The sequence below is a fragment of the Dromiciops gliroides genome, chromosome 2, assembly GCF_019393635.1.
Source record: "Dromiciops gliroides isolate mDroGli1 chromosome 2, mDroGli1.pri, whole genome shotgun sequence".
Classification (NCBI taxonomy): domain Eukaryota; kingdom Metazoa; phylum Chordata; class Mammalia; order Microbiotheria; family Microbiotheriidae; genus Dromiciops; species Dromiciops gliroides.
In genome coordinates, this window is record NC_057862.1 from 458,774,728 (window position 1) to 458,846,816 (window position 72,089).

At 40.3% G+C, this 72,089-nt stretch overlaps 1 protein-coding gene across 1 annotated transcript; it reads right to left on the reverse strand.

Moving 5' to 3' along the window:
* Positions 1–546: 546 nt before the first annotated feature.
* LOC122739122 (helicase with zinc finger domain 2-like) lies at positions 547–23,642 on the reverse strand. Its single transcript, XM_043980966.1, has 9 exons — positions 23,494–23,642; positions 17,314–18,474; positions 15,640–15,823; positions 15,369–15,476; positions 14,471–15,006; positions 12,766–13,404; positions 6,908–7,685; positions 5,773–5,848; positions 547–1,764 (listed from the first exon to the last, which is right to left on the reverse strand). The coding sequence occupies exons 1-9, from the start codon at positions 23,640–23,642 to the stop codon at positions 1,304–1,306; spliced, it is 4,092 nt and encodes a 1,363-aa protein (XP_043836901.1). The 3' UTR covers positions 547–1,303.
* Positions 23,643–72,089: the final 48,447 nt, after the last annotated feature.

Sequence of the window (72,089 nt, forward strand, 5' to 3'; positions counted from 1 at the left end):
TCACTACTATAAACGGTTTTTGTATTTCCTTACTCTACATGTATATAGGCTGCTCTCCCTCAGCCTCCCAGTAGGATATAACCTCCTTGTGGGCAGAGATTTGTTTATTTTTTTGTCCCCAGCACAGTCAGTGCCTGGCACACAGAAAAGCTTAATCATGTTTGTAGCAAGAAATTGAATTGAAAGAATGAGTCCCCTGAATGAATTGCTCTAGAGTTTAGTACATATCAAAGGTTCTGCAATGCACAATAGAATAGCTGACAATATAAAGTATTTTATTTTTAATCAAACCTGACGAATTTAGAAATCCTCAATAGCCAAGAGACATTGGTTATGAAAACTTTTAAAATCTTAAATCAACCCCCCCCCCCAGCAGATATTGGTAAAAATAACATGACACAATATACAAAAATGTACAAAGTGCCATCCCTTTCCCCCACAAGATCTCTGAGCAAGCACTGATGGGAAACAAAACAAACTCCCTGAGGAAAAGCAACTGAATTCCAGCTCTTCTGGAAAATGGAAGCCAAATAAAACTAGCCGGTCTATATTTACAGTTTACATTTTATTGCAAACCTATCTCTTGTACACAGTTCCAGCATATTCATGATTTTAGATATCATCAGTACAATCCGAATAGGTGTTCTGAGGCCAGGGAAAACCATTGATTATGCACATCCAACTCTTTTTTTTTTTTTTTTGAGGGGCAATGAGGGTTAAGCGACTTGCCCAGGGTCAAATAGCTAGTAAGTGTCAAGTGTCTGAGGCTGGATTTGAACTCAGGTCTTCCTGAATCCAGGGCCAGTGCTTTATCCACTGTGCCACCTAGATGCCCCTATCCAACTCTTAATTAAGCAGGATTTGTACACATGGACACTTCCAGTTGTTGAAGGTTCATGTGGCAGAGATGATCAGTTAAAGTTTATCCCAAGTGGCTATCGTGGCAGTTGCATTGGACAAATCAAGGCCAGCAAAGTTGCCTATGCCAGGGTATGAGAGTAATATTTAGTGACCATTGAACATAAGTCTGAGTATGTTGTAACCTAGCAACAACATTTAACATACTATATGTGTTTTGTCCCAAGATTTACAAAGAGGTAAATTCCCTGCCATTATCTAAACCTTTAAGCTATATTTCTGGCAACATGTAAGGCCTACTTAATCAGTGCACAGCTATTCTAGGTTCTATCTTGGGCTCGGTGTAGGTATGTCTACAACACTGGGACAAGAAAGCTTAAATACTATTATAATGGAGGGAAGATAGGTCATGGAATATCAAATCAGTAGCCAATCCCACTATTTCTCAGATACTCTTTCTGCCACATTTTTTTCCTTCATCCAGCAACTCCTGCAACAGAGGGTCATCACCACTGAGTTCAGTGTCAGACATCTGGGAAGTAATGACATTGTGATTATCCTCCTTCTCTAAGAAGTCCTCCCTGACTGCAGCCCCAGGGTTCAGTCTGTTTATCCAGGTCAATCGCAGCAAGGAACTTTGTTCCATGTCTTTCATTTTGAGGAATGAAGGAAGCACATTGCCTTGCTCAAATGTCTTTTGAATAAAGTTCTTCCATATCTCTCTGCAGTGTCCAAAGGCACATAGAGCTCTGAGATCACCTACGACAACCAGCTGTGATTGGGCCCTGGTCATCACTGTGTTAAGTAGTTGGGGCTCATTGAAAAATTCCAAGTGGGTGGCTGAGTTGCTGAGCAGGCTGTCCTGGGTATGTACAGTGCTGATGATGACTACTCGGAACTCACGACCTAGGTAAAGAGCCAAGACCCCCCAAATTAGAACATAGCCAGATTAAGTAGGAACCTTTAGGGGTGGAGCAACAAGATGATACTAGGAAGGAAACTAGGGCAGGGATGGAAGAGGTAGGGAAAACTACCCTGGGAACCATTTCCCATTGTAGGGAAAGAAGCAACCAAACCCAGAGCTCTTAAGGCATTTTTCCCTGAGTCCGCCTAGTTCTTTAAATTATAGTTAAATATTTCTCGATTACACATATAAAAATTTAACATTCATTTTCTAAAATTTTGAGTTCCAAATTCTTTCCCTTCCCCTCCCCCACCCCTTGAGAAGTCAAGAAATATAATATCAATTATACATGTGAAACATGCAAACATATTTTCATATTAGCTATGTTGCAAAAGAAAACACACACAAAACCCAAGAAAAACAAATAGTTTTTAAAAGTATGCTTCAATCTACACTCAGAGTTCATCTCTGGCAATTGAGAGCATTTTTCATCATGGGTCCTTTGGAATTGTCTTGTATTGTTGTATTGATCAAAGTAGCTAAGTTTTTCACAGTTGATCATCTTTAATATATTACTGTTACTATGTACAATGTTGCCCTGGTTTTGCTCACTTCACTTTGCATCAGTTCATATAAGTCATCCTAGGTTTTTCTGAGAGCATCCTGCTCATCATTTCTAAAATAGCACAATAACATTTCATCATAATTAAGTATTACAACTTTGTTTAGTCATTCCCCAAACAATAGGCAACCCCTCAATTTCCAATTATTTGCCACCACAAAAAGAGCTGCTATAAATATTTTTGAACAAATAGGTCTCTTTGGGATACAGACCTAGTACAGATATTTCTGGGTCAAAGGGTATATACAGATTTATAGCTTTTTGGACATAGTTCCAAATTATTCTCCAGAATAGTTGGATCAGTTCACAACCAACAGTGCATTAGTGTACAATTTTTCCACATCCCCTCCAGCATTTGTCATTTTTCTTTTATGTCATGCTAGCTAATCTGATAGGTGTGAGGTTATATCTCAGAGTTGTTTTAATATGTCTTAAATCAGTAGTGATTTAAATATTTTTATGTGACTATTGATAGCTTTAATTTCTTCTTCTAAAAACTGCCTGATAATATCCTTTGACTGTTTATCAGTTGAAGAATGGTTCTAATTTTTACAAATTTGGTTCAGAGAAATTTGCTGTAAAATTCACCCCCCTAGTTGTCTACTTCCCTTAAAATTTTCTCTGTATTCATTGTTTGTGCAAAACCTTCTTAATTTCATGTAATCAAAATTATCTGTTTTATTTCCCATGATCCTCTATATTTTTGGTGATAAACTCTTCCATTTTCCACAGATCTGACAGGTTCATTTTTCCATGCTCCCCAAATTTATTTATGATATCACCCTTTATGTCTAAATCATTTATCCATTTTGACCTTATCTTGGTATATGATGTGAGATGTTGGTCTGTACTTAGTTTCTTCAAAAATGCTTTCTAGTTTCCCCAGCAATTTTTGTCAAATAGTGAGAGTTTTTATCCCCAAAGCTTAGATCTTTGGATTTATCAAACACTAGATTGCCATGATCATTTACGACTGTGTTTTGTATACCTAATCTGATCCATCACTCCATTTCTTAGCCAGTAGCAAATTGTTTTGATGATTGCTGCTTTGTAATATAGTTTGAAATCAAGTATTGCTAGTCTTCCTTTTAATTTTTTCATTGATTCCCTTGATATTCTTGACCTTTTTTCTTCTAAATGAACTTTGTTATTAATTTTTTTTTGTAGGCAATGAGGGTTAAGTGACTTGCCCCAGCTCACACAGCTAGTTAGTATCAAGTGTCTGTGACTGGATTTGAACTCAGATCCTCCTGAATCCAGGCCTGGTGTTTTATCCACTGCGCCACCTAGCTGCCCCTATTATTACCATTTCTAGCTCTATAAAATACTTTTTGGTAGTTCTGTATGGCACTGAATAAGTAAATAAATTTAAGTAGAATTGTCATTTTTAGTATATAGGTTTGGCCAACCCATGAGCAATTAATATTTCTCCAGGTGTTTAGATCTGTCTTTATTTGCATAAAGTGTTTTGTAATTGTGTTCATATAGGTTCGTCTTGGCAAGTAGACTCCCAAATATTTTATGTCTTCAGTTATTTTAAATGGAATTTCTCTTTCTAGCTCTTGCTGCTGTTGTCTTTTTATAATTTTTCCCCTCACTATCATTTCTTTACCTAACTTTCCTGTACCACTCTTATTTCATTTAGAATATAATGTTTTAGTGATTATAGAAATTCTTGTTCACCTTGTGTCCTTTCAGGCTTTGCTTATAGCTGTTTTGATTTCATTATCTTCTTCTAAGTTTTGTATCTTGCTATCCCCTGTCACCATAGTATTTTTTTGTGGTCAGATTATTTTTTTGTTGTTTGTTCATTTTTCTAGCCTATTTATTGACTTTGAATTTATGTTAAAGTTAGGCTCTGTTCCTGGTATGGGGAAAGGAGAAAGTCACATCCACAAGCTTTAGGATTTTCTACACTGCTGTTTTCAGAGTTAGTTCTGGGAGTATGGGAGTTTTAAGCATTTCCAGAGTGGTATGATCTGTGGAGATATGTGGTCACTGCTCTCCTAGTCTATACTTTGGTCCTTACCTAGGAAGGGCCCCTGATCTCTTGGTATTTAAATAAATACTATTCCTCAGGGATCCTGCTCTTTTGGGATAACAAGCAATACAGTTCTTCAGGTTTCCTGATCCCTTGTGACCAAAAGCAATATGGCTACTCAGGATCCCTGCTCCCTCTTGACCAAAAGTGTTCTTCTCTGTCCTTGATCTGTGACCTAGAAATGGGTATAGGTAATGGAGTTGCCAAACAACTTCATATCCTGTGTCCAGTGCTAACACAGAGATCCCCTGTAATCTTTTTCTAATTAGTTGCCAGGTCATCTTACCATTTCTGGCTTGAGAACTTCCACAGCTCCTTTTGCTTCTGTTGCCACACCTAGTCCCATTTCCTCCCCACCCCCACCCCCCCCACCCCGCCCCATTATATACATATAATCACTGGGCCAGTCTCCACTTCTATGTCACAGATCTCTTCTTCCAACCTCCTAAGTTGTCTTGGGCTGGAAGAATGTCTCACCCTGACCTTTTATTGGCTCTGCCACTCCAGATTTTGATTTGAGGTGTTATTTTAAAGTTGTTTGGAGGAGAAGGTTGGGAGAAGTTAGCTGAGTGTTCCCTCTACTCTACCATCTTGGATCAATCCCTGGAAGTTCTTCAAATAGGCCTAGTTCTAAAGAATTTATATACTTTATTGCTATAGAATGAGGGTTATCAAGATGCCTGGCATCTGGCATCAAGAACTATCCAGGTAGTGTGATCCAACAGAGAGCTTCGCTACCCCCTACTTCCTACCCCTACCCCACAATGATAAGTCCCTGATTCACCTCTAACCCCATTGTCAGTCAATTTCTGACTAATGTGGAACACACACAAGGCTCTTTCTCTAATCAAGCTGAGCAAAAGAGTCCCTGCTGTGGTTATAAAGGGAACACAACCCCCAACTCCCTTAAGTGTGCCTCTCTTCTCTTACCCGAGGTGAAGCAACTAATGCCTGATCATAGTCTTAGAGGGCCTGAGAAGGCATACTAAAGATTTCTACACTATCCCACACATACACATACAGTGACCCTTGAGAGATCATTCATTATCAAATGAGATAACATTTGTAAAAACCCTTAGCAAAGTGCTTGATACATATACAAATGCTTATTCCCCTCCCTTCCCATGTCCTTAATATGTCTCCTGATTTAAGACACCAGGCATTAAAAAACTGGGCCCCCACTATCCATTGCTTAGGGGCCATACTCTAGGAATAATGGCCAACCACTGAATGAGGGTCTAAACAGATAGCTAAATGACACCTCAAATAGAGTCCTCCACTTTCTCTTCTCTACTGGACTTGGACATGTCACCTTCCAATTTTATGTCTCTGATATAAGATACTCACCTGACACATTTTCAAAATTCTCTACTACCACTTCTCCCAGTTGCTTCTTCCTCAGTTCCTCCTTCAGTTTTTTTACCTGGGGAATAGACCAACAAGGAGATGGGGATCAAGCAGTGACCTCAGCCCAGAATAAGCTCCTTCTGAAAGACTCTCACCCTTCATAACAAAACCCAGTGCCCAAACCTCAGCTTCCAACCCAACCACATCAGAACCATATGGCTTCTCCTGGGGGAAGAATCCATCACTATATCCTCTACCTCCCTGTCCAGTACCACCCAGTACAATAAAAACACTAAGCTACCTTCCTCAGATCATTTCATAGCTTACAAAATCCCACCTCCTCTATGAAACCTTCATATATTACTCAGAGAAGAGGTAAGTCTCCACCAGCTTCACTCTACTACTGGGTCATGGGATTTCCCCCCAACCCTCCACTATTTCTACCCTCTCCTATGAAACACTGGTACCTTGTACCTGCATAATATAATCATAAAGAAGATGAGCTATTGAGGTGTTTGATAAAGGCAATCATTCTACTATTATGTGTCTGTGTTTATCTATAAAAGATAAAGATAGGGATGAGAACTAGACCTGAGATTCCTTTAGTATTGGAAACTCCCAGTTGAGGAAACCCTCTACCAATACAGGTTGGCATCTCCTCTTAGATGTTTGCCTAGATAGCTTTGAGAGGTTAAGTTACTTTTCCAAGGTAACACAGACAGTATGGATGAGGATGGGCCTTAAACCCAAGTTATACTGCTTTCATTAGAATATGCTGCCTTTTGAGTATGTTTATCTATAAACATATACTTGATCAAGATGTATCATTGACAGTGATGAAGAACAATCTCAAAGGTCCCTTCTTTTCTTCAGAGGAGAAAAATTTAGATTGCAAAAGGATTCAAAGGTGATTACTTCTCTCCCCCTTTGTCCTTCCACCTCTGCTCTCATCCTTATGCATGCATATTGCCCAAGGATCCTATGAAGGACTATGGAGTTCCCAGAATGCCCACTGGACATTTTGAACAACTATGGTTTGGAAGTGAGAGCTTACACACATACGACCATTTGCAAACCAAGATTCTATTATCCCTGTGAGAAAGAGAAGACAGAGAGGAAGGGAGGGGCCAAGTACCTGAGAACCATGAGACACAACACAAATTTGCTTCTGATCAGGGCTGCCCCATTGGTAGACCCATCCTTGATAGAATTCCTGCACCCTCTTAATGACCTCCACTATTTCAGCATTGTTTAACCATGATGTCATTGAGCTATCTTTCTCAGGAGTACCAGACACATAGCACAACAAAAGTGGGTACTGCCAGGGATGTTCAGGGATTCCACTATCCTCAACAGGGATTTTGTTGGTCCCATAAAAATTGTGAAACACAAAGGAAATGATGGCTTTGGTGGTACGGTAGTTTTCATGGAAGATGATCCTGCACTGGGAAGCCAATTGGTGAGTCTCCCGCTGGTAGTACTGGAACAGCCGATTAAATAGTGAATGGTCAGCAGACTTCCTGTTCCCCACACTGAAGAGTTTGGAGGTGCTTTGCATGTGGTCCCCAGCCAAGGCAATGCGTGTGTCTTGGGTCGCATAAGCCAGTGGCATTATGGCTTCACACTCTAACATCTGAGCAGCCTCATCAATGAGGATGTGGGAAAAAAAGCCAGGTGGCACACCAAGGTTTCGGGATGAGGTGGCGGTAGTGATAATAATGGGGTGCTGCTCAAGCTCATCCTGTGTTGGGAAGCGGAAGGAACACCTGTCTTCTGAGAGGCAGCAGTACTGCAGTGCGGCTGGGTCTGTCTCATGGAAGTCCTCAGTGAGCTTGACCCTCAGGGGCATGACCTCAGGGTGTCCAGCTGTGACATAGGCATGAAAGTACTCCCGGATGTAAACATCAGCAGCACTGCAGAGGAGAAATAAAGGAGGTTCAGGATTCCTTCAATCATTTCAGTTCAATTCAACAGGTATTTATTTCCTGCCTCCTGTGTTCAAGGTACTGTACTAATTAATGCTGAGAAGTCTCTCTCCCTCAAGGAGGTTAGATTCTTCCTAGAGGTCTAAACTATACCATGTAAACTAGAGTATCAGAGAGGCAAAGGAGAGATCCAAAGTGATTGAGGGAAATTTGATCATTTGTCAAGAAGCATTTGTTTATTGCATACTGTATGAAGCACTTTGTTCAGGGAAAGGAGACAGGGAGAGATGGAAGGGGTGGGACTTCTTGGAAGGCAGAGTCATATCCAGAGACAGAAAGAGAATTCTAAGGAATTCCACTCTCAAAATTGCTTAGGAACTTTATTTCTTCTAATTAGTGGTGGCTGGTATTCAGTCTGTTGGTTATTGATCATGAAAGTTTAATCCCAGAGTGTCTCTAATGTCCCTAACCTACTGTCAAGGTGAACTCAGGGATATCAGACTCAGACTCAGACTCTAGGGGAAAACACCTAGTGAGGAAGATGGAGCTCCTTCCCACCAGTTTGACAGTGTGTTCCAAAGAAGTCTGTGCATTAGCCACAGCTTGCATTATCCATGTCACTGGCTCAGTCCACTGGTGAAGAAAATTAAGAACTGACTACACAGAACCACCTGGGAAAACTGGGCTAACAGGAGGTGCCCTGCAATGAAATGTAATGGCTGAAACAGCTGGGCTCCAAAGAGCTCCTCTTTTTCTGAGTCTTACTTTTATTTTCCTCCTATAAATCTACCTAGGGAGGGAGGAGAAGGGGTGTGTGTGGAAAATGGCTGCCATTAACCCTTCCTAGGCCCCAGAGGGCAAGGTATTCAGAGTTTTCTGGTTTTCTTGGTTTTGCCAGTAGGCAAAGCCTTCCCTTTTCCTTTAAATCAGGGAAATCAGGGTCCCGTGCCCCCCCCATGAGGGTTAAGTGACTTGTCCAAGGTCACACAGCTAGTAAGTGTCAAGTGTCTGAGGTCAGATTTGAACTCAGGTCCTCCTGAATCCAGGGCCAGTGCTTTATCCACTGTGCCACCTAGCTGCCCCAGAAATTGGGGGCTTTTAAAAAACTGTTTTTGCCTAGATAAAAGTGCTAACAGAACCAAAGAAGATAGGATTTTACAAAGGGTTCAATTTATCTTTGTTCCTTAACCCAGGTTCAATTGGGATCTAATCTTAATTTAATGCTGGTCCAGTCCTGGTAGTATGATGGTCTAATGCTATTCCAGGACCAGTCGAATCTTGGTCCAATCCTGGTTTGATCCTGCTCTGTACCTAGTTTCATTTGTTCCAACCTCAGTCCAATGATGATCCAATCCTGGTCCAACCTCACTCCGACCAACCTTGGTCTAACCCTGACCTAATACTAATCTAAACTCAGTCAAAATGAGCAAGGTCTAATCCTTTTCCAACCCAAATCCAGCCCTGTTCCAATCTTGTTTAGGAACAGCAAAGACCTCTAACTTATTTCCATCTTATTCCCCCATTTTTATCCAACATAGGATGAAGGTTTGAAACCAATAGTGATATGTGCCTAGTGTGGATGATTCTTAACTTATATCACCCTAAATTCAGAGCCTTTTAAAGCACATCAAATGGACTTTGGCAGGACACATAGGCCAGAATGGACAGGGGCAGTAAACAAGTACAAAAATTATTTATTTACAGGAAGTCCCTGTTCTCGTCAGAGAATTAGCCAATCAGCACAGAAGGACATAGAAAAGCTGGCATACTGTTCCAAGGCCATGAAGATTAAGAAACCTCAGTGACTAGATTAGGTGATATTTCGAGAAAACAAAGCCAGACCAGAGCAAAAGGGAAGTAGTAAGCAACTGAAAACAAAATCAGAAAAAAAGTAACCTTCTGTGTAGATAGAAAGAAAATTACTCTGTTCTGTGCAAAATAGTATTAATGATCATGAACCAATCACCAGATGCCAACAGCAACATCCACACTCCAATGCCAGCCCCAGATCCTTTTCCTAGAATAGGACTAGGAGTTCAGAACCCAACATCCTAAAGAACATTTGGAATTAATTTTTTACAAAAATGTATCCTCTTGACTTGTTCCACACTGACCATCACCCCAAGCTCAGTCCCAACTGAAGCATGTAACACCAATGTAACACCAATTCTTATGTTAAACCTAACCGCCGAGTCTTTTTTCTCTCTCTAACCATTTCCCAGTGCCAGTGTCCAGTGGACAGGTTCCTGAATTTCCCACCTGTACCTCAAACTGAGCATTTCTAACAATGAACCCATTGTTTCCAGCTTCTGTCCCTTCTTCCTAAATTATCTCTATCAATGGCAGCACCAACATCACCCTCTCTCAACCTGAAGTCATGTTCGACTCTTCCTTGTCCAACATCCCACATATGCAACCAACTGGCAAATCCTATAGTTTCTATCTCTCCTGTGTTTCTAATTCAACTCTTCTCCACTACCACTTCCCCTTCATTTAGGCCTTTGTTGTCCTCATCCTCTAGTTGACTTCTCTCTTTGGGTTCTCCATTCTGTCAGACAGGGTAGATGTCCCTACAGAGATGGATGCACCAAAGCATCCATCCAGATTCTGTTTTCATCCAGATTATTGCAGTAGGTTCCAAACTAGAATTTCTGCCCATATGAGGCGAGTTTACAGGTGGTCAAGTCTGGCCCCTTTCTCATCCGTTCTCCATTCCACATGCTGGATAATCTTCCCAATGCACTGCTAGAATCACATCACTCCTCTCCTTAAAAATCTCCAGTGGTTGCCCATTCCATATGGAATCAGGCCTCAATTCCTGATATTGGTTTTCAAGGCCCTTCACAATCTGTCATGACCCTACCAAATGAACTCTTCCTTCTCCTCGTCCTCCTCCCTCCTTTATGTATTCGAAGTTCTTTCAAAATTAAGACTACTTTGTTCCCTGTTTTCATCGTAACCTCCCATTTCTGTGCCTGTGCTCATATTTTCCATACATAGAATAGAGCCACTGGTAGGTTGGTAAATGTTTAACAGCTGGCCCTGGTGAATAGGAAGGATGTAAAAAGAAGACAGCAGGCAAGGGCAGCTAGATGGTGCAGTGGATAAAGCACTGGCCATCAGTTCAGGAGTACCTGAGTTCAAATCCAGCCTCAGGCACTTGACACTTACTAGCTATGTGACCCTGGGCAAGTCACTTAACCTTTACCGCTCTGCATAAAAAAAAAGAAAGAAAAAAAAAAGAAAAGCACATTTCTAGGTGTTATGTTGTGAAAGAAAACACAACACCCCCCCCATGCCTCCCCAAAAAAAAGTAAAGAAAAAAGAAGAGAGAAGGCAACAAGATAAATTTCTCTTTCTAGGGTCCTTCAAGTAGTCATCCTATCTACTCAAACATCTCCAGGGACCAGAAACTTATTTATCTACATCCAGGGGTGTACTGTTACACTGTCTCGGGGAGGAGGAGACAGGAATTATACAAGACACACTTTTTTTTTTTTGTGTGGGGCAATGGGGGTTAAGTGACTTGCCCAGGGTCACACAGCTAGTAAGTGTTAAGTGTCTGAGGCTGGATTTGAACTCAGGTACTCCTGAATCCAGGGCCAGTGCTCTATCCACTGTGCCACCTAGCTGCCCCAAGACACACTTTTAAAGTTAAATTTGCATTATTAAAATTGAAATCTTTATTTTCTTTTCTTTTTTCCCCCCTGGCCAATGAGGGTTCAGTGACTTGCCTAGGGTCACACAGCTAGTGTCAAGTGTCTGAGGTGATATTTGAAGTCAGATCCTCCTGAATCCAGGGCCTGTGCTTTATCCACTGGGCCACCTAGCTGCCCCCTAAATCTTTCTTAAATCTAGGTAAACGAAACAAAAAAAAAATCAAGGCCTAATTTTGTAGGTTTTGCTTATTTCTGAGTGTGTGTGTGTTTGCACACGTGTGTGCGCTCACACTGAAATTTTAAAAAATCAGAAAGTCGGTCCAGTATTAAGCTGGCTCCAATATACTCCTGAAGAGGCCACCACCGTCGTCTATCCATTTCATGACTGGTAATGTCTCTCCCTTCAAGGTCCACCTCAGATTCTACCTCCCCCACGAACATTCTACCGTTCGCACCCATATGCAAGTGAAAATCATCTTTCCTCATTTTGCCTGGCCCTCCTTTGCCCCAATCACATTCTACTTTTTGTCAGCCTTATTTGTGTAACCTGGAGAAGTAAAAGCTGGTGGATAGTTGTCTTGGAATATTTGAAAAGCTGCCACAAGGAGGAGGGATTGCTTGGCCCCAAAGGCTGGGGGCGGGGGAGAGTTACAAAGAGAATTTTCTTTTTTAAGCTGCTCACTGCAAAGCTCATCACTAGACTGCCAGCTCAGGCTGGCATCCTACATGTTCCCACCTCTCTCAGCCTCTTCTCACCTTTGATGGGAGGGCTGGAGGTAGAGCACTAAACTCCACCCAAAGCTTTCCTTCAGAGAGGGCAGGATGTGTACTTTCAGTTCACTCCACTTTCCATCAGTGGCTCTGCACAGTGGGGTACCCCTGGTGTCCTTCCCCGCCCCACTTTCCAGCTTCTTTTTGTGTGTTGTCTTTCCTGAGACTGGAATCCCCCTGAGAGCAGGTGCTGTCTCTCCTCCCCCCCCCCCCCCCCCCCCCCCGCCCCAGTACAGTAATAGCTGTGTATTGGATTGAGTGGAATTGAAAAAATGGAAAAAAAATTCCCAACAATTAGTTGTTCTGCCTGGAACAGGTGGCAGGTACCCCCTCTGTAGAGGTCTTCAGAGGCTGTAAGCGGGGATGTTCCCATGGGGATTTCTTAGCATTTATGGGCTGGAGAAAAGATGGTCACTGAGGTCCCTTCCACCGCTAGAATTCTGTGATTTGGAATCTGTGTATATGTTGCCTGTAAAAGAGTGACATCTGCTTTAATCTTTGTATCTCTAGTGCATCCTAGCCCACAGGATAGTGTCCTTGACTGCATTAGACTACACTAGACTGTACTATTGAGGGTAGGCCTACCTAGCCACCCAAAGAAGGCAGCTCCTGCTTCAGTCGGTCCCAGTCCAGCTTACCTCTCGGTGTGGGTACAGATCAACACCTTGGTATTTGGCTGTTTGATCACCTCCAGCGAGGCCCAGGCTAGTGTATATGTCTTGCCTGTCCCAAATGGGCCGTAAATGAGCAGTGGAGGCACTTGTCTCTTCCCACTGGCTGTGCCTGTGATGTAGGAGATGGCCTGCTTCTGTTTTACATTACAGATGATATCCTGGGTAGGCAGAGTCAAAGAAGGCAGAGAGCAGGCAGCTATGTCAGGTAACACCACTCTCACATCATGGAGTGTGTCGATGGCTTGATGCCACCTCCCAAAGACTATTCTGTCAATTTGAAACTGGATTTCCATAAGCTGAGAATCTCCATCCTTAAGTCCCAAAGCAGAACAGCAGTGGCTTGGCAGTAGGAGCCACACATTTTGCTCCAAAGTGGTCTTGACCTTCACCTGAACTTCATATACACAGTTGTCAGGGGCAGGGATAGGTGCCACATAAGCAGTGCTAATGGCCCTGCTTAGCAAGGAGCCCTGGTCTGTGTCCAGTGTCAGGGAGCAAGGAATTCGTCCTGTGACAAGTGATTTCTCTTGTGCTTCAAACTTCATGCCCATTGCTGAGGTCTGCACCTTGGAGGACAATCTGCCTTCCACCTGAAGGTTCAGTCTATGGAAAAGGGAACAATGAGCTGGTAGACTGCACCTCCCTGGCTCTCCTCTAACCCACCTATCTCCCTCAAACATTCCTAAATTTCTGTTCTCGTATCATCTCTTTATCTCCTGTGGCTCTAATTATCCTAGACAGCTGAGAGCATCATAGGGTGGCAGTAGAACAGCTGATTCAAGATAGCTAATCATCACAATAGAGAAGTCGGCAACCTCACCCTTTTAACACAATGCCAGACCCTGACAGTAAAACCTTCATTCCTGACATTTATGTTAGGGGTTTTCCAATGTGTATTCCTTCATTGCATGCATTAATTTATCAGAATCTCACAAACCCTCTTAGCTACATGGTGTGAGAAAATTATGGGATTTGACAGATACTCAAAGGCCCACCTGGAGATTAATCTAAACTGATTGAATTAAGTAGGCGTGATTGACTTTGCTGATTAGCCTACTTAAAGTTAATTAGATTGTAACCACACCTGGCTGGCCCTTAAGGAGGTATTGTTCTCAAAAGCTAAGGACTTTAAACTCAACTCAAGACCACCTTCAAGTCCAGTGAACCAATGGATTTGGATGATGCCTATCAATCAGCTTGAATCAGTGTGTAAGGACCTCCTATGTTCTGGACCTATAAAAAACTTCCACACTCAGTTTGAGAAGAGTTTATGGTTGAAGCAGGCTCATGGCGGAGGACTTGAGGAAGAACCTGACCAGGCTGGAACTCTAGGCTAGATAGGCCTTTTCTTAACTTTCTGAATTCCATGTGAATACCTGGTATGCTTTAATAAATGCTTAATGCCCAAAGACTGGTGCTAAAGCTTCTAATTTAAGGTGACCACACATTTAGATTTTAAACATCACAATGGGTTGGATATTATGATCCCTACTTGACAAATAAGCAAAAGGAGGCTGAGAAGTAACATGGCTTGCTTAAGGTCATATAGCCAGGTCTCCTGGCTAACATATCTCTCGTTGCCCCCTTCTTGGGCTCCCTGCTTCATACCACCCTCGCCCCAACTCCCTCACCTCCCTATTCCTAGCCAATGCCTCAATCCCATTTTTACCTGTCCATCAGCTGTTGCTGAGCCTCCTCCTCCACATACAAGAATTGGTGCATCCTGTCCCGATAGTTGGCCAGAGTTATAGGGATCTGGGTCGAAGCCATCGACTTGTAGTTGTTCATTTCTTGGGAGCTCACATTGTATTTGGCTAGTAGGTTCACCTCCTCAGCTGTCCTGGCTACACTGGGCACCACACAACGAGTCCCACTATGCCAGTGGATCATCTTCAGTAGACAACCGTGGTCTTGGATACAGGTGGGCAGCATTTCAGGGACCTCCTTCTGGCCTACCTGCACGTGTAGCTTCTGTATTAGGACAGGCCGTCGTCCAAAGTCAAAGGCCACCCACTGATCGTAACTGCCAGTGGCGATACACTCCACATGTACCTCCACATGGAAGGTCATCACTGCAGCATCATGCACCCGGAACCTTGAGCCTTGGGCACAAAACTGTCCTGGTGGAAGCCCAGGACCCACCAAGGAGAACATTGCTCCCATATGCTGTTTGAGGAGGGCTACAGATTTCAGTGGTCGTTGGCCCTACAGAGGTGGTGGGGAAAGAAATGGTACAACCTCAGCAGTGTAGCCCATCTACTCCTGACCTTCTCTCCTTCTCTCTTCCTTTCCCCAACCCCCTTCTTTCCCCTCCAAAGCCAGGCCATGGTCTCAGGCCATAGCTTCTCCTCTATTAGCTGCCCCAAGACATCAGGATTCATTCTGGCACAAGTCTTTTAGACCTCTAACTCCCCCCCTCAGTCATCCCTCCATGGGCTACCCTGCCACCTCACATCTTGAGTAATTGCCTCTAGTACTAAGAGGATGAAGCTGGATTAGCCCCTGAATGCTAGGACTAGGGTGAAAGCTTCACATATATACTCACTTCCCCAAACTGTGTCACAAACCTTGGAATGGATGATAAATTTCCAACGGCGGTGTGATTTCTTGTCCTCTTCCTGGCACTGTAAGGGCTGGCCATAGTGAATGGTTATGTCACGTACAGACCTAGATCTCTGATGAAGGACAGACAAGCACAGGGGGCTGTTAGTAGAAAGGATACTGCCCCAACATCTGACCCCTGCCCCAACTGTCCATGGGATTAGATTCAGTTCCTTCTCATTTTTCACCCCTCTTCTGAAGTCCCTCATCATAATCCGTTCCCTGAGCCCTACTCACCACCAGCACTTCATTGCCACTGTCTGGGTGTTCACGGAAAAACTGGTCCTGGAAGAAGAGGAGTCCATGCTTCCAGGCTGAGTCTTCTGTCATCTGCATGGTCAGTGCCCGAAGAATCCATTCCTGCAGCTCTCCTAGAGAGTGTGCTTTGGTGCATCCATCTCTGTAGGGACATCTACCCTGTCTGACAGAATGGAGAACCCAAAGAGAGAAGTCAACTAGAGGATGAGGACAACAAAGGCCTTGCTTTACCCTTTCCCCATGTTGCCCCATGGAACAGTATCAAAATCAGGTGGAAAGCATAGTGGATTTGGACTCAGAAGAACTGGGGCTTCAAATCCTAACTTTGATACTTAGTATTTATGTGACCTTGAGCAATTCCCATCCCTCTACCCCAGTTGCCTCATCTGTAAAATGAGAGGACTTAACTAGATGACCCATGAAATCCCTTACAACTCTAACTCATATCCTATTGGGCCATCTCAATGTTCTGGTTTGGAGAGGGACTGGAACATGTAAAAGGAGTGATTAGTATAGACTTTCCCCGAAGGTTCGATCCCTAAGCTTGGGGGCTGGGGGTTGGTCCACTCAATTATATACAAAATATAGGGCTTGATAAGGAAGTAAGGGTAAGGAGTGGGTAAGGTCTTCAGTCTTTCCTCGGATAGCTGAGCCTTGGGAGGTTGGCATTTTCGGTATGTGTGTGGCACTAAAGGGTGGTCTGGTTCTGTATGTGATACAATGGAAAGAACTTAGGTAGTAGAATGCCACAACTGTGTCTGACTCCTTAAGATCACTTTCACCTGAGACCGGTCACTTAAGCCTTTCTGTGTCTATTTCCTCATCTGAAAATTGGGGAAAATACCTGCCCTGCTTACTTCCTAGAATTGCTTTGATGACCCAGTGAGACACACTGTAAAAACTCAAATCCCATACAACAGGCATTTTCTGATCTCACCACCACCACCCCACATTATCCTCCTCCTACCAGGCTCCCTCCCAACTTCTTTCTATGATCAGCTTCCATTTACACTGTGTATTTATACCTTTGCATGTCCTTTTTTTTTTTTTTTTTTTTTTTTTTTGGTAAGGCAATTGGGGTTAAGTGACTTGCCCAGGGTCACACAGCTAGTAAGTATCAAGTGTCTGAGGCTGGATTTGAACTCAGGTCCTCCTGAATCCAGGGTCAGTGCTCTATCCACTGTGCCACCTAGCTGCCCCTGCATGTCCTTTTACATTTTATTTGTATATACTTGTTTACCTGTTGTTTCCACATTAAAAAAAAGTAGAATTTGAGGTCTTTGAAGGCAGGGACTGTGATTTTGTCTTTTTTTTTTTTTTTTTTTGCAGGGGATTGAGGGTTAAGTGACTTGCCCAGGGTCACACAGCTAGTGAGTGTCTGAGGTCAGATTTGAACTCAAGTCCTCCTGAATCCAGGGCCAGTGATTTATCCACTGTGCCACCTAGCTGCACTGATTTTGTCTTTCTTTGTATCTTCTACACTGATCAGTGCCTAGCACATGCAGAAGAGGAAAGGTGGGAAGAAAGCTCTTTGAAAGCAGCTTCTAACTCCTCTTTCTTCCTTACACAATGCCTAGTCTAAGGTAAGCCACATAATTCATGCTCAAGTATCTGCTGAACAAAGTGCTGCCTTTTCCACCTCTAGGACCTTACCTGGGGCACAGTTTGAATTCACTGACTGTGATGCTGGGGGGTCGATGCTCCCATAGGGCCCCCTGGGCATAGGATACTCTCAGTTTGTGCTCTTGGGAGGAGCAGTGATTCTTGAAATTCTCTTGAGAGCCCAAGGTCACATGGCAGGCCTGGCAGGACAGTTGGATCTGGGCTGAAGAATCTGGACTCCCATCACCACTGCCATCCACTCCACTGGCCCTGGTCCTTCCTCCAGACTCCAATGTGGCTCGAATCAAGTCAGGTCGAGACAAGTAGTCACTAGCCTCAGCTTCCCACACTGCCATCTCTACATGGCTATGAGCATAGCTACAGTTGGCAGCCCCCTGCTGACACGGCTGTCCTCGAGACACAACCATACAATATTCTAGTAAGAGACCTCTTCTCAGGGGCTTAGGCCTGATCTCCACTAGCTGGTCCTCACTCGTTACATGTACCAGAATGCAGCCAGAAGAGCAATGCTCTGGGCACACCCGGTTTGGACCCCAGTGGGTCACTCGTGGAGGGCAGTTCTCAAAGCAGGCCTTACAGATTTCCTGAAAATAGCCTCCAAATTCTGCCCAAATTTTCTCAACTGTTCTCTGGCTCCTGGGGGTCCAGTGGTACAAGCTGTTCTTTACTTCAGCTTTTAGCCATAATCTGGGAATGTAGTTCTGCCTCTCAAAAGTCCAGACCACTGCTTCCTCTGGACTGCTGGCAAATGTGCACTGGTTATGTCTCCTGCAGCCTGTCTCACGTCTGTAGTAGTGGCACTCTTCATAGTGTCTGGGCTTGGGGAAGATGGGCCTACGTCGAACCTTCCTCCACCCTTGGTATGGAGGAGTTCCCTTGGCTCTTGCAAGGAGGATCTCACCAGGACAATGGTGATCTATGATATGCCATACATAGGTGGTGTTATCCAATGGCTTGGTACAGACTGAGCAGCCAACGAGAAGCTCCAACTGGCTCTGCAGCTCATCCAGAAGCACCTTTTGCCTGGACAGCACCGCTTGCCCCAGGATGGTGGAGCTGGCAATGAAATAGCCAGAGATTCCAGGTAAAACTCCTTTATACTCCAGAAACATTAGGTCAGTTGGCAGCAATGGAGCAAGGTCATTAAGGTAACTGGTCTTCAAGATCAGTTTCTTTCCCAAATTCAAAACCCTAGGGAAATAGGAATAGTTAGGAGTTTGAAGAGGAAATTGGAAGGGGAGGTGGGGTAGAGGAGATGGTTCCTTCGAGGTAGGGACTGTTTCCTGCTCTCTAAGCCTGTGTTGGGCCCCATCAAGAAAAGGAAAGTAGAAGCCCTATCTTGGTGAAGTCCCTGGTATGGAAGGGAATAAAAACTAAAGACACACAAGTTTCCACTTACAGTGGAAAACATGGAAATCAATACCTAACTAATTATACCTCTGGGGACAGGACATAAGGTAACAGGAGTGACCATAAGAATAAGGTGATCAGAGGTAGACCAGGTTAGTTTTGAAACACTAAACTTCATGAAGAAATTCATTTTGGAGCAGAATTTGGAAAGATGGAGAGACACGGTTTTGTGAAAAGAAGAGAAGCTTTAGGTTTGGGTACTTTTTCAAGTTGAAAATAATTTTCTCTTTTAACCATCTATAAAAACCAAAGGACAACCCCCCCGGCAACCTGTCCTGTGAACATTCCTCCTTATCCCCAACACTTCAAATGTTACCCAGGACTCCCCCAGGAGCTCATGGGACAGTCTGCTTGAGATGTGGGAAGGGAGGCTCCTATGGTGACCACTCTACCCTAGAGAAGCAGGAAGGCAAGCAGACTGGAAGACACAACTCTGCTCACAGTTGGGAAGAAAGCCCAAACTTCCCTCCCACGAGTCTCGTCTTCTATCCCCCTCCTAGAGTTCCATTCCCATTTCCTAGAGTTTACTAGAAGAAGAAATGCTCTAACATGCAGAGTGCCCAACTGGCCACCACCATCACTATCATCACCTTTACCATCACCATAACCATGACCTAAAATCTCCACTAAGTTTTTGTAGGGACACAACAACCTTATGCAAAGATTTCCCTAGGGACTAATTTTCAATGACATCTCCTTCATTCTGGTCCCCCAAGGCTTAGGAGACTTATCGATTCATTCTACAAACTAGGAAACGGAGGCACTCCTCAAAGCCTCCTGAATCTTTTGAACTCCAGAACCAATACACTGAGTTCCCATACAAGATTTCTATCAGAGGGGTGGAGGGAAATATTAAGGGAGCAAAAAGTCCCATGTCCTTCAGGAGCCTTTCTGCTAAGGACAGAATCCATCTGGCCCAAGGACACAGGGCCTCATTACGATCAGTCCTCCCTCTTTTCCCTCTTCCTCATGTCAATGGCTGTTAGGCAGAGAGATTCTCAGGGAATAGGCTAGTGAATGAACAAGGGAACCACATCCTTGTCTCTTTAAATCCTGGGTTTTGCTTTTCCCATCCAATTAAAAATAAGCCCTTGACTCACTTGATGTACTTCAATTTTCCTTTCAGATTCTCCTATAATGGGAAATCATATTACTTTAGCGTTGGAATGACTAGAACCAACGTCTCAGAGAAATGAATCATATCTCAGGCAAACCAGAACCTTCCTCTCTTCTCTATTAAGCAAACACACAAGACCATATATACATTATGTTGAATTAGCATAGCTGAAATGGCTATTAATACTGCCAGGTGAACTGAGTCCCTCCCTGCTCCAACCCTGAGCCCTGACCCCGCCCCCACTAGACCCCCCCACCAGATGGCTGCAGCATACTTCACCAAAACACTTGAACCCATTCAGAAAAGCTCCCTCCCTTCCTTATCTCACGTGACTCAAATCTCCCACTATCTTGTCTTTCTTTTTTCTTTTCTTTTTTTTTTCTGGGCAATGAAGGTTAAGTGACTTGCCCAAGGTCGCACAGCTAGTAAGTGTCAAGTATCTGAGGCCAGATTTGAACTCAGGTCCTCCTGAATCCAGGGCCAGTGCATTATCCACCACGCCACCCAGCTGGCCTTTACTATCTTGTCTCTCATCCCTGCCTCTCATGAAGATATATACCCCATCTCTTTGCTATGGAAAACCACACAATATGCACCCTTGAGTCCATCCCTTCCATTCTCCCCCAGCACATTCCATCACTAACCTCTCTCCAGACCTCCAGTATTATATCATCAGCTACCTATTGGATATCTCAGAACCAGATGTCCCATAGACATCTTTTTTTTGGGGGGGGGGAAGAATGAGGGTTAAGTGACTTGCCCAGGGTCACACAGCTAGTTAGTGTCATGTGTCTGAAGCTAGATTTGAACTCAAGTCCTCTACTGCACCACTTAGCTGCCCCCACCATAGACATCTTAAACTCAAAAACCAGAACTCAGTGTCCTTCTCTCTATTTCCTAGTTATATCCAATCTGTTTCCAAGATCCATAGATGCTACCTTTGTAATAGCTCTCATATATGTCTCTGGCTAGTATACTAGTATACTACCTGGGACAATCAAGCAAATAGCTTGCTGCTTGTGCTCTCTGCTTCAAATCTCTCCCCACTCTTCCTCCACTTAGCTGTCAAATTCATCTTCCTCAAGGTCTGGTCTATGTCATTCCCCCCTTCATTCAATAAACTCCAGTGGGTCACTATTCCTTCCAAGATCAAATATAAAACTCTCTGTTTGGCTCTTAAACCCTTTCACAACTTGACTCTTTATTCCCAGGTACTCTATGATCCAGAAACGATGTCCTTGCTGTTCCTAGAACAAGACACTCCATCACCCAACTCGGGTTAATTTTCACTTTGCTGCCTCCCCCCTTCCCCACCCCCATGTCTGGAATCCTCTCCTTCCTAGTGGCTTCTTTCAAATCTACACTGAAATCCTATCTTCTGCAAGCTTTTCATGATCTCCCTTAATGCTAATGCTTTCCCTTTGAGATTACATTCAATTTACCCTGCAAAAAAGTTAAAAGTTAAAAGTTGTTGGCACGTGCTCCCTCCTCTATTAGAATGTGAGCGTTTTAAAAGTAGGAACTGTTTTTGCCTGTTAGTATCATCAGTTCTTGGCACCTAGTAAGTGCTTAATAAATGCTTGTTGATTGATTTGCTGGTTGTCAAATGGAAGCATACATGAGGTTTGCAAGGTAAAATAGAGACAATGTAATCAGTCAAACAAAGATGATACATCCAGTTAACTAACACCCAAACACAAAAGCTTTTTGTCCACCTCTCCAGCTTTTGGAAGCCACTCAGATCTCCCCATTGCCCACTAGCATAAATCAGTGGAGGGACAAACAGGACTTCATTTCTCAGATAACTCTTACTGTAAAGCCGCTCTATCTTATTAGCAGCACTCACGTTTTTCTAGGAAGGAGTATTTGCCCCAGAAATGTTGCATCTTTTTTTTTTCCTAAAAGGAAATTTAAAAAAAAAAGACTCTTGGAGGAGTGGATAAAGGACCAATGAAAGAAAGTGTTTGTAACACAGTTTATTCCTTAAGCAGGAGACTGACATAAAGTTCCCTTAGAGAAACAGAACAACTTTAACCAGACTTGGAAGTGCTCTGGGATCACATAACCTAAGAATAGAGGCTCCGGACTCTGGGAATAATGGCAAGAAGTGTGCCCTTACTCCATCCCATCGCCATCCCCATCGCCATTCCCATTCCCTTCCCCAAACCATTCCTCAAAAGAATCTGGGTTAAGTAAGAACGGGAATCCCGCCCCACCACTTGAAAGAGCTCAGTCCGGAACCCCGGCTTGTTCCTTTGGGACTCAAGGGAAGTCGGACAGGAATCCTGGAGCAAAATCTGTCTAGGAAAAGGAACCGGACTAATCTTTGATGTCTTCACTCTGCCTCCTCCCGCTAGTAGTCGGATACCCTGCTTACCTGCTGCCCCGGACCTAGATCTGATTCTGGCGGTCCTAGGAGCTCTCTCTAACCAATCAGTTAAGGCCCTGGACGCCAGTCCCAGGTAACGGGACTCTTTCAACTCCGCTCACTTTGGCTCCTGAGGCTATTCAAACTTCTGATAACTTGCAAATTTATTCACAGCCTAATCAAGTACACCTACAACTGCCCCTCCCTCTTACTGCAGTCCAAGCCCACCCTCTTAGTTCAGGCTCCTCCTCCTCCTCCTCCTCCTCCTCCTCCTCCTCCTCCTCCTCCTTAACCCTCCCCTCTCCTCCCACCTTTTTCCTCTCTTCTTCCTGCCTCTCCAATTGCAGCTTCTAGTTTCCACCTTCTTCACCTCTGGCTCCAACGTGCTCACAACCCAACCCCCCAGCACCTTCACAACACCTTCAGTTTAGGTGAGTTTTTAATGTTGACAGTTCACACACATTCATTCACAAACACATAGTATCCACCTCCTCTCAATAAGTTCCGTGTGTGTTTCCCTCAGAGGCCGATCTACTTTTTCCCACAGGCTCTATGACTGTTAGAAACGAAAACACATTCGATGGGTAAACTCCCTTCTCTCTTAGCACTTACATGGAACACTTTCTGAGTATCTGGAACAGTGTTTGGCACACAGGCCATCTGCGTGTGTTTATTAACATACACACACACATTCAGAAACAGACACACAAGAGGCACCCTCTCCATAGTCTCTGGCTCTTTAAAGATAAAGCTAGGACACCTTCATAAGATGACTCAGTCAAATTCAGAACTCTTACAGGTCAGCTCTGCATTCTTTTTTTTTTTTTTTTAGTGAGGCAATTGGGGTTAAGTGACTTGCCCAGGGTCACACAGCTAGTAAGTGTTAAGTGTCTGAGGCCAGATTTGAACTCAGGTAGTCCTGAATCCAGTGCGGGTGCTCTATCCACTGAGCCACCTAGCTGCCCCGTCTGCATTCCTTCTGACTCCTGAAATCCCTATGTCAAGGACAGCACCAGAGGTCTGAATTATCTTTGAACTGCTTAACTTTGCCTCCACATCACTAGGTCATTTCTGCCTTTAGAATCTCTCCTATTCCTCCTTCTCAGTCCCCCATATTTATTCCTAACAGTCAAACTTCTATGATAATATGATCATATTACCTTAACACCCCCTTCACCCTCCCTTTAGTCCAAGCATTCTTCTCTCAACTAGAAGAGCTGCAAGTTTCCCAACAGGTTTCCACATCTCCATTCATTCCCTCTCCCAAACATTTTGCACAGATAGCCCAACAGAGATGTGCATAGTAGGGACCCACCCCAGGGGAGCATAATCACTAACCAAGTCTTTCTTTTCCAAGGGTGACAGTGTCAGGAGCTTCCCTTCAGTGAAAAGACCCAAAGTGATGTTTGTTCCAAGGCATGATGGCCCACCCTTGCCCCCTCTGTACACATAGTCTTGGTCCATTATGCGACCAGGTTAATTTTCCTAAAGTAGTACTTGGGTAATGTCCTTCCTCTGCTTAGTCTACTAGATAAACTCCAAAATCATTAGGTTGCCATTCGAAGGTCTTCACAATTTCATAACCTTACTTGAGGATAGATACACTATATTGAGTGCGGTGCAGTAGATAAGAGTGCTGAACTGGGAGTCAGGAAGACCTGGGTTCAAATTCTGTCTCCCACATTTTGCCACGCAATCTGGGCATATCACTTAACTTCTTTCAGGCTGTTTCCTAATCTGTAAAATTGGGATAACAATTCCTACTAATATAACCTTATTGTTGCAGTCAATAAGATATTAGGAAACAGGACCTCAGAAAGGATGACAGATTGTAGGGGGTCAAAGAGGGAAGAATGGTCAAGACTTGGAGTCAGAGTATATTTTTCTTTTTTTCTTTTTATTTTTTTTTCAGAGTATATTTTTCAACGTAAATGATAATTACTTGCTTGTAAAGGAGCAGAAAAGCTTTCTCTTCCCTTCCCGGGCCCAAATGCACAAACCTGCAGTGAGTGACTTTCTAGTGTTTTCAAGGGTTATCCTGGTGCCAACCATCAGTAAGACACTTCCTTCCCAAGATGGAGCTGTGGTCGTGAGGTTTTCTCTGTGAACTTTAGCTCTTTAGCTACCTGGTGCAGTGGATAGAGTGCCAAGCTTGGAGAAAGAGCTAAATTCAAATTTGCCCATAGACACTTAGTAGCTATGACCCTGGGCAAGTCACTTAAACCCTGTTTGCCTCAAATTTCTCATCTGTAATATGGGGATAATAATAGCACCCATCCCCCAGAGTTGTTGTGAAGATCTGTGATAAAATAATGGGATTTAGCAGATACTCAAAGGACCACCTGGAGATTAATCTAAACTGATTGAATTGAGAGTGATTGACTGCTGATTAGCCTACTCCAAATTAACTAGATTGTAAGCACATCTGGCTAGCCCTTAAGAAGGTATTGTTCTCAGAAGGTAAAAACTTTGAACTCAGCTTGAGACCACCTTCAAGTCCAGTGAACCAATGGATTTGGATGACACTAGCCAATTAGTTTGAAGCAGTGTGTAAGGACCTTCTATGCTCTGGACCTATAAAAAAGCTTCCACACTCAATTTGAGGGTGTTTGTGATTAAAGCAGGCTCCTGGCAGAGGACTTGAGAAAGAACCAAACCAGGCTGGAACTCTAGGCTAGATAGGCCTTTTCTTAACTTTCTGAACTCCACATGAATACCTGGTATGCTTTAATAAATGCTTAATGTACAAAGGCTGGTGCTAAAGCTTCTAATTTAAGGCAACCACACAATTTAGATTTTAAAAATCACAGATCAAATGAGATAATAATTGTAAAGTGCCTGGCACCTAGTAAGTTCTATATAAATGTTAGCAATTATTCTTAAAGTACTTAGCATACTGCCTCATACATAATAAATGATATATAAGTGTTAGCTAGTATTATTTCTTAAATGAAGGAGATGAACTAGATAATCTCAAAGGTTCCTCTTAGTTCTAAGGATTTCCCAGTTCTGGGGGAAAAAAATCAATATCCACCAATTGGAGAATGGCCAAATAAATTGTGGCACATGAATGTAATAAAATATTGATTCACTAAAAGAAACAATGGATGTGTTTATTACAGAGAAACATGAAAATATGTATATAAATTGATGCAAAGTGAAGTAAGCAGAAACAGGAACAATATATGTGACCATCACAATGTTAATGAAAAGAACAATTGTGATAGACCAGGCAGGACCCTAAAGATGGCACTTCCTTCATTTCTTTGTAAAGGTTGGGCACTATCAGAGAGGAACATTGCATCTAACATCTGACTTTTTTGATGTGTTACTTAATTTTGCTGATGTTTCAGCTGCTCATCCTGACCATATTCCTCTCCATGATGGATGTGATGTTCATTTTGAGTTTTTGAGAGAGTCAACATTTTGCAATACCAATAAATATTGAAATTTTATATAGGCTTTTGTTTTCATGGAAAGCTTGAAGTCAGTAAAAGAGCATTGTAATTTCCTGAAAGCAACACAACCCACTCTTCTTTTTTAACTCTGCATCTAGCTCCTTGCCCATTTGTATGATCTGTCCCAGATATACATACTGTTGGACAGTATTCTCTTTAAGGTGACCACTCGGATGTTGAGATCTAGGCAAGAGACATTCTTTGTTGCATTTAATCTTTCCTATGTCGATGGACATCACTTCTCCGAGTGATGTCAGAGTTCTTCCAGGAGATTCTGCCGTGTTTTAGGACTTGCTGCAGCCATCCTAAAGTCAGTCACAGACAGGAACATTGGAGGACTTGATCATCCACAGCAAGCCCCTCCTCATCCTGGATTCTGCACTGGATCTCTACTATCTTTGGTGAGCATATAACACTTCACTGAGGTTTATCATCAGAGGGTCATTGAATAAAGTTTTTTCTGTCATCACATCTTCAAAGGGATCCTTAGTGAAGGAATGATCTTGATATCTTTTTTTTTTAAGTGAGGCAATTGGGGTTAAGTGACTTACCCAGGGTCACACAGCTAGTAAGTGTCAAGTGTCTGAGGCTGGATTTGAACTCAGGTCCTCCTGAATCCAGGGCCGGTGCTCTATCCACTGTGCCACCTAGCTGCCCCATGATCTTGATATCTTGATGGGAGTCGCCTTTCTTCAAAAGATCCCATGTATTATCATGTTGTCCTACTGAGTCCAGTTTTGTCATAATCAACAAAGAAGAGGCACAATAGGATCTGATATTCTTTGCAACTTTCAGTAAATTGTGAACTGATAAAGATGTGCTTAATCATTGAATATTGCTTTCAGAAGCTTGTTTGTTCCTGAATAATGCACTCTTCACTTCAATTCACATATGGATTACTCATAGAAAGATTTCCTATAGGTGATCAAGATGAAGGCTTCAACATTTTCTCAGATCCTCACAACCTTTCAAACTTTTCTAAAACAGAAATTATGTACCCAAGATAAAGCAGCTTCAGCTGTCTCCAGGGATCTGGGACAGACCTGTCAAACACACAGCCATGGGCCACGTGCAACTCCTGAGTTCTATTTAAGTTTGATAATACTGGTGTAGGACACCTGTAACTCAAAAGATAAAAAACAACTTGAGGGGGCGGCTAGGTGGTGCAGTGGATAGAGCACCGGTCCTGGATTCAGGAGTACCTGAGTTCAAATCCAGCCTCAGACACTTAACACATACTAGCTGTGTGACCCTGGGCAAATCACTTAACCCCCATTGCTGCAAAAAAACAAAAACAAAAAACCCCAACAACTTGAGGTAACACCTGCTTTGAGGGATAGGTTGCCTCATGAATGTGTGCTTTCCCTTTTACCAAAAGACTTCAAGCTGATCACTTATTGGAAATGTTATAGAAGGGAATCCTTGTCAGATGTGGGTTAGCCTAAAATGCCCCTGAGAGCCTTCAGGTCTTAAATGCTGTGATTCTATGATGTTGTAAATTATTTTACTTCTAGGGGGAAATTCTCTCCTCTATATCTACTCCTACATTTCATCTCCTTCCTCAAAAAGCTGCCTTTGTCTCTGATTGAATGATGAATCCATCCCTATAAAAAGATATAGATATTTAGAAAGGGAAAGGAGTATAGCTATGTTCTTGTGGAACTAGTACTGACTCACTGGACAAGGAATCAAAGAACTTGAGTTCAAATCCTACCTCTGCTTCTTGATGGCTTTGTGACCCTGGGCAAATTTTCATATTGGGCCCATCACTTCAGAGGAGTTTTGTCATGACTAAGTGAACTAATACATGTAAACCATTTTGGAAAGTGTCAATCACTACCTAAAGGAGCCATTATTCTTTCAAATTCCAATTGATTTCACAAGTAAAAGTGCTCTCACCTTAGTCACATCTGTCCTAAATTTTGGTTAACACTTCTCCCCTGTCTTCATCACTATCTTCTATTATTTCCATCTGGGTACATATTTTCCAGCTGATGGAATGGAAAGTACTTGAGGTGAGGACTGTGTGATTTTTCTTTTTTGCATCTCCAGTGCTTTGAATGTAATAGTTATTGAATGAATGTCTGTGGAAGGAAAATGAAAGGTTGAAATGAAAAAGGCCCTGGGATGCAGGATCTACAGGTTTATGAAGAGGTTACATAATATTGGCTTCAACCACACGGTGTCACTGTCTTCAAGTTTTTCAAAGACAATTCTTCTGAGCGAGTTGGTTGGATGAAATAGTCCAAGGTGGTCCCTAATGGGTAGATAGGGCCCAAATTTCTACTTTAGGTATCTCATCTTTGACTACCTGGTATTTCTGTCCTTTTCCTTCTTGGGAAAGCAATCTTACAATTGCTTATACTAAGTGCCTTGAGTCACAACTGCCATTCTGTGTGTCTGGATGACATACTGTTGGCATTTTATAAAAGTATTTATTATTGCATTAGTGACCTAATTGCAGTAGATGTATTTGTAATTATGATAGCAATTTAAAAAAATACTGTTGTTGTCAGTAAAGTAATGAAGCTATTGGAAGTTAGGGGATATCAAATGATAGGATTGTGATCTGAAAGGACCTTTAGAGATCAAAATATAAAGTGCTATATCTATGCTCCTTTGATCACTAGTCCAACTTTATCATTATACTAATAAAAATCCTAAGACCCAAGGAGATAATTGCCCATTATCCCACCAAGAGTGAAAGGCAGCATATTGTGGAGGAAAGTGCTGGATTTGTGATCTCAGAGCTATGGTTGGAGTTCTGGAGCTGCCATTTACTCCTTTTATAAAATCTGGAGAAAATTCCTTAAATGAGGGAATTGGTCTAGGATCATTCTACCTCTATCTACATCTGTGATCCTAAGTGTCAGAATCATAATTTGAATACAAGCGCCCTGAAAGGGGGCAGCTAGGTGGCGCAAGTGGATAAAGCACCAGCCCTGGATTCAGGAGGACCTGAGTTCAAATCCAGTCTCAGACACTTGACACTTACTAGCTATGTGACCCTGGGCAAGTCACTTAACCCTCATTGTCCTGCAAAAAAAAATGAATAAAAGAAAAGAAAAGAAAAAAACAAGTGCCCTGAAAGGCAACAAACAGGCTAGTATAGTTACTAGAGTATTAGACTTAGAAAGAGGAAGACCTGGGTTCAAATTCTAGTTGAATGACCCTGGGTAAGGCAATTAACCTCTCTCTCTGTAAAAATAACACTGTGTGTAAGGATTACTGTAAACATTAAATGAGACAAGGCATGCACACATATATGCTGGCTATTATTTTTATAACAAATCTAATGCTCTTTCCAATTTTTCATAGAATTACAGAATTTTGGATTTAGAAAGAACCTCAGAAATCAATTTAGTTCAGCTCATAGGTGTAGAATGATTTTTTTTCTACAAAATCCCTGATATCTCTCAGTTGGAATGAACCCAATGATAGGGACTTTATTGCCTCCTGAAACCATGAATTTATTTTGGGGCAGCTCTGATTGTCATAAGGAGCTAAAACCTTTCCCTCTCTGAGTTCTACCCAGTGAATGAAAGAATGAATCATTTATAAAGCACTTCCTACATGTGCTATGTATCTGGGGATACAAATATAGAAGACAGTCCCTGCTCTGGAGGAGCTCATATTCTAACAGAGGTGACAACACATATGGTAAGTTTCTGATGCAAGTTGGATGCAAAGGTCCCATGGTCCTTTGGGTGTAGTGTCAAAGTATATGAATTACTCCTACTTCTATGTTCTTGGGTCACACAGAAGCCTAATCCCTCTTGCATAAGAGAGCCCTTCAGATATTAGAAGACAGAAATCACATCATGTCCCTAATAAGCATTTCCTTTTCCATACTAAGCCTTTCTTTTATGTACAAGGAATCATTGCAGGATGTGAGTGCCTCTTCATCTTGCTTTCCCTCTCTGGGCATGCTCTAGCTTGTTTGTCCTTGGGGTGCCAGTTTGTTCTTCATTCAAGCCATGATCACCCTTTTTTTGCACAGAGAACACATTCTAATTTATTTGTTTATACAATGAAGGCTTTTTGAAAGTGCCTTGGGCACACCAAAAGTAGATAACATGCACAAGATGAAGCATTTCATAAAGAAGGTTTAGTAATGAGAAACCAGTAGGTAGTGCCATCTCATAGCATTCATTCCCAACATTAAAAAAAAAAAGTTTTCTTGGATGTTGTAGGGTTAACCAAATTTGTTAGCACTGAAAATGTGATCTTACAATCATTTGTGGTATAGTAGAAAGAATATTTGATTTAGAGCCAGAACATATGTATTTGAGTCGTAATTTTGCCAACTAGATTGGCCATGCAATATATTGGAGAGAATATTAGCCATGAAGTTGGAGGAAATAACTTGGTTTGAATCCCAGCTCTACAGGAAGGAGAGGAGGGAACAAGCATTTTTTGTTTGTTTTTTGTTTTGTTTTAGATTTTTAAAAAGTTAAAAAAAATTTAATTTTAATTTATGGAATAAAACAAGTATTTCCATAACATAGAATAATAAAAAAGATGATTGCACATGAAACTGCAAATTTATGTGCAACTTTCTATTCCCTTTAAATATATAATAAAGTTATCTTGTAAATTTATGTTTTTCCTCCTCCCTGCCTTACTCTGGAGATGGCTACCATTAGACACCAATATGTGTGTGTGTATACACACACACACACACACACACACATGCATATATATGTGTGTATAACTATTGGAAGAAGAAGGAGGCCAGGCTGAGCTCTATTTTTCCTCTAGGCTAGATAGGCCTTTTCTTAACTTTCAGAGACATTTGCACTCTCTTTACTAATATTTAATATACTTTAATAAATGCTTAATGCCCCCAAACTGGTGCTAAAGCTTCTAATTTCTAAGTAACAACTATATTAGAAACCCCAGCTAATTTTCCCCAAACTTGGGACAGAAATAGGGCAACCATGAATATAGTTTTACATGCCACAATAAGTATATGTAAAATCATTCAAGACATGCTTCTTTTTATCAATTCTCTTTCTGGATGCAGATGGTGTCTTCCTTCATATGTCCTTTGTAGTTAGTTAGAGTGTTTATAATAGTCAAAATGACTTATTCGCTCAAAGTAATTCTTAAAACAATATCGCTGTTGCTGTATACAATGTTCTCTTGGTTCTGTTCATTTCACTCTTCATTATTTTGTGCATGTTTATCCATGTATTTCTAAGATTATTGAGCTCATCATTTCTTATAGAACAGTAGTATTCCATCACAATCACATGCCATAAACATTTGTTAAGAACCTATTTTATATCCCAGGCACTGTGCTAAGGACTTTACAAATTTTATGTGATTTTATTCTCACAACAATTCTGTGAGGTGAATGCTATTATTATTATTATTACCATTTTATAGCTAGGGAAACTGAGAAAGTGAGTTGTCCAAGGTTGCACTAGTCAGGGCAAAAGGTCAAATTTGAGTTCAGGTCTTCCTTCCTCTAGGTCCAGTGCTTGATCCTGGATCACCAAGCTCCTGGAGTCAAGAAGACCTTTAGTTCCAACCCTGTCTTTGTCTTTTACTAGCTGTATGATCACGGGCAAGTCCCAACTTCTGTGAGCACCAGTTTCTCATCTGTAACATGACAATAATAAATCTTGGATCATCTGGCTTACATATTGTTGTGTGTTGCAAATGAGAGAATGTGGGCAAAGCACCTGGTGAACCTTCAAGTGTTATATAACTGTTATTTTTTCTTGCTTATTACCTGAGTGATCCCGGGTCGGTCACTTAGCCTTTCTAGGCCTCAGGTTCCTCATTTCTAAAGTAAAGGAAAACAAAATAAATAAAATAAAGGGGTTGGTTGAACTAGATGATTTCTAAAGTATTTTCCAGCTTTAAATTCAATGATCCTAAGTGGCCATCTGACCTTGGCTAAGCTCCCCACCTGAGGTCTCATTTACTTCATCCACATAATGAACCAGCTTTATGAGTCAGTCTCCATCCAACTCCAGGATCCTAAATTCCTATTATCTGCCCCCCCCCTTTATTGTTCATGGGAAGGCTGGCTCTTATCAGAGGTTATCATCTCTATCTTTGGATCCCCTTGAGGCTCTGTCACTTCAAGTGCATTAAGAAGTGCTACTATTGCCACAGGAGGGCGCTGCAGCCCATACCTCTGCTCCTTGCTTCTCTTCTCTTAGTACAGAGTAGGAAACAGGTCAGCAATAACCTGGCACAAACCTGCTGCTGCCGTCCATGCCCCAATGTAAGCCTCCCTTTGTGCCAAGATGTCTCCCATGCAATCTGATAAAAGTGTGAAGTGAAGGTGATGGTGGTAATGAGGGGGAGGGAAGTTCACAGTCAGAGTCCAAGCCAGTCAGAGTCAAGTCTCCCAGGCAGAGCCCTCTGACAGCCAAGTGTAAGAGGAGCTGCAGAAGAGCAGAGTTCTCCAGCCTTATCAAGGCCACGTGGCTGCTCATCACTGGATGCCCTGCCCCTCAGCTCTCCCTTGCCCCAATTCTGCCATTAACTTTTTTTTTTTTTTTGGTGAGGCAATTGGGGTTAAGTGACTTGCCTAGGGTCACACAGCTAGTATGTATCAAGTGTCTGAGTCCAGATTTGAACTCAGGTCCTCCTGACTTCAGGGCTGGTTCTCTATTCACTGCACCACCTAGCTGCCTCTGTCATTAAGTCTTCATACTTTGGATACAGTTCTTTCTGGGCCTCAGTTTCCTTCTCTGAAGAATGAGGGTATTGGATGAGATGAATCTTAAAAGATTCCTCCTAGGGGGCAGCTAGGTGGTGCAGTGGATAAAGCACTGGCCCTGGAGTCAGGAGGAGCTGGGTTCAAATATCACCTCTGACACTTGACACTTACTTGCTGTGTGACCCTGGGCAAGTCACTTAACCCTCATTGCCTCGAGAGAGAAAAAAAGGAAAAAAAATAAAAGAAAAAAGATTTCTCCTAGTTCTGACATTTTGTGACTTGGCTTTGAGTTCTGCCTCTGCCATTGACCAGCTGTGTGATCTTTGGCAATTCACTTCATTCTCTGGACCTCAGTGTCCTCATCTTTAAAATGGCGATAATGGTACTCCACCTGCCTCAACCATTTTTCCCTGAGGAAAGCACACTATACATATGAGTTATCATTATTATTCAGTTGCTGGGTCTTGTTAGTTTTCCCTCCATAGTGTATGTCTTGTGCTTGGTCCCCTCTTGCCTTTCACATTGCCAACACCCTCATTTCACCTTTATTTTCTCTTACTTGATTTATTGCAGCAGCTCCTATTTGGACTCTTGGATTCCACTATCTCCCTTTTCTAATCTCCACACAGCTGCCAAAAGAATCTTCCTCATATACGTCTGACCATACCACTGCCCTGTCCAAAAACAACTCCAGATTGCTTCTAGGCTGAACCACAAACTCCTTAATTTGGCATTTAGAGCTCTAAATCACAATATGGCTCCAGACTACCTTCCTAGGCTTCTTGCTTGCCTTCACATCCACTTATTTTCTAGCTAAGCTGACTTCCTTGATGTTTCCCAAACTTGGAATTCCATCTCCTCCAAGCTTCCCTGGGATTTTTTTTTTTTTTTTTAGTGAGGCAATTGGGGTTAAGTGACTTGCCCAGGGTCACACAGCTAGTTAAGTGTTAAGTGTCTGAGGCCGGATTTGAACTCAGGTACTCCTGATTCCAGGGCCGGTGCTCTATCCACTGTGCCATCTAGCTGCCCCTTTCCCTGGGATTTTACCCAGCTCTTACTAGCCCTAGTTTTTTTCAAGGCTTAGCTGATAATGTTGTCTCTTCTGGGGATGCCTTTCCTGATGGTGTTTGCTATAACTGCTTCTTCCTTCTTTCTGTAATGATCATGAGTATACTGATCCATCAACATATATTTATGAAGCACCTACTAGGTGAATCTACAAATATAAGAGTTAGTTTCTGCCCAGAATGGAGCTCTTTGACTCAATGTTGAAATTGCTGATTAGTAGATTAGTGGAGTCTGGCTCTATTAGAGTGCCACTAGATTCTGTCTCTGGCCCCATTCTCTTGAATAATTTAATCATTAATGATAAGACTAGTAATCATATTTGTATAGTGTTTTAAGGCTTATGGACTTGAATGAAGGTATAAATGGCATGCTTATCAAATACACAGACAATTATACCAAGTTAGAAGATATAGCTAACAAGTTGGATAACAGGATCCCAAAAGATCGTAAAAAGCCATAAGGACGGCCAAGTCTAATAAGATGAAATTGGGTTTAATTCAACAATCATTTATTAAATTCTTACATGTGAAAAGCATTGTGCTAGACACTGGAGGCACAAGAATGCAAATGAGATCTGTCCCACTCTCTAGGAATATACCTTCTCCTAGAAATTCAATATGGTTAAATTTAAAAGTCCTATATTTTAGGGGCAGCTGGATGGCACAGTGGATAGAGCACCGGCCCTGGAGTCAGGAGTACCTGAGTTCAAATCCGGCCTCAGACACTTAATACTTACTAGCTGTGTGACCCTGGGCAAGTCACTTAACCCCAATTGCCTCACTAAAAAAAAAAAAAAAGTCCTATATTTTAGTTCAAAGAATCAAGTGTACAAGTATGGAAAAAGAGGAAATGTTTAGACATCAGCTCCAATTGAGAAAGACCCAGGAGGTTGAGTGAACTACAAGTTTAATGGGAGTTAATGATGTAACATGGTAATCCTAATGTACAGAACAAGAGAGGTGATAGGTTCCCCACCTCCCCCATGCTTTGATTAAATTGTAGTTTGAATAGGATGTTTAGCTCTGATGGCCACATTTTAGGAAGGCCATTGACAAGCTGAATTTGTCCAGTAGGAGGGTAACCAGTATGGTGAAGAAATTGGAAAGCAAGTTATAAAAAGATTGTTTGGAGGAGTTAGGAATGTTTAATCTGGAGGAAAAAAAGCCAAGTGGAGGGGGGGATATTGTATTTATCTTCAAATTTTAGACTTGTACTTGACTCCAGAAGCCAGACCTGAGAGCAATGGCTAGAAACTGAAATGAGGTAGATTTCGTTCAGATGAAATGAATAACTTCCTACTAATTAGAGCTAGCCAAAAGGATGCTGGGCTGCTTTGTAAGGTGATTAGTTTGTCATCACAGTAAGTCTTTGAGTAAAAGCTAAATGAACACAAGTTGTGGATATTATAGAAGTGATTTTCGCTCGTATAGGGGTTATAACAGATGGCCTCTAAGGTCTCTTCCAGCTCTGACATTCATACATTCAATCCTCATAGCAACCTTTTGAGGTGGTAATAATAATAATAATAATAATGACTAGACTTAGTTACAGATAGATAAGTATATAGATGAAATGTCTATAACATGGTTACTCTATATTATGAACTTTGCAAAATATGGGGAAGAAATACAAAGATAAGGAAGTAAGGTATTCCCTGCCATCAGGTACCTTATATTGTAATGGGGGAAAGACAACACATAAATAGGAACTAGGAAAGGGTCAGAAGTATGCAGGCCATGACATGGTATGTAAGAACAAGGAAGTGTCATAGAGGCCTGGTAATGGGTAAGAAAAGGGCAAAAGCTCACCTCTTTGAGCCAGGGGACTGAGGATAGAGTCCAAGGTTATAGGATGATGATTGGTATGTAGGCACAGTGATGAAGAGATAGCCAGCAAGTAGTATGGAAGCTTGATTTTGGATAAGATAAGGTGAGAACTGGGAGACCCAGGGCAAAATCCAAGATTGTGGTAGTGGGAAGATGAAGATGACCACCAGAGTGTAAGCAGAATAGCAGGAAGATAGTTTGTAAGTGCAGTGGAAACCTTGTTACTAACAAGAAAATACAAATATTCACTTACAAGAGCCAGGTACCCCAAGGATGGAGTCTAACATTGCAATAGAGAGGAGCTGAATGATGCCCAGAATGAAAGCAGCATGGTGAAGAGATGACTGGGAAGTGAACCAATATAGATTATATAAGGAAATGGTAGAAATCGTGCAACACATCACTGCAGGCTATAAAAATTTAGCATCTGCAAAGCAATGACCTAGTGGATAGAAGTATACCCTAGAAGCTCACTATCACTCATTCATGGACTGATGCACAATGAATCTCCACAAATAGAGACCTCAAAAAAAAAAACCCAAACAAACCACAGTTGAGAACTCAGCCAATAAATCACAAACAAAACTGTTGCCCCAAATCACCTGGGTATAACATTGTTCCATCCAAACTTGAGAACAATTTTTATAGGTGTTGCCATTCCAAATACTCATGGTCTCCAAGCTACAAGGAACTTAAAATAAAAGACATAGCAGAGCAGGATCAAAATTGTGTAGGAACAGGATAAGGTACAGATATTTCTGTTGTCCTGTCTGTTTTGGATTTGTAGTGAGGATGCTTTCAGTGAGCCTATAGAGTATGAGCTCTTGCATCCTATTGCTTTTATTCAGTTACAAAAAGCAGTTATTTTATTTTTTTATTTTTGGTGAGGCAATTGGGGTTAAGTGACTTGCCCAGGGTCACACAGCTAGTAAGTGTCAAGGGTTTGAGGCTAGATTTGAACTCAGGTCCTCCTGAATCCAGGGCCGGTGCTCTATCCACTGTGCCACCTAGCTGCCTTAAAAAGCAGTTATTTTGCTTGTCTGTGTAATAGTCAATTGAATGTTAAACATATAGGAATAGTAGAGTAGTGACTTGGCCCAGAACCACTTCTATATGAAAGCCACAGAAACAGATGAGAAGAATGAGATAATAATCACAATCACTGATGTTTAGCTAGTGCTTTAAAATTTAAAAGTCACTTTATGTCCATTATCTTATGTGATCCTTACGAAAACCCATAAGGTCAGTACTAAAGATATTATCATTCCCATTTTATGAATTAAGAAACAGGCTCAGAGTGGTCATAAGACCAAAGATTTAGAGCTGGAAGGGAATCTTAGAGGTCATCTAATCTATCCCCTTATTTTATAGATAAGGAAACTGAGGCCCAAAGGGATTAAGTACCTTGCTCAAAGGTACTCTCTGGGTCCAATATGCCTCTCTCCCAGACATACCTGGGTAAAGGGGATTACCCTGGTCCTACCTAACAACATATGTCATCCAGGAATCATTGTTGGGGTGGAAGGGTTGGATGAGAAGGGTAGAAGAGGGGAAGGCCAACACCTCCCTTCCAAAGTAAGGTCATGCCTAGTTCTCTCCAGTCTCTATCCCCCTTTGTTCTTCTTTCCCTTTCAACTGTGCCCTCTAAAGTTTACCTCTATAATTAAAAAACTCCCCTTAATCTTTCCTCAATATATGTGTTGATTCTTCTCATAAACATACACTGTAGATGGGAAAGTAGGCAGAACAATTAATAGCTACTTGCTGTTTTGGGGTAACAATAAGGTCTGAGATTTTTTTTCTTTGTCATTCATATCTTTCACTCCTTCAGATAACTTGTGAATCAATTCTTCAATGTTATCACAGTTGGGTTGCTTCCAGCATAAGTATCCTTTATGTATATGTAGTATAAGCCAGTTTACTTTTCTTTTGTTCTCTTTTTTATTTTTCATGTCAACATTTTAAAATTTTGCACCTAATGTACATGAACAAATAAGAGCACTTACATATATAAATAAGAGAAAAAAGGGATTGTATGTATTTCTCCAAATTTCTATTATGTACAGGTTGTTTTTTGTTGTTGTTGTTTTGCAGGGCAATGAGGGTTAAGTGATTTGCCCAGGGTCACACAGCTAGTAAGTGTCAAGTGTCTGAGGCTGGATTTGAACTCAGGTACTCCTGAATCCAGGGCCGGTGCTTTATCTACTGTACCACCTAGCTGCCCCTGTGTACAGCTTTTTTTTTTTTAAGTGCTTATTTAATTTAATGAAGTAATACCAAACTGCCTTGCTTTCTATGTCCTCTTATGAACTTGCTTCTGCTTTCTTCTGTGTATTTTTCAAATGTTTCATTGACATGATTTTCCTTATATTTTTCTTTCTTTGCATCATTGTCACTATTGTCTCCCTCCCTCCCATGTACAACTCTCCCTCTCCCCAAATAAAAACCCTCTCCTGGAACAAATAAGAATAGTCAAGCAAAATAAACCCACACATTAGCCTTTTCTGATAATGTATGTCTCATTCAGCACTTCTAGTATGCCACACTTATTTTTTGGGAGTCATGATTAGTCAATGCACTGATGAAAATTCTTAAGTCTTTCAAAGTTGTTTTCCATTATATTATTATAGTCGTATAAATGAATCTCCTGGCTTTTCTCATGTAACTGCATCAGTTCACACTCATCTTCCCAGGTTTCTCTGAACCTGTTCTTTTCATCATTTCTTATAGTATAGTAATATCCAATTACATTCATATAATATAATTTGCTCAGTTATGCCCCAATTGATGGACACCCATTTTATTTCTGGCTCTATTACCACAAAGAGTGCTCCTATATTTTTAGACATGTGTATATATATATATATATCCTTTCTTTCTTTCTTTTTTTTTTGGTGAGGCAGTTGGGGTTAAGTGACTTGCCCAGGGTCACACAGCTAGTAAGTATCAAGTGTCTGAGGTTGGATTTGAACTCAGGTCCTCCTGAATCCAAGGCCCATAGTTTATCCATTGTACCACCTAGCTGCCCCGTATATATCCTTTCTGTCTTTGATCTATATACCTAGTAGCAGCAAGTCAAAGTTTACACAGTTTAGTGACTTTTAGGATCTTTGTTCCCTTTAGTGCTATTTGTATCTTTTTTTAAAGCACATCTAGTATTGTGATGTTAAAGTTCAACTGTGGTAACTATAATGTCCAGGATGATCATAAGTCTGATTCTATCAAAATGTAGAAAGAACATAACACTATAATTTATATTATTCTCATATTCCTAAATTCAGGGATTACTCACATTCTGACTTTCCTCCCTTCTTCCCTCCTTCCCCTTTCTTCTATTCCTTCCTTTTCCTTTTCTCCCTCCTTTCTTTCCTTCCCTCCCTTCCCACCTTTCTTCCCTCCTTTCCCTCCCTTCCTCCTTTTCTTCCTTCCTTCCTTCTGCATTGATTTTTCCCCCCTCAGGGCAATGAGGGTTAAGTGACTTGCCCAGGGTCACACAGCTAGTAAGTGTCAACTGTCTGAGGCCGGATTTGAACTCAGGTCCTTCTGAATCCAGGGCTGGTGCTCTATCCACTGTGCCACCTAGCTGCCCCAGACTCTATTTAATTTTAAGCCTCCCTTTTGTGATTGAGTCATTTTGAGTAAGTTGTTTTCTAGTAAGGTTTTTTCTTTCAATAATTAGATAAGCATTTCTGTGTTATGATCTAGTAAATGACATTCATGTATAAAAAACAACTGATAACCATTTTTGGACCCCCTGATAGGACAGACCACCAATGAAAAAGTATTATAAATGATTTTACCAGTAGCTTATTCAATAAACTACCAATCAAATTATTTGGTAAACAAATAAGGAACATCCATAGCTAGAACTATAAAAAAAAAAAAAAAACCACCAGAGGCCCTAGCCATTAGTCAGCTTGGTGCTGAGTTAGGATTCGAACAGATTCCTACATTTCCTGAACTTGAGAATAAGGCAACCCATATTAGCTTGAGGACAGTGCTGATTGACAGAGACTTGCCAGATGACTACCTTGGAGGGAGACATATTGTCTCTAGCTGGATAGAGAGGGGACATTGTCATGAACCCTGGTATGAAAAGTCTTTACAGGAACTTCTAAGACTCAAATGAGTGGTTTTTTCATAGAGGATGCTGATGTTTATATTATTTGCATGTATTGATTAATAAAGTTTGACTGCACACATTAGGAAGTGTAACTCTAAAGGGTGTTTCCATCTCATTAGTTAGCCTATGTAACAGTAAATGGGCCATAAGTATATACTGTGTGTTAAAGAAGGTATATCAAGAATAGTAGCTACAAATATAATTCCTCCTTCCCTCTGTACCTCATACTGGGTACACTTTCCCTTTCACTCATATAGTTCTTGAAGAGAGTAGGCTTATACTTAAAGTACAGCGGGAATGAGGCACACCTGGAAGGAATACATGGCACTATTAAGTACCACAAGACTTAGACCTGGAAGTCCTTTTCTTGATTGGTCAAATCCTCATGAAGTACTTCTTAGGTGAAGCTCTCTTCTGGGCTCTGAAGACCAGTGTCTTTCAAGGGTATATAGCCAGCTCTTTTCTTATAAAGGTTATACTCACATAACAACTGTCATTAGCCACTGATATTGCCTCTGGGGAACTAAGCTACCGACTCTCATTGCTGGAGTGGGACTGGGGGATGGGACTTTTCTGACCTTTCAAAGTTCACAAGGTCATAAGCTGGTCCATTCTATCTCTAGTTTACCTAAGATCAAGGAAGAACACACACACACACACACACACACACACACACACACACACAAATACTGATTTCATGTACTCAGGGACAAATAGTGGCCAAGTGGGGGAATCCAGCAACTCAAGTAAGTTATTGTTTTATCAACTATCAGGAAAGTTATCACCTCTCAATAAGTCTCATCCCCTAGTATAGTATCCTCCCTTATAAAGAATAGCAACCGTTAAGCAAAACAAATGTACACAGTGATCATGTCTGGTATTGTTTGTAACATTACACACCTGAAGTTCACCACCTCTTTGCTAAGAGTAAGGATGTATGTTTCATCCTTGATCCTCTGGAATCAAGATTCATCATTGCTTTTAATCTTAGTTCTGATGTTTTAAAGTGTTGTTTTAATTTATTTTATTAGATTATTATATTAGACTGTTGCTATAACTCCTGTTTACTAGTTCTATGTTTTTCATTCTGAATTGCTTCCTATGTTTCTCTGAATTTCAAGGATTGCTTTTGTAGTGAATCAGATTATAAACTCTATCTACCATGTATTAAGTGCTTAACAAAAAGGACCAAAAATATATTTCCATGGGGAAGATCAAGAATATATCAGTAGAATATTCAGATGTGGAAAAACGAAGGGCCTCTGTTTAGTCTAGATTAACTGGATAAAACGTAATCTGATTTATTACTCAAACAAGAGAAGTTGTTTGGAAAGGCTGAAAAGTTTCTTATGAAAATTTAGGGCAGTATCATTGCCACTAAAAATGACTAAAACTGGCAAACAGTGGAACATTAGATTGTTGATGGGTAAAGATGATGTTCATCAAGTAGTGAAATAATTGAATACATCATCAGAGAATAAATTGAATTTGATGCAATGGATTATTGCAGACATGTTAATACTATTGGGGAGGCAACCTAGTATAGTGGAACAAACCCTGGAATTGGAATCAGGTGGGACTTCATTTCAAACTACTTCCTACACTTACTGGCTGTGTGGTCCTGAGGCAATCACTTAGCCATACTGAGCCCTAGTTTCCTCATTTGTGAGATGAGGATAATAATACCTACAGCACCTATGCCACTCCTCTGGTTACCTTTTAAAGCCTTTCACAATCTGGCCCCAACCTGTCTATCCAGCTTCCTTAGACATTGTTCTCCCTCTTTTATTCTGAGTTCTAGCCAAACTGGTCTTCTCTCTGTTCATTGCTCATGACATTCCATCTCCCATTTCTGTTCCTTTGCACCAGTCATCCCACCATGTTTAGAATGCATTACCTCCCTCCTTTCTCCTAATAGATTTTCTCTCTTTCTTTAAAATGCAGCTCAGGCACTGGCTTTGGCATGAAACTATTCCTGATCCCCCAACTACTGGTGCCTTCCTTCTACTTGACTTTTAAAGCCCTTCATAGCCTAGGCCCCTTCCACTTTCCTGGCCTTCTTGTATCTTACCCCTGCTAAAATCCCATCTTCTATAAAAGGCCTTTCCTGATCCCCCTGGATACTATTGTCTTCCTCCTCCTCCTCCTCCTTCTTCTTCTTTTTGGTGAGGCAATTGGGCTTAAGTGACTTGCCCAGGGTCACACAGCTAGTAAGTGTCAAATGTCTGAGGCCAGATTTGAACTCAGGTCCTCCTGAATCCAAGGCCGGTGCTTTATCCCCTGTGGCACCTAGCTGCCCCTAGTGTCTTCCTTCTGATGTTATTTCCAGTTATCCTATACATATCTTATTTCTACATAATTATTTGCATGTTATTACCCCTCCCCACCCCTTGAGATTGTGATCTCTTTGAGGGCAGGGTCTGTTTTTGCCTTTCTTTGTATTCCTAGAGCTTGGCACAGTTCCTGGCACATAGTAGGCACTTAATAAATGTTTGCTGAAGTCAACACAGTCTAATGGAGGAGACAACATGTAAACAAATATGTACAAACAAGCCATATACAGGATAAATAGGGCATAATTAACAGAGAAATGGCATTAGAATTAAGAGGGTTTGGGAAAGAATTCCTGTAAAAGGAAATCAGGAACACCAGTAGGTGGAGATGAGGAAGGAGAGCATTCCAGGCATGAACTCCCAAACCACCTTGTATGTAGCTACTTTGTGTGTGTGTGTGTGTAGAATATATATATATATATATATATATATGTATGTATGTATATGTATATGTATATGTACATGTACAGGCATACTTGTATGTATATACTTGTTAGCATTATATTTCTGCTGGATTTATTTTTGTATTGTTTGTGGTCTCTATCCTCCTTTAGAATATAAATTCACTGAAAATATGGATTGTTCCGGGGCAGCTAGGTGTCACAGTGGATAAAGCACTGGCCCTGGATTCAGGAGGACCTGAGTTCAAATCTGGCCTCAGACACTTGACACTTAACTAGGTGTGTGACCTTGGGCAAGTCACTTAACCCAAAATGCCTCACCAAAAAAAAAAAAAGAAAAGAAAGAAATTATGGATTGTTTCATTCTTTGCATTTGCATCTCTATAGCCTAGCACAGTGCCTGATACATATTAGGTACTTAATAAATACAAATTGATTGGGTGAAAGAATGTGTACAAAGCACCTCCTAAACCTTCATAAGTTTCCACTAATGCCAGTTATCTTTATTATGAAAGGAACAATGGAGTTGGGTTTGAGTCCCGGCTCTGCCACCAATGGCCTATGAGACTGTGGGCAAATTATTTATCCTTTGAGACTCAGTTTTAGCATCTATGGAGTGGGGGTAGTAATGTTAGCACTACTTATTTTACAGGGTTGTGAAGAGGAACCTGTTTTGTAAACTATGATGGGCTTTACATAGCAATAGAGACTGGCTTAATGAATTCACTGCTATTGGGAACTCCCTCTACCAATGCAAGTAAGTCATCATCTTCTCTGAAACTTCTAGTCATAGAGATTGCCTAGAGAGCTAAGAGGTCATTCAGCCAGTCAGTGTCATAGGTGGGACTTGAATTCAAGTTTTCTGGCAACAGGACCACCTCTCTGCATGCCACATAGGCTCTATGTGTGCTACAAAAAATTTTTTCTGACAAATTAGGCGTGGCTGCAAATATTGTGGAAGATCAATCAGTCAAAAAAGTATTGATTAAGTGACTTGGGCTGGTCTAAGTTCTAGGAATACAAGTACTAATAATGACTCAATCCTCATTCACAAGGAGTTTATATTCTAGTGTTGGAGACATGAAATATATGTATATAACTGACTTCTCCACCATGCCCCTACCTTGCGTTTTGGTCTCTTTTTGTGTATTGTTGCAGTTGCTCACATGTGCCTGCATGTGTGTGTGTATGTATGTGTATATTCTCAACACTAAGCACATTGCCTGGCACATAGTAGGCACTTAATACGTGTTTATTGAGTCTTGATCTTGGGAAAGTTACCTAGCCTCTCTGGGTCTTAGTTCCTTTGAGGGGCATAGACTAGATGACCTCTGAGCTCTCTTCTAGCTCTAAATTTACAAACTATATGCCAAACACTGAGTATAAAATGAAAAAGTGAAAATAGTTCCTGTCTATAAGGGGTTTATATCCTGCTGGGGTGTTAGGGAAATACAATATATACTCCAATATTCTAATTGATCTCTAATTTCATCAATGTGGGTCTTCCTTTTCATAATGGAAATTACAGCTAATCTGTGGCATGCCCATCCTGTGGTAATATTTTCCATAGCTTTCCATAAATTCATCACAGGGGGATCACCCAATATGCTAGAAGCTTTCTTCTAGTTTTCCTGCTATTGGGAGCCTGCCAGTGGTGCAAGTAGGGTTTGCCTACTCCTTCTCCCTTGATTTTACCATGTGATCTGGCCACCTTCTTTATTTCCTAGAACAATACTTGGCCCTTAGTAGGTGCTTAATAAGTGCTTGTTGATTTAATGAGTGAAAGACTTGGCAATTGATTGGCTATGAGGAGTGGTGTAAGGAAAGGAAAAGAGTTGAGGTTAACTTCAAAGTTGTGAGCCCGGGTGACTAGAAAGTCTGGAGGAGAGCAAGTTGGGTTAGTGAGGAAGATAGAGTTCTGTTTGAGGTATGTTAAATTTCAGATGCTAATGTAATGTCTAATAGAAATGTCTACCATGGGAATGTAAGATTGTGAGAGATTAAACATATAGATTTGGGAATCATCTATGTAGAAATGGTAATTGTACCTATCATAAAACATGAGATCACCAAGAGAATGTAGATATATAGAGAAAAGAAAAGAAAAAAAAAAACCTGGTACATAGCCAGGGGGGAATCCTTTAAGGTTTCAGAGGCTGGATGGTGATCCAGCAAAGAGAAATGAGGTGTGCTTAATAAAGTACCAGGAGAACCAGGAAAGAGTAGAGCCATAGATTCCAAGGGAGAAGAGAGTCTAAGAAGAAGGGAGTGGTACACAGTGTTGAAAACTGCAGAGTGGTCAAATAGGATGAGGATTGAGGATAAAGCATCAAATTTATCAATGAAGAAGTAGCTTGTGTCCTTGGAGAGAATTATTTTAGTTTGATTGGTAGGAAAAGAAACCATGTTGAAACAAGTTGAGAAGTGAACAGGAGGGGAGCAGCTAGGTGGTGTGGTGGATAAACCATGGGTGCTGGATTCATGAGGACCTGAGTTCAAATCCGGCCTCAGACACTTGACACTTACTAGTGGTGTGACATTGGGCAAGTCACTTAACCCTCACTGCCCCACCAAAACCCCGCCCCAAAACAAAAATACAACAACAACAACAACGACGACAACAACAATAACCGAAAACCAGAAGTGAATGGGAGGTAAGGTTGTAGAAGGAACAGTATAAATTACTTTTATCTAAGGATTTATCTGTCAAAGGGAGAAGAAATATATTGTGTTAATTTGAAGGAATACTAGGGTCAACTGAATAATTTTTCAGAGTATAAAAGTAAGCTGGGCATGTTTGTAGTCTGGGGGGAAGGAAACAATAGATAGGGAGAGACTGATGAGTAGTGGTGGGTGTTATGAATGCAAGTATAACTTTTAAGTATAACTGAAAGAGATCTCAATGTTAGAATTGACCACAACATGATTATGTTGTAAGATGTTCAAATGATGTTGTGATGTTGTGAAACAAGGATGACATGAGGCTATTGGGATGCTCACTCTTCCACTACACTCTGCAGGAATCAGACTTTTATAAAAACTATTATATCCACTTATGGTCACCAAAATTTTTTAAAGAATGTGGGAAAACTGGAAAAGATACACAAAAAGGGAAAAATGATCAAAGGAATAGAATTGGCCAAATTTAGGCAATAGAAAGGAAGTTTAAGCATTGTTTTGATTTCCTTCTTCATATTAAGGAGCCGGTTGAATAAGGGGATGATGAAACTTAGTGAAAAGAACGCTGGATGAGAAGTCTAGAGACCTGGGCTATAGTCCTGGTCTTTCATTTATCTGCTTTATGGCCTTTGGAAAGCTAGCAAAGTGTACTTGACTTAGAGTCAGAAAACCTGGATTCAAATTCAGCCTCTGTCACTTTAAAACTGTGTGATTTTGGGCAATTCTATTCTGTCCAATACACACTTATTAAATGACTGCTCTATGCTCAGTGCTAGGAATACAAAATTAAAATACAAAGACAAGAGTTCTTACACTCAGAGACCTTACATTCTGCTTTGGAGAAGGGAAGGGGAAATAGATGTGTTTATATGTATGTATGCATGTATATGTGTGCACACACGTATACTTGCATATATGCACATATGTGTACTCACAGATGTATACATGTATGTATACAAACATGTACATATACATGTGTGTATTGGTATGTGTAGATATAAGGTAAAGGGTGATATCCAGACAATGCTCTAGCAAAAATCGTGGTAGGGGAGACTTGTTTCAACTAGGGCAATAAAGGCAAGCCACTTAACTACTCTAGGCCTCATTTTCCTCATGTGTAAAATGAGAGGGTTGAACTATCCACAAGGTGCTTTCCAGATCTCACAGTCCATGATACTCGGATGCCTCTCTGGGATTCAGTTTTCTCATCTGCAAATCCAGGAGGCAGTTGCCATTGTATATTCTGAACCTAACAGAGCTGTTGTTGGGGTCGACCGACCTAACATTCATAAAGCAGTTGCAGCTGTCAAATGTTCTGTAAATGTGAGTTGTCACTATTGTTTAAACAATTTAAACTGAGCTTTGTCCAAGGATCTCCACAAGCCAGAGATTCCATTTCAGTCAGCAGAGCTTCAGCTCTTATAAGAGATTCTTTTTGGCCAAGAGAAATACCAAAGGTCCCGCCCACACACGTGGACCTCATGAGGTAACTGAACCATCTTTTCTTCTGACACATATTTTTCTGATGACCCTCTTTATGCTGCTTCTCCTACATCATTTTTTCATTTCTAATATTCGGAGGGAAATATGCTGGAGATATTGTGATGTGATAGAAGTTCCTTATAGTCATTCATATGCCTTTCTGTTAGTTCTTAGAGGAAACTGAGATCAAGGGATTTGTTCAACGTTGCACAGGTATTAAATGGCAAAGGTAGGATCTGAGCCAAGTCCTTCTAACTCTGGAGCCAGAGTTCTTTTCCCTATGCCATGCTGCCTCTGAAAACTGTAGGATCTTAGATCAAGAAGTAGAAGGAATCTTAAAAACTCTTTAATCCAACTGACTAATTTTGTGGGACAAGAAACTGAGGTAAACAGAGGTTACGTGACTTGCCCAGGGTCACACAGCTAGAAAGGATGTGAAGTGGATTTTGAGCCCAGTGTTTTTTCCCATTCTGAGTACAGGATAGGCAGTCTCTTGCAGCCATATAATATCACTGGGGGAATGTTAATATTAAAAAGAAGTTATGTTTCATAGTTTCAAGCTTAGCATCAATAAGAGAACTAGACAATTTCCCGGAGGTAATTCAGACTGCTTTCTTCCTTCAGCTTAATTTTGGACTCACCTTTTCAAGCTCTGTGACCTTGGGCAAGTCACTTAACCCTTATTGCCCCGCAAAACAAAAACAAAAACAATTTTGGACCCACCTTTTTGTGTACACACATATACTTCTAATATATAGTATATATATATATATATACACACACTATATCTATAATACATATACTATCATCTATCTATCCTTCTGTCTGCCTATCTACTAATGGGCAAGCTCTATTCATTATCTCTTCAACTGCGTGTCACTATATGGACATGGTTCATCCATTTGATTTTTCTGGTAATTGTGTTGAACTCTTTTAAGCTGGGAAGCAATACAGAATAGTGAATTCGCCACTAGGTTTGGAATCAGGAAGAACTGATTTTGAAACCTGCCTCAGGCCCTGACTAACTGTGTGATCCTGGACAGATCACTTCACCTCTCTGTGCCTCTGTTTTCTCAACAGTAAAATGAGGTAGCTGGATTCAGTGATCTCTCATGTCCCTTCTATGATCTTTTTTTTTTTTTTTTTTTTTTTGCGGGGCAATGGGGGTTAAGTGACTTGCCCAGGGTCACACAGCTAGTGTCAAGTGTCTGAGGCTGGATTTGAACTCAGGTACTCCTGAATCCAGGGCCAGTGCTTAATCCACTGTGTCACCTAGCCGCCCCCCCCCCTTCTATGATCTTATAAGTGATTATGAATCTCATTTAGGAACCTCTGTCGTGTCCTAGGGCTTGATACAATTAGCATAATGTCATCCATAAAAAGGAGCATCTGGAAAACCCTGTTCATCTATATGAAATCCCTTTTCAGTGTAGACTTTGTGCTGGACTTCCTCCATGCTAGTGGCAGACTCTTTTGGCCAGTATGTATCTCCTTGTTTTATGACTCACTTATATATGGTATACAAATGCTTATGCCCCTTTCCCCTTGCCTGAATGGATTTGGGGAGGGGGGAGGGCGGGGCAATGAGGGTTAAGTGACTTGCCCAGGGTCACACATCTAGTGTCAGATATTTGAGGCCAGATTTGAACTCAGGTCTTCCTGAATCCAGGGCCAGTGCTTTATCCACTGTGCCACATAATTGCCCACTGAATGAATTATTTAAAAAAAATAGTCCATAGACAATAAGAATTCTGGGATCTTATATACTCTACACCTTTCAATCAACTGTGGCAGAATGCTATTTGTGAAAGCCTAATTGTTCCCTTTTCATAACTTTATCAAGTGGTCAAGAATGCCTCCCATCTATTGATAAAGAGATGGTGGCAAAAGGTGTAGAATGAGGTTTGCATTTTTAGATGCAGATATGTGTTGATTTGTTTTGATTAACACTACTTATTAATTACAAGGAAAGATTTGATTGGAGTGTGTGTGAGAGGAGGCATTGAGAAGTGATAGTGATAGTTTAAAAAGCATAAATGAGGGGCAGCTAGATGGCACAGTGGATAGAGCACCGGCCCTGGATTCAGGAGTGCCTGAGTTCAAATCCAGTCTCAGACACTTAACACTTACTAGCCATGTGACCCTGGGCAAGTCACTTAACCCCAATTGCCCCGCAAAAAAAAAAAAAGTATAAATGAAACATTAAAAGAGATACTTTAAAAAATAAATAAAACACCATCCGTCTACCCTGAAAAACTTGGTTTAGGTTGCCCTTGGTATGTATTTAAATTATTGTCAGAAAAAATTAATGTAAGTAGGAAAGTTGGAATATAGGTTGATAGATATTGATATTCTCTTGGTCATCTTTTTGGGTTAATATTGAGATACAAGATTTTTGCCGCCACTATTTTTTCTTTCATATCCCCTGAGAATAGATCTCCCCAAATGCTCAAAATTGTTTTGCCCCCAATACTGACCTTCTGTTTGTATACATGATATAGTTCATCTAGTACTCCTATCTTTGACCACAGTGCCATTTCCACATCCATCTAAAACTGTTACCTTTGAGTCCAAATGCGGTGGCTCCATTGTCTTTGTTAAGCAATCAACTAATTAATCAGTAAGTATTCACTAAGCAGTTGTTATATTTCAGATACTGTGCTAGACATTACAAAGACAGAAGCAGGTTGTGCCTAGTCCTCAAGAGCTAACATTCTAGTGAGGAAGGTAATATGCACAAATACATATACATGCATATGTATATATGTGACTGCATGTGTATGTACATACAAAACACAGAGAAGATATGTCAACCTTCATGGGGAAGACATTAGCAACTGGGATGGTGAGTGGGAGACCAGAAAAGGCCTCCTGGAGAAATTGGCACTTGAGTTGAGTCTTGAATGAAATTAGCAATTCCAAGAGGTAGAAGTGAGGAGAGAAGAACATTCTAAGGGGAAACCAGTTGCAAAGACACAGAGATGGGAGGTGGAGTATCATGTATGAGGATTAGCAAGGAGGCAAGGATGGCTGGATGGTAGGGTGCCCTGGAGAGTAATAAGGCTGAAGAAATAGGATGGGGCCCAGTTATGAGGAGCTTTAATGTCAAACAGAAAGATTTACATTTGATCCTAAAGGTAATTGAGTAAGGTGTTGACATGGTCAGACCTGTGCTTTCATGAAATCACTTTTGTGAGTATGTGGAAAATAGAAAGGAATGGAGAGAGACTTGAAGTAAGGAGATGAATTAGGAAGTTATTCCAAGAGAGGCAAGAGATAATGAAAACTTGATCTAAACTTCTGGCTACGTGAATGGAGGGAAAGGGACACTTGCTAGAGATGCTGTGGCATAGGAACAAGACTTGACAATTGATTGTATATGTGGGGTGAGAGAACAAGGAGATGAAGATGATCCCAACAGTGCAAACTCATGAGTTGAAGTCTTCTAGTGACCTAGAAGAAGGTACTTTTGGCAGAACTAGGGAAATTCAAAAAAGTGGTGAGTTATGGGGGAAAAATAAGGAGTTCTGTTTTAGACATATTGAATTTAAGATGCTGATAGGATATACAGTTTGAAGTGCCCAACAATCAGCTGGTGATGAGAGACTGGAGCTAAGGAGAGAGACTAGGACTGGATATATAAAGATCTGGGAGTTGTCATCATCATAAGAGGATAATTTAGCCCATGGGAGCTGATGAGGTGAAAGAATGTTAGAAAGAAAAAAGAGCAATAAGGAGTCCTTCACTATACCTATAGTTAATACGACTTATAAGGAATTATCATCATCTCAACTGAAACTGAAAAGAAGTCAAATAGGTACAATGAGAAATATGAGGGAAGAGAAAGTATCAAGAAATAGAAGGTGATCAAGAGTGTCAAATGCTGCTTATGGGGTCAAGAAAGATGAAGAATGATAAGAGAGTTTGGCAATTAAGAGAGCACTGGTAACTTTGGAGAGAACAGTTTTACTTTAGTGATAAAATGAGAAGCCAGGTTGCAAACAGTTTAAAAGAAAGTGAGAGGGGCAGCTAGGTGATGCAATGGATAAAGTACCAGCCCTGGATTCAGGAGGACCTGAGTTCAAATCTGGCCTCAGATACTTGACACTTACTAGCTGTGTGACCCTGGGCAAGTCACTTAACCCCCAATCTGCCCCCCCCCAAAAAAAAAGTGGGAGGAGAAGTAGAGGCAATGAGTGTGGAGATAGTTTTTTCTTTCAAGGAGTTTGACTGATAAAGAGATGAAAACTAGAGGGCTAGAAGTATTTAGTGAGGATTTCTTTAAAAAAAAAGAATAGAGAAGGCTATTATAAAAGAGTTAATCATAATATTTGCAGATCTTTTTTCATTTTTTTGTCTGTTGTTGTCTTTCCAATTTCATGCCCTCCAGATGATTTTGCTTAATTGAATATCTTGCCATGCTTTCTTGTAACTTCTTTTTCCCTTGACTGCTTTTTACTGTTTTATGAGGTAATTCCTAATTTTACACTAGCCATTTCTGTAAGATTTTGCAAATACATTTATATTTTTACTCAACGTTTCTCTTGGTTGCCACATTTTTCTGTTTGGTAAAGAGATTAAATATTTGCTGGTAGAAATAGTTCCAAGATTCTTTTGATCTCCTCATGATGGCAATTGATTAACATGGATTTAACTTCTTTAGGAAATTGTTATAATTGGTGTCAATATCTGTGCTGCCATTTATTTCCTCTTAAAAAAATGAATCAGCACTTTATTTAAAAAGGTCAACTTGATGTATTAAAGTGCATATCATAACTTTTTCTCATTTTATTTTTCTAGTTTTGCACTAATTTTATCTTTGCTCTCACATATTAATATTTTTATTGTATACTGAAAACTGCTTCTGAAATGACTCCTATTATCAATGAGAAGTCATTTTCTATCTGTAAAATATATATTCAGTTTCATTTTTATTATGTTATTTGGTGCCTGTCATGTCCAACATCTCAATTTTTAAAAATTAATTTTAGTACTATTTTTCAATTAACAAATATTTAATTTCCCACTTTTCTTCGGTCCTAATTGAATAACCACCATCACTGCTGCCACTACCACCATCACAACAGAAGAAAAATGGTAACAAATATACACAGTCAAGCAAAGCACTGACACATTCCCACATTAACAATGTCCAAAAATATATATTTCATTTTATATCTTTAGTCCATCACCTCTCTGTAAGGAAGTGGGCAACAAACTTCATCTTTAGTCCTCTGGAATAATGATTTGTCATTGCATTAATCAGAGTTCTCAAATATTTCAAAATTGTTTTTCTTTAAAATGTTATTGTTGTTATTGTATAAATTGCTTTCCTGGTTCTGCTTACTTCATTTTGCATTAGTTCATGCAAGTTTTCTAAGTTTTCTTTGAAACCATTGATTTTGTAATTTCCTATGACATTACATTCATAGACCATACTTTGTTTAACCATTCCCCTCCCAAAATGGATACCCCTCAGCTTCCAGGGTAATTTTTGATCCTACAAAAAGAGCTATTATAAATGGTTTTGTTTTTTTTTTACATTGAGTTCTTTTTCTCATTTTCCATCTCTTTTTGGGGTATGGGCCTAGTAGTGGTATTGCTGTGTCAATGATATGTACAATTTAATACCTTTTGGGGAATAGTTACAAATTTATTTTCAGAATGGTTATAAAAGACCACAACCTCATCCATTATTTGTTATTTTATGTTTTAAAATAGATATATTTGCCTATCTGAAGGTTGTGAAATGATACCTCAGAGTTCTTTTAATTTGCAGTTCTCTAATTTTTATTGTTGTGGAATATTTTTCATATATTTTTCAGTTTTTGAAAGGTTGGATTTCTTCTTTTAAAACTGCCTCTCATATTCTTTTCTCCTTTATATAATGGGGAAGGCAGTTATTTTCATAAATTTTTGATGAGTTCCTTTATTTGTATCTTGGATATAAGACTTTGTTGGAGAAGCTTGCTGTAAAGATTCCCCACCTGTTTCCTTTCTCCTTTGAGCTACATTGGTATCGTTTGGTTCAGTGCCTGTCAATAATTTTCTTCTAAAAAGTATATATATATATATATATATATATACATATATATATACACATATATACATATATGTATACATATATATATGAATACATATATAAATATATAAAAATACAAATAAAAGTATATATAATTTACACACACATAGATATGTATTTGCGCACACATGCACAGGTGTGTGTGTGTAAAGCTTCTATGTGGTCTCTGAGCCTTTAGCCTCTCATCTATTTCTCTTGAACCACATTTCCAAGTCATTTTACTTCACCCACCTCTATGCCAAGCTTTCCATTAAAGATGCTATTAAAGACAATAAAAAAGCATATGTCATTTTTATTTGGAGAGTGTTAGGCTTGTCCTTGGAAAGTGGATACAGATTGCTACTGGGACCATCCTTGAAGCCATGGGGGAAACTACTAGAGCTTGTATCCCATTGGCATAGACTTGGAGAATTCCAAGTTCAATGCCAACATGAAGAATCAAAGTAAGACATCGTGGGGGAATAAGTTAAATTATAATAATTAGACAAGTGAAAATAAATATTTATTTTGCCACACACTAAATGTTAATGTGCATACTGCAGCTGAGTAAACTGTGATTGTTTTGGTAAAGAAAATTAATTTTAAAAATTAACCAGCTGTAGTAAAAATCACTTAGTCTCTATAGTTTTCAGAATTTCTTTTTCATTAAGTGATTTATTTAATTAAACAATTAATTAATCAGCAAACATCAGTCTACTTTTGTTCAGTGAAGAATTACTGTTAAACATGTCTTTTTGTGTGTGGGGGGCAATGGGGGTTAAGTGACTTGCCCAGGGTCACACAGCTAGTAAGCGTCAAGTGTCTGAGGCTGGATTTGAACTCAGGTCCTCCTGAATCCAGGGCTGGTGGTTTATCCACTGTACCACCTAGCTGCCCCTAAACATGTCTTCTTTCACTACCATGATACAGCTTGAGACCACATCAAAAATATTTGCTTCAAGAATATGATTTACAAAGATATGAAAATATTCTAATAGCTGCTATTTGGTCCAGTGAATTGAGAGGCAAGAGCCTTGAAGTCAAATAGTGGTCCCTGCTTCTCATGACCTTGGTGATGGGTAAATCACTTTTTCTTTGGGTTGAAGTTTCTCTAAGTGTAAGATGAGGGGGTTAGACCCAATCTCTAAGGTCCCTTCCAACTCTGGCATTCCATGTTCTAACTTACCACATAAAATTTAGGAGTTTTAAAGTACCAGTTGCACATAGTATAAAAGCATGGTCCCTGCCCTCTATCTGCTCTCATTATAAAACAGAAAAAATCCCAAAGTCCTTAAAACCACATGAATTTGAAGTGAAATTTATAGATTAAGATATAAAGTTTATTTGCAAAAGAACAAAGACTCCAAAGCAAGATTCGATTTCCTTGTGTTTCAAGGCAACCCAGTCTCCTCCCCCTCATAGCATCTCCCTTGGCAGTGTGTACTGTGCGCTGTCTATAAATTTCATTTATAACATAGAAAGCAAGGACAGCACCAGTGCCGTGGTGAGAAGAGAGGGCTCAGACTCAGCATTTATGGGCCTAGTTCCCAGCCATGGTACTCATCCACTATATGACTCTGGATAAGCAATCCTTTACAGAATCTTTCATCTTAAGATCTCAAAGCACTTTATACCCACGTTAATTAGGCATGCCTCATTACAATCCTGGAAGGTATATATTATTAACTGTCTGTTGCTACAGACACCATCAGTGACATAGATGATTGGAAAAGGAGGTGGGCCTTTTGTGTAGTGAGAATAGGGAATTGGGGGTGCACAGCAGGAATGCTGCACTAAAGTCCATGAGATAGAAAAGCCTTAAAGTACTATATAAATAATAATCTGTTCATTTTTTGAATTTTATTTAAAAAATATTAACCAAGAGATCCTAGGCTCACAGGATCCTAAATTTAGAGCCAGAAGGGACCCTCAAAGCCATTAAGTACAATCTCCTCATTTGGCAGGACGTCAAACAGTCCATCTTTTATTTTTACTTCACCTTTATTTCAGCATAGAGTCTTTCCCAGCCCTCCACCCTTGAACTATCTGCTATAACAAAGAATTTTCAAAAATTTTGGAAAAATTGCTAACAAATCAATTGAATCTTATAGTATATGCAATCTTCCACATATATCATCTTTCACATTTACAAAAAAAATGGAGAAAGATGCATTTTCTCATTTCTTTTCCAGGAATAAGTTTTATCTTTACAGTTTCAGTATTCAGTTTCTTTTCTCTCTTCTCCTCTTTTCTTCTTTCTTTTTGTTCTTTCCATTTATACTACCATAGTCATTGTGAATCTTATTTCACTTGTTCTGCTCACTTCATTTTGCATCAGTTAATATAAATACTTCCAGCCTTCTCTGAATGCCTCATTTTAACTATTTCTTATGGCACAATAATATTCTATTATATCCATGCACCACAATTTGTTTGCTTCTTCCCCAATTTATGAGCATCTACTTTGTTTCCATTTCTTTGTAACCACAAAAAAAGTGGTGTTATGAATTCTTTGGTATATATGGGTTTGTGCCTGGCAGTGGGATCTCTGGGACAAAGGGTTTGTATATTTTAGTCATTTTTAAAGTATTAGGCCTTTACCATGGAATATTTTAACTAATACAAAGGAAGGCTTGGCTAATAGAAATATATAGAGGCAGAAATAGAGGGGGAAGTGCTATAAGGGAAGGATACAATCAGGATAGCCACAGGCAAGTCGACATCAGGGCTATGGCTAACAACTCCAAAGTATCCCAGCAATCAAAACCCACAAACTAGAGTAGCAACTAACATTTACAAGCTGAGGCATGGAGGGCACTTACATGCTCAGCTTTTATAAGGATGGAAGGTGTTTTCAATTAGTTTTTCATTTCTGATGTGATAAATAGGTAGGTGATATAGCCTTATGATGGGCTGGGCCCCCAAATCCAGAGAGGTTTTTCTGCCCTTCAATGAGCTGAGCAGGAGAAAGCTATATATAGCTGCATATGCACACCATCATTGTTAATAGCATAAAATTTAATTTAACAACAATAACAGAGGGTGAGAGTCTCACCACTCAAAAGCATAATTCCACAATACTATTATTTAAAATAAAACTAGAGGAAATCCAGCAGATCATTGGGTAAATCTTCTATAGAGAATTTGCATAATGATAGAAGCCAGGATGAAAAAGCATAGAGAAATTTTGATAGGTTCTGATGGAGGAAGCACCTACATGAGTGAGATTAAAGATCCATTGAAGTAGTAGTGGTTGTGATTCTGAGGACAATAACAACAACGATAAATAATTAAGAAATGTTTGTTCCCTTTCCACTATCTCCTAAACTTTATAAAGTACTTTAAAGTTTCAAAGTACTTTACATATATTTTCTCATTTAATCCACACATCAACCCTGGGGGGTAAGTGCTATTATTTTCCCAATTTTACAGATGCAGAAACTGAGGCAGATAACGGTTAAGCGACTTGTCCAGGTTCACATAGCTAGTAAAATGTCTGAGGCAGGCTTTGAACTCAGATCTTCTGTGACTACAAGTCTAGCACTTTAGCCACCTAGTTGCCTCACTAATGAAACAGATGGGAAAGCTGGGGCACAGAGACGAGGTAATATGCCTCGGAAAGGCAGACTAGACGTACATAGACAGCCTTCTCACTAGGTATGGACAACTGCACATGTAGATCTTTATGAACCAAAATGTCTATATCACAGAGAGCCTACTCTACCGTACCACCAAAAATCCTCCACTCATTTATCAAAATCATATTCTTAAAACATAAGTCCAACCAAATCATCCTCCCCTTATACCCATTGAATAAAATCCAATGCTTCCCATCCAATGTAAAATCCTGTTTGGCTTTCAAAGTCCTTTCTAGGAGGGCAGCTAGGTGGTGCAAGTGGATAGAGTACTGGCCCTGGATTCAGAAGGACCCGAGTTCAAATTTGACCTCAGACACTTGACACTTACTATCTGTGTAACCTTGGACTAGTCACTTAATCCCAATTACCTCACCAAAAGCAAAAACAAAAACACCCCCAAAAGTCCTTTCTAGCTCGACCCCTTCCTACCCTTATTTATTCTTTGATTATCTTGTTTGTATGTTGTTTGCATGCTGTCTCCCCTGTTAGATTTTGAATTCTTTGATTGTGAGAGCAGGGACTATTTTTTGCCTTACCTTGTATCTTTAGTGCTTAGCACTGGGCCAAGCACAGAGTAGGCTCTCTATAAATGCTAATTGACTGCTGGTTGATTGGATGAGTATAATCCTGACATGAATAAATTATTTCAATCAAATGAGAAAAAGTGTTATTGTCCCCATTTTACGTAGAAGGAAACTGAGGCTCATAGGCTGTAAACTGTCTTGCTGAAAGTCATACAGCCAATGAATGGCAGAGGCTGGCCAGGAACTTTAATTCTCAGACTCTAAGCCCAATTCACTTTTCCAATTCACTATCCTAGGTTTTCTCTTTCCATTTTTCTCTTGCCAAAATTTCTATTGCTGTCTACATGCCATATGTCCTGGAGGTTTCCAGATAATCCACTGAACCAAAATGATTGCAAGTTATAATAATATAAATGTATTTATACTTGTCTGCTTCTGATAGAGTCTTCTTCCTAGGCATCAAAGAGCATTAGAATTGGAAGGGACCTTGTAGGTCATTGAATCTAACCCTCTCTTTTTACAGAGAAGGACAGAGGTAGAGAAAAGAGAAATGATGCAGGACAGTTAGTCTGGACCACTTCCTGCAGAGGGAGGAAGGATGACAGGGAGACAGAAACAGCTAGGATTACTGAACAATCCCGAAGGGTATTCTCTGATACCAAAGGAATTCCATCAATCCCTCTATATATTCTTCTTTAGTCTACTCCTGACTGGTATCTAAATAAGTGCCAACTGACTGCTTAACCTAGTCTGGCACATTTGTGAGGGGTTCTAGCTCCCTTTAGCTATCTCACAGACCCCAACCACTTCTGGTTTCTCGCCAACTTCCTTTCTAGTTCTGGACTAACAGATTTCTTGATTTGTATTATTCATATTGCTTCATTTCCTAGAAGTAGAACATGACGCAAGTGTAATGGTGAGTTGGAAGCATATGTCTCCTTGTATCCTTTGGTGTGTTTGTGTGTGTGTGTGAGACCAGTGCTATTAATAAACCCAATAGGGAGATTAGAGATGGCTATGACTGTGTTTCTGAAGTTCTTTGAGATCCAGATCAAGATGAATGCAGAAAATGTCTTATTCAAGGTTATACATAGAGTCAGTGTTAAAATTTGGACTATAACCTAGATCTGATAGTTAGCTAGAGAAAAAGCTGCAATGAAACATCTAAGAAACAAAGTTAATTGATCCAACGACCTTGTGTCTGTACAGAGAAGGAAACAGAGGCATACAGAGTGTCTTGCCAAAGGTCCCACATAGAATTAGTGGCATAATTGACATTCATACCTAGTATTTCCTGGACTTGGAAGTCCAGCAATCCTGTCATGAAATACCTGCTTCCTCCCATTCCACCCTCCATTCCCCATAGTGACCTCAGATTTCATAGCACTTTGGGCTCCTCATATAATATTCATATCTGTATTATGACTATTTATACATGCATCTAATCTCCCCTACTAGACTTACCTTCGAGGGGGCAAAGGTCATGTCTTATTTATCTGTGCATCCCTGTTAAAACCTAAATTATCCAATTGTCCCTCAAAATGCAGAATTGGCTGCCTCAGGAGGTACAGAGTTCTCTGTCTTTAGAGGTCTTTAAGCAAAGGCTGGACAACTGTTTGCTGGGGATGTTGGAGAGAGGATTATTGTTAATAATAGCTCACATTTTTATGGCACTTTAAGTCTTGTTCCAGCAAGGAGTAGTTTAGCTCCTTGTATGCCTTTGTCCAAAGGTCAGATGCCTCTATCAGGGAAGATTATCCTCTTTGACCTGTGAAGCTTTGGGAGGGGTGCATATGTAGAGGGAAGAAGGAGACACTGCCCTGTTAGCCCTCATCAGAAAAGCAGCACAGCTTAGTGGATAGGAAATGGCCTCAAGGCAGGAAGGTCTGGGTTGGAGTCTTGTCTCTCACATATACTTGCTCTGTGATTCTGGGCAAGTCACTTCACTTCCCAGTGTTCCTAGGCAACTCCCAAAGAAGGTAAGTTGCAGAAAAGTTACTAAGTGGCATTTCTTTGTGCAATTCTCTATATCAGTGGAACAACAGATCCAGGCCCTGTCTATAGCTAAAGCTTAGTGCTTTCCTCAAAATCATTCTGAGAAAGGTAACGCATATATATTTTACCATCACTTTACAGATATGAAAACGGAGGTTCTGATTAGTAAAGTGACTTGCTTGAGATTGCACAGCTAGTAAAGATATCTATTTGGTGACAGAAAAAAGACTTAAATGCCTGTCTCCTGACATTTAACCCAGTTCTCACTCTGCTATGCCAGTTTTCCTCTTTTGTTCAGGTATTGGCTAGAACAGATGACCTCTGAACTCCCTTCCAACTAGGTGATTCTCTGATTCTGTCTCCCTGTGACCAGGAGCTCTGCCACTGAGCTAAGGAAGAGTTATCTTAGGGCTTGAGCATCTCTCTGAATGCTGAAAAAGGCAAAGAAACCAAGGGGACAAAATTGGACATTTTCTCCAGGGCTTAACATTAGATTCAATTCTGCTTTCCTGGCTTATGCCACAGTGGCTGAATTCCAAAGGCAAGTCAAAAATCTCTTGTGAAGGGAGCTGCACAGCTGTATGTCTGAATTTACTTCCCTCCAGAAACTGACAAAATGAGACTCAGATGGAAACAGTTGAAGAATGGCTGATTAAAATTAAGAGTTGCTAATTCGGGAGAAATAGTTGATGTGCTTTCCTTGAATCTGCTTGTGATGAAGATTCACAGAATCCCTCATTTACTGTATGTGTTTTTGCTTGTTTAAGGGACCTCACTTTTTCCCCCTCTCATTCTCTGCCTGGGCTATTCTTGGAAAATGAGTATATACAATGTGATGAAACATGTGGTAAGGGCATTGCAAATGCAGACAGAGCCTCATTCATCAGAGCAGCCATGCCAGATGAATGGTATAGCTCCTAGAATTTTGAAGGTTAGAGCTGGTCTAAGTCAAGGCCCACATTTTACAGGCAGGGAAATCAAGACCCAAGGTGCTTCATTCTATTTCCACCTCTTCCACTAAACATGCTATATGTGTGTGTGTGTGTGTGTGTGTGTGTGTGTGTGTGTGCGCGCGCGCGCGCGCCTTTAGACAAACCCCTTCCTTTCTCTGCTCCTATTTTCCTAGCTCTAAAACGAAGGGTTTGGGCTAGGTGATCTCCCCAGTTCCTTGAGCTCTTAAATTCTCTGGTGCTATGACTTATCCAAGGTCACATAGTGAGTTAATGCCAGACCTAAGAACAGAGAACCCAGGGCATAAGATTTTTGAGTTGGAAACCACCTTAGATGTAATATAGCCCACAGGTTCTTAGCCTGGGACCCGTGAACTTGTTTTCTTAAAAATATTTTGATAACTGTGTTTCAACATAATCTGTTTCCTTTGTAATCCCATGTATTAGATTTTATGCACTTAAAAACAACATTCTGAGAAAGGTTCCACAGTCTTTATCAGACTGCCAGAAAGGGCCATGACTCCTAAACGGTTTGAGGGGATTAGACCAGACCTTGGGTTTCTCCACCATTGTATAGCTAATTAGCAGAGCCAAAATTTAAACAAGTCTTAAAAAAATCAGCCTAGAATCAGGTTTTTGAACCAGAGTGGTTCTTTTCACTACATCTCCTGACTCCTGGACCAGGGCAGTTTTCAACTCCTTCTGTTTTCTAAGATAAAAGCTATCCATGGATTAAACTGATCTGAGGACCCATCTTCAAGTCACTTGGGGCAGCTATAGGGCACAGTGGATAGAATGCTGGACCTGGAGTCAGGAAGACCTGAGTTTAAATCTGGCCTCAGACATCTACTAGCTGTGTGACCCTGGGCAAGTCACACAACCCTATTTGCCTCCAGTTCTTTATCTGTAAAATGAACTGTAGAAGGAAATGGCAAACCACTGTAGTATCTTTGTCAAGAAAATCCCAAGCAGTGTCATGAAGAGTCAAACATGACTGAACAACTATAACTTCAAATAACTCTTTGACTTGGAGTTAATCCCTGGGGGCTATTTTTAGCAACCAATCCAATCCCTTGGTCTTCCATTTTTGGACTTATTTGATGCCTGGTAGAACAGGTCTGCAGCACAGTCCAGGTGTGCCACTAGCCTGTGTGTAAACCACATTCTAGGGATTAGTAGGCAAATGCTGAACTCTGGCTTCTGTCTGGCCTATATTTTCCTTTAACAGCTCATACAATTCAGCAATTCTAGTAGCAGAACCTATTCTCAGGGTTCAGTTTGTCCCTGGGGAGGCAAACAATATCTTTGACAAGTTAATTGCTGCAATCAGAGGTACCAGATCTGCCCAACCTTTTCCTGACCAAGAAAAAAATTGTGCAGGAAGTTAAGGTTGAGTTCTCTAGTAGCCATTCTAGGGTTGAATTTTCTGGAATTGGGGTGGGTAGAAAAGGAAAAAATAGCAGGAATTTATTATGATAAAACTTCAGTGTTCTTCTAGTCTAACCTAAAACTAAACAGAAAAGCCAGGGTGGTGTAGTAGAAAAGACACTGACTTTGGAATCAGGAGATCTGAGTTTGAATCCTGACTTCAGTATTTATGAAGCTCTTTGATTCCCTTTACCTCTCAAAGCCCAATTTCTTCATCTGTAAAAAGACCATTATAAGGAAAGTGCTTTGAAATCTTTGAAGTGCTGAGTTGAAAAAGGAGTTGGGAATCCCTTCCAGAGATCATTGGCCAAGTGCTACCACAATATCTGCTTGAAGGGTTCTGATGATGGGAAACCTCCTGAGGTAGCCATTTCCAATTTTGGGTTTTTAGGGAATTCTTTCTTACACTGAAACTAAATCTGCCTCCTTGTAATGTCACCCATCAGTCTGCATCCTAATCTGTGGGGCCAAGTAGGAAAAGTCGTATGGCTCTTCCATATACAAATGCTTCAGGTATTTAAAGGGGGAGAACTAGTCATAGCCAGAGCAGACAGATTTTACTACAGAGTCCTGATAATGGCATACAGTTTTTCCTTTAACATAGATATACCCCCCACTAAGAATGGGCATGTATAGTCAAGGAGGTTCAATAATATCACACATTAGATTTAAACTACCCTTTCATCTAAAGATATCAAAGAAATCCATTAATTCTAACTAATTAATCCTCTTACCACTCTTGGGGAATGGGTAAATAGCAGGTATTATAACCTCCTTAGGTAAATAGGGAAGCCAAGGAATGAAGGTGAAAGAATTATGCTTGGGTCAAGTCGGTGAGGCGTTAACAAACTCAGGAATTAAAGTGGGTAGTCTTGACTTTTGGTCCAAAACTCTTCTCTCCCTCTTCTTTTCTCCCTTTCATTTTCCCTCCCTCCTCCTCTATCTTCCTCTCACTCCTTGTCTTCTCTCTCTCTCTCTCTCTCTCTCTCTCTCTCTCTCTCTCTCTCTCTCTCTCTCTCTCTCTTTTTCTGTTAGAACATGCCACCTTTCTCTATGGCAAGTAGAGAGGACTCATTAACATTATTGTTATCATGAATTAATATTTATTGGGTTCAAAGCTCCAATTAAGTCAGGGGAGGCTGTTAGATGCTTTCTTAAATTTAGAGGGAAATATTTTCTTTTGTTTCCTACCAACAGAAACACACACACACATACACACACATGCATATAACTTTAGAGCAGAAAAGGACCTTAGAATATGGAAACACAGACTGTTACAACTAGAAGGGACTTTAGAAATACTTTGGTTAAACCTCATCATTTTACAGATGAAGAAATAGAAGCTCAGAGGGGGAAGTGACTTTCCCAATGTCACAAGAGTTGGTGGTAGAGTTAGGATTAGAACCCAGGTCTCCTGACTTCCAACCTAGCTCTTCTTTGTTACATTGTTTTCCTTATTCTTCTGTTTGGAAAGGCCATACCACACAGGTCTAGCTCAAAAAGTCTTCCATACCATATGTAGAGAGACCTTGTATTTATAGAACTGACCCTAAGATTCAGAAGGAAATCATATGTCCTAGTGCGGACCCTCATAAAATAGGCCTCATCCCATATGGAGTGAGCTACACATCTCTCCACACCCAGGTAGGAAGTGATCATGTATATTTGTGTGTCCTCAAGGACATGAGGTTTTTGTTAGCATTTGTTACAATTTAAGCAAGAATTAGAAATGTGTATCCTGATGTAAAGACTCACTGCCTATCGTCAGGGCACGGGCATTTTGGATTCATATGTACAGCCAGGGACCAAGAGTGATACTGGGATGGCATTGAAGAAGGTCACTCATGATTAGATTAAAACAGGCCTAGACTTAAACATTACCAACCTGATCACTGGTTTTCAAACTATCTCTAGAGGAAGGGCTACACAGTGATGTGATGATGAATTTGTTTATGGGCAAGTTTTGCTTTACATCAGTCTCCAGTATTAACTTGCCTTGGTAAGGTCTTTTCTTCCTTGAGTCTCATTTTCTGTCTTTGTAAAATGAAGGGAGTAGACAAGCTAAGTACTGAGAAATTTTCTATCTCCTAAAGGTCAGTATATCCCGAGTTTTGTATGAGGATGAGGTTAGAGGTGATGATGGTTGAAGAGAAGGAAGTGACTCATAGTAAGTCCTTAGCCCTTCACATCAGGAGAACAACATCTTGTAACATAGTTGACCCATGATTAGGCAAACCGCATAAAGGGAAGAAATGCATGCCCCAAACTTTTTTAAGGTACAGATTGTCTTCTACTTCCTTGTATCCATTGCTTGTGACTGGCACAGGCCTGTTGTAGGTTGAGATTCTCAGGGTTGAAAATTACTTTAAAGATCACCTGGTCCCAACTTTTATCCAAAACATGAATTCCCTCTAGAACATCACTAGCAAATGAGCACCTCCCCCTTCACCGCAGAGCCATGTCCCCCCAACTGCTTGAACAGCTCAAATATATCAGTAAGAAATCCATTCTATTTGACCCATAAAGTGATAATTTGGAGGAGATTTTAGATTGGAATAAGAGTGGAGAAGTGAAATGCAAAAAGACAGTGGAAAAAAGATATCATTGTCAAAAGATGAATACAGGCAAAGGGGAAAAAAAGCCATCTATACTGATATCTGGAATAAAGTTCATAGAATCATGAGTCTAGAAGGGACCTCAAAGGTAATTTAGTCCAATCCCCTCATTTTACAGATGAGGAAACTGAGGCCTAGTGAGAGTAAGTGAATTTGCCAAGGTCCTCACAGGTTATAAATGGTAGGGTCAGCATTAGAACCCAAAATCCTTTCTAGTATACCACATTGTCTCCTATTGCCTTGGCTATTCCAGGGAACTATCAGAAATTAAAGCCATTCCTGCCAAGTCCCAGCATATTTGAATAGGGATAGAAACTGAACCTGTGATTTCACTGGTATAGGGAAATCCCAGATGAGGGGACCTATGGAGGTCAACACATTTTCTGCAACTTTTAGTCACAGAGAATTTTTTAGAGAACCTAGAGATGAAATGACTTGTCAGGCTCACCCAGCTAATGTATATCAGGGTCCTGATGTGAACCCAAGTTTCCAAGCTTTGAAGGGGAAAAGAGTGGGCTATGGGAAATACTTTAGTAAGTATAATGCAGGTGCTCTAAATCACTAATGATTAGAGAAATGTAAAATAAATATAAGGTTCTACTTCATACCTATTAGATTAGCAAAACTGACCAAAAAAGAAAATGACAAATGTTGGAAGGGCTGTGATAAAACAGGTACATTTAATGCATTCTTGGTGGAGTTGTATATTGTCCAGCTATTCTGGAAAGCAATTTGTGGCTATTAACCCAAGGTTACTAAACCTTGCATACCATTTAACCCAATGACACCACTACTAAACCCATGCCACAAATATATAAAAGAAAAAGAACTTGTATGTCAATATACATGCACACACATATGTATATATATGCATATGTATACATACATATACACACACTCTTTTTTGTGGTGGCAAAGAACTGGAAACTAAGGGGATGCTCATCAGAGTATGAATAAATTATGATAGAGGAATATAATGGAATATGCTTATGCTATAAGAGATAATGAAAAGGGTGTTTTCAGAGAAACCTAGGAAGATTTGTATGAATTGATGCAAAGTAAAGTGAACAAACTAGGAGAACAATTTATTTAAAAACAGTAACATTTTTGTTTGGTTGGTTTTTTTTTTGGTTTTTGGTTTTTTTTAGGCAACGGGGGTTAAGTGACTTGCCCACGGTCACACAGCTAGTAAATGTTAAGTGTCTGAGGCCGGATTTGAACTCAGGTACTCCTGAGTCCAGGGCCGGTGCTTTAACCACTGCGCCATCTAGCTGCCCCAAAACAGTAACATTTTTAAAATGAATAAGTATAATACAAGATAAATTGTGATGGGGGTAGAGGAGAGCACCATGCAAAGGGCTATAAGAAAATCTGAGAAAGGAGAGAACACTTTCAGCTTGAGGATAAGAGGAGGTTTTTGGAGAGGCTGAGCCTTGAAAAAAGAGAGGGATTTTATGAGTTGATGAGGTGGGAGTGAATTTCAGGTGCACAGACTTCAAGAATGCACAAAGGTGAAGGGAAGACAGTTGAGGCTCTGTGGTATAGAAGAAAGAGTGGTGGAGTGACAAGAGTAAGGAAAACCTGGGTTCAAATCTTGCTGTGACACTTATTAGTCTTTTAGTTCAGTTTCCTTATCTGTAAAATGAAAGGGTTAAGCTGGATGGCCTCTAAGCTGCTTTCCAAATAGCCAGAAGTCAGATTTTGGAGTTTTAGATGCTAGGCTAGCAAATTTCTATTTCATGTTATAGGCAATAGGGAGCCACTGACAGTTTTTGAGCATAGGAGGTGACACACCCAAACATGTATATCAAGGCTATTTGGGCAGCCGTGTAAAGGATGAGTAGAGGGGCTGGAAGCAAAGTGACTTTTCTGTTGCCCCCTGTTTAGGACACTATTAGAACAGTCTAGGCAAGGGGCTCAATGAGGGACTGAACTAGGAGGTTAGCCATGTAAGCAGAGAGAAGAGGATGGGTTTGAGAGATGTTATGGAGGGAGGATTGCCAGGATTTGGCAGTGGATTAGCTATAACAGGTTGTGGGAAAAGTAAAGCATTAACACAAGCAAACAAACTCCAAAATCATAGGATTTCAAACACCTAATTCACTAAATCTTGTTGATTTAGGTGAGTAAAGTGAAATGACTTGGCCTAAGATTCCACACATAAGTAACAGAATTGGAATTTGAATCCATACCCTATGACAGAAAATCCACTGCTTTTTCCATTTTACCACAATATTTGAATCTGACAAGAAAGTTACTGGTGAGGCAGTCATGTGGTACAGTGGATAGAGCTTCAGAACTGGAGTTAAAAAGACTTGAGTTCAAATCCAGCCTCAAGCTCTTATATGTGACCTTGGACAACTCATTTTACCTCTGTTGGCCTCAGTTTGGTCATTTGTAAAATGAAGATAATGATAATACCTATGTCCTAAGGTTGCTGTGAGGATAAAATGAAATAACATTTGTGAAGTACAATGCAAATTTTATAATACTATGTAAATGCTAGCTATTATTATTAGGACCATCAATGGAAATAAAGATATTAGAAGGAAGGCTAAATTTAGTGGGAAAGGCAATGACATCTGTTTTGACCATAGTCATATACTAGGTGCTTTTTAATGGTTGAATGAATGATTGATCATCTAATACAGGCTAACTGCATATGGATTTTGGAGAGTTTTAGATGCTAGGCTAGCAAATTTCTATTTCATCTTATATTATTCCTAGCTAGTAGATGACATGGGAACAGTATACCCGGAATTCTCTCTGATGTCGGCTTCTTTAGACGTTTGTTTTCTGTCAACCTGCTCTATAGAAGAGAGAGAGCATAATGGATTCTTAACAACCCACACAGATCTAATTTAAAACTCAAGTGGTTCCAGGTTTCCATAGAGTACATGCATCTAGTGACCATGAGTGCCCACTATTGTAGGCTAGGAACTGGGCGTTCTTGGGCTGTAGACCTGAACTGGAACATAGAGGTGGTTTCTGAGATGAAGAGGTAGCTTCTAGGAAGCAGTTAGATTAGGAAGCTGTACTCACATGTGCATGGGTGGTGGGGAGGAGGAGAGGCTAAGGAAGAGAGGAAAAGTCATCAGAAATAGGAAAGGGCAGAAGGGCCATTTATGAGTGAGTGAGTGAGTGAAATAGAAGGAAGAAGAAATGGGGGAAATATAGTGGGAAGGAAATAAAGAGGAAACCATATTAAGCAGTATGGTGCAATGGAAAGAGGGCTGACTTTGGAATCAAAGCATTTCCTTGAGTTAAAATCTCAGCTCTGTGGCAAAGAATTGGAAACTGAGGGTATGCCCATCAACTGGGGAATGACTGAACAAGTTGTGGTATATGAATGTAACAGGATACTATTATGCTATAAGAAATGATAAACAGGAAGAGTTCAGAAAGACATGGAAAAACTTACATGAACTGATGCTGAGTGAAGTGAGCAGAACAGAACCAGGAGAGCATTGTATACAGTAACAGCAACATCGTGTGATGATCAGCTGTGATAGACTTAGCTCTTCTCAGCAATATAAGGATCCAAGACAGTTCCAAAAGACCCATGATGGAAAATTCTCTCCACATCCAGAAAAAGAACTATGGAGTCTGAATGCATATTGAAGCATACTATTTTCACTTTTTTTCTTTCTTGTCCTTTTTTCTTTTTGTTCTGATTCTTCTTTCACAATATGACTAATGTGGAAATATGGTTAACATTATTGTACATATATAACCTATATCAGATTGCTTGCTGTCTTGGGGAGGGGTAGAGGCGAGGGAAGGGAGGGAAGGAGAAAAATGTGGACCTCAAAATCTTACAAAAATGAATCTTGAAAACTAAAAAAAGTACTATTGCTTATTAATTTTTTAAAAAATCTCAGCTCTGCCTCTTGGCATTAGTGTAATCTTGGTAGAGTCATTTTACCTCTATGGGGCTCAGTATCCTTATTTATAAAATGAAGAGTTTGAATAACATCATCTCAGGGGTCCCTTCTAGCTTTAGATCTATGAATCTATGAAAATCCAGAGAAAAAGAAAGAAGGATAGAGAAAGCAGGTTGGCAATTGCTCACTTGTTGGCCTACTACATCTCCATCCTCCATTCAGCTGCCAAAACACATGTCTGACCACATCATCACCCCACCACCACTACTACCACACACACACACACAAACTGCAGTGGCTCCCTATAGCTTCCATAATCAAATACAGAATCCTCTGTTTGGCATTCAAAACCGTTTATAACCCAGTCCTCTCCTATCTTTCCAGTATTCTTATACCATATAACCTCCCCCATGTGCTTTTTGATCCAGTAGCACTGACCTCCTTGTTGTTCCCTGAATAAGACATTCTATCTTTCAGTGCTAGACATTTTCTCTGACTGTCCCCAGTGCCTGGAATATTCTTCCTCCTTATCTCTATCTCCTGGCTTCCTTCAAGTCCCATCTAAAATCACATCTTCTATAGGAAGTGTTTCCCAATAGCTCTTAATTCTAGTTTCTTCCCTCTGTTGTTTATTTCTTATTTATCCTGTATATAGGTTGTTTGAACATAGTGACTGACATCGTATTAGATTGACATCTTATTAGATTGTGAGATCTTTGAGGGCAAGGATTGTCTTTCTTTGTATCTCCTTTGCTTAGCATAGTGACTGACACATAGAAGGTGTTTAATAAATATTTATTGAATGACTAACTGATTGAGAGATAGTGAAATCTAATGGAAAAATTTTCATGAGCCAGGATTCATTGGATTTTGTTAGAGCTTGAAGAGACTTTAGGGATTAACTAGTCTGAAACTCTTATTTGACATATGAGGAGAATGAAGCCAAGAAAAGAGAAATTACTCAAGGCCACAAAGGGAGTGATAGCAGAATCGGGATTCAAACTGATCTTATGGCTACAGATTCAGAACTAAAGGAAGTTAACAATGTAAAGACACTCAGGAAGTGAAGCTGATATTTTCCTGTCCATATGGTTTAAGCCAAAATGTCATTCAAGAGTAACGGAGTTTGTTTGAGGAGGGAGACACTCTATCCCCAATCCATAAATGTAAATAACATTGTAGGCATGCATCGTCTCTGATCACATATGTTCTCTAGATGTATCCCTTGCCACACATGTGCACAGGTCACACATGCCCCCTTCCATCTGTATTTTTCCACAAATTTTTCCCAAGCATGCCTATTCTTACCACTGATAGTATGTACATTTATGGGAAAGAGTACTAAAGGATTATGATCTATTGCTACATTTATAGTATTCTATTTCATCAAGGGCTTTTGCTTTGAATTGTGTCATCTGGATGACTAGTAAAACTAACGCATCAATGGGGGCTTGTGAGATATGGTTTTGATTGAATACACATGTGGCACATGAGACACATCTCTTATGAAAGCAGCCAAGAAAAAAAAAAAGCTACATATGCAATCACTAGGAGGTGCTGTGGGAGTGTACAACATGTTGCCTATTCCTCTAAAGCAAGGTTTCATATCTAGGGTATATACATTAAATTTTTTTTTTTAAGTGAGGCAATTGGGGTTAAGTGACTTGCCCAGGGTCACACAGCTAGTACGTGTTAAGTGTCTGAGGCCGGATTTGAACTCAGGTACTCCTGAATCCAGGGTCAGTGCTCTATCCACTGCACCACCTAGCTGCCCCTAAAAAAATATTTTGATAACAGTATACTTATTTCCCTTAGTAATCTCACATATTTTATGTTGTACATTTAGAAACATCATTCTGAGAAGGGATCCATCATAAGCTCTACCAGATGGCCAAAGGGGTCCATAACTCTTTTTTTTTTTTTTTTTTTTTTTTTTGCGGGGCAATGAGGGTTAAGTGACTTGCCCAGGGTCACACAGCTAGTAAGTGTCAAGTGTCTGAGGCAAGATTAGAACTCAGGTACTCCTGAATCCAGGGTCAGTGCTCTATCCACTGCACCACCTAGCTGCCCCTAAAAAAATATTTTGATAACAGTATACTTATTTCCCTTAGTAATCTCACATATTTTATGTTGTACATTTAGAAACATCATTCTGAGAAGGGATCCATCATAAGCTCTACCAGATGGCCAAAGGGGTCCATAACTCTTTTTTTTTTTTTTTGCGGGGCAATGAGGGTTAAGTGACTTGCCCAGGGTCACACAGCTAGTAAGTGTCAAGTGTCTGAGGCAAGATTAGAACTCAGGTCCTCCTGAATCCAGGGCCGGTGCTTTATCCACTGCGCCACCTAGCTGCCCCCCCATAACTCTTAAAAGTTAAGAATCCCTACAAAAGCCATCAGTAGGACCAAGATATATGCTATCATCTACTGGTTTAACTTCTATGTGACATCTCTCAGACTCTTAAGTCATCTAGAGCTATGGACGTTAATCAATTTCTTGGCTCCAACTCCAAACATGAGCCACTTCCTTTCCTTTCCAAAATACTCTTGGTCAAATGCCTCATCAAAAGCATAATCATTTCAGTAAGCAGTTTAATTGGATTGGATAGAAGGCTAATAAAAGCATTACTGGCATGTACCACAACCTATATTCCATTTGATCTCCCAGGGAAAGAAAAGGGCTCTCTCAGTGCTCTCTCTCTCTCTCTCTCTCTCTCTCTCTCTCTCTCTCTCTCTCTCTCTCTCTCTCTCTCTCTCACACACACACACACACAGAGTCCAGGGCATATGATGAGAGAGTTTGGTGTCTTTAGATTTCCTGCATCTTCATAAAAGAGATAATAGCTAGCATTTATATTAGCACTTTAAAGTTTACAAATACTTAACAAATGTTAATTCATTTTATCCTCACAACGATCTTGGGAATGAGGTACTATCATTATCATTTTTCAAAAGAGGTGAGTAAAGACTGAGGCAGGCAGCAGTTAAGTACCTTTCCAGGGTCAGAAAGCTAGTAAGTGGCTAATTCTAAATTTGAACTCAGATCTTCCTGATTCTAGATTCAGTACACTATCCACTACATCACCTAGCTGGCTGCCTACAATTAATTCATGATTGATTGTCTGCATTGGGATGAGAGCACTGTGGTAACTTTCATGATCATACAAGTGTGAGAATGTAAGAACAAGTTTACTCCCTCACTTGCTCTCCTGAATTTCAGAATTCATCATTATTTGATCGTGTCTCTTCCTTCATTTCCCAAGGGTTGAAATGGGAGTACTGCCAAAAAATCCCGAAACCCCAGAACTCAAACTGCCACTTTCTCTCCAAGGCCCAGTTCTGCTTTTCTTTCTTTAATTTTTTTTAAAATTCTGAACTTAACATACATCAAATAAAATGAGCATTTCCATATACAAAGTATAACAGAAAAAGGACCACAAATGAAATTGTGCCTCTCTACTACATGCATCTTGCTTTTCCTTTTAAGTATATAATAAATTCAACATGTTACTTTCTTTTTTTTTTTTTTTTAGTGAGGCAATTGGGGTTAAGTGACTTGCCCAGGGTCACACAGCTAGTAAGTGTTAAGTGTCTGAGGCCGGATTTGAACTGAGGTACTCCTGACTCCAGGGCTGGTGCTTTATCCACTGCGCCACCTAGCTGCCCCAACATGTTACTTTCAAAACTGTCCTGTTTGTGTTTTCTTCTGTCCTCCCTTCTGTTCTCTTCTGCGCATTAAAAAAATGTTTCAATGACCTTCTTTTCTTTCTCTCTTTTTTGTAACATTATCCCAATCCCCTTTCCCAGTCACAAAGTGAAAAAACAGAAAAAAACAAATCCTTGTAACAAATATGCATAACCAAACAAAACAAATTTCCGCTTTGGTTACGCCTAAAAATGTATCTCATGTGTCATCCTGCATTTTGTATCACTTCTCTGTTTGGAGGTAGGTAGCATGCTCTATCATCAATCTCTGGTATTGTAGTTGGTCATTGTATTGATTAGAATTCTCAAGTTCAACTTGTTTTTCTTCATAATGTTATATAAATTGTGCCCCTGTATGAACTTCATTTTGTATCAATTCATGTTCATGATTACAAGTTTCTTTGAAACTATGACTTTATAGTTTCTTATGGTACAACAATTCCATTACATTTTTATGCTAAAATCTGGTCAGCCATTTCCCAATTTATGGGTCCCCCTATCTTAAAGTATTTTGGAGTATATACATACATATGTATATGTATATAAGTGTATGCATATATATTCATGTATGTGTATATTTTTTATTTTTGGTCCTTTTCTTCTCTTTGATATCTTTAAGATATAGACCTAGTAGTGGGACAGTTGGATTCAATGAATAATAGCTGAATGATTTTTTTGGTTTAATTCCAAATTGTTTCCCAGAATGATGGAATCAATTCATAGTTCCACAATTAACGTATAGTTCCATGCATTAATATGCTTTTCTTCCTAAAGCCACTTTAATAGTCTTCATTTTCTTTATTTGTCATCTTTGTTGATCTGATTAATATGAGGCAGAATCTCAAAGTTGTTTTTAATTTACATTTCTCTAATTATTAGTGATATGAAACATTTTTTTCATATCACTATAGATAAATTATATTTCTTTTTTTGAGAACTGCCTATTCCTAATCTTTGACCATTTATTACTAGGGAATGCCTGTTGTTCTTATACATTGAATCAGTTCTTTATATATCTTGGATATCAGATCTTTACCAAATTTACTGCAAGGATTTTTTT

Bases quoted from the DNA above. Each gene is read 5' to 3' on its own strand.
- LOC122739122 (XM_043980966.1), bottom strand. From the start codon at position 23,642: ATGGACCAAGACTATGTGTACAGAGGGGGCAAGGGTGGGCCATCATGC. The intron at 13,405-14,470 runs GTAAAAATGGGA...CCTTTTCCATAG, and splicing joins CAGCAACAGCTGATGGACAG to ACTGAACCTTCAGGTGGAAG. The intron at 1,765-5,772 runs GTGAGTATCTTA...CTCTTTACCTAG, and splicing joins GAATTTTGAAAATGTGTCAG to GTCGTGAGTTCCGAGTAGTC.